The 60,948-nt window shown below is 51.8% G+C and overlaps 1 long non-coding RNA gene across 1 annotated transcript; it reads right to left on the bottom strand.

The window, feature by feature from the left end:
• Positions 1-15,665: 15,665 nt before the first annotated feature.
• LOC119111984 (uncharacterized) lies at positions 15,666-59,038 on the bottom strand. The gene is made up of 3 exons (XR_005095652.1): positions 58,737-59,038; positions 55,312-55,510; positions 15,666-16,347 (listed from the first exon to the last, which is right to left on the bottom strand). It is a non-coding gene; the product is annotated as an uncharacterized LOC119111984 (long non-coding RNA).
• Positions 59,039-60,948: the final 1,910 nt, after the last annotated feature.

The following is a 60,948-nucleotide window of genomic DNA, read 5'->3' as shown; positions in this document are numbered from 1 at the left end:
TATAAAGCGAAATCCGATTTTTGCAAGGAATAAAATGGATTGGTTCGGAATGGTCCGGCCGTATAGCATTCAAATCATGGCGGGGCATTGACGACGTCGTCTGCAAAAGCGCATAGTGACTGTTTTCGAAGTTCAGAAACGTAGTCCGTTTACAACACTCCATTTTTCCAGACTAATCACAGCCAACTGCAAGCGATGCTCCAAAGAAGCAAAAATTGACGAGGCGTACCAGATGGCGACATCATCCACGAAGAGAGAGAGCGACTGACCGACTTTGGAAGGGAGTCACCAATATCGTTTATCATCATAGCGAACAAAGTGACGCTCAGAACACTGCCCTGGGGCACGCCATATTCTTGTTGGTACCTATCCGAAAAGTGTGAGCCAACACGAACTCCGAAAAAGCGATCAGTCATAAAGTTCGCTAAGAATGTGCCCATGGCTCCTCGAATGCCATAATGAAAGAGCTCTTCAGGATGCCGTAACGCCACGTCGTTTCAAAAGCTTTTTCAGCATCGAAAAACATCGCCAACATGTCGTTTTTCCCTAAGACTGGTGCAGATCTTCGTGTCGAGAGCTAAAAGATCGTCAGTGGTACTGCGATTTTTCCTGAATCCGCGCTGAGCTGCCGTGAAAACGCTGTCCCGCTCTAAAAACCACGACAAACATACATTTACCATGCGTTCCATCAACTTACAAATGCATGATGTCATTGAGATAGGGCGATAGTCGGCAGGGTCAGCCCCATTCTTACAAGGCGTTCCGGCACTGCTGCGTCCACCATGGGACAGGAGGACGGCGAGGGCAGCCCGACATTCGCGGTAAACACCCTTCTGCAGACCGCAACATCAACGAAGTCAAATTCTCTACTGACGGGGGTTCACTCTCTGGTTGCATAGTAAGGAAATGCTCGATCCTCGCTCTAAACTCAATCCATTCAGCTTCTCTGAAATTCCAGCGCTGTGGTTGAGAACCAAGGAAAACTTCAGCCCGGTACTTGATCCAAATGGGAAAGTGGTCACTTCCCAGTGAATCGTCTGATGCCGACCAGTCAAAATAGTTGATTAGTTGTAGGATCAAAAGACGTCAGTCGATTGTCCATACCTGTCCCGATGGGAGACGAAAATGAGTTCGAGTGCCCGTGTTTAAGAAGCACAGCGATTCTTCATGCATAAGGGCTTCGCAGCGTTTCCCGCGAGCGTTTGTCTGGACATATCCCCACGCTGAGTGGTGAGCATTAAAATAACCTAATACGAGGACAGACGGCGGAAGCCGAGCCACCAGGTGTCTCAGAGGAACAGACGGAAACTCGGTCCCAGGAGGCAAGTAGATTGGGTGTATGGGGATCGTATGGCAGTTAAATTACAGGCAGGTTACACTTTGACTGTGACAGTTTGAAGCTCCGTGTCTAAAGTCAGCCTTTGTGCAGACACGCCGCAGTGCACGGCCAGGAGAACGCCACCATGCGCAACAGGGTCAGCTGGTAAACCTCACCGCCAAACGGCATAACCCGAAAAACCAAAAACGCTACCAGACGCGCCTGTCGACTTCTTGACGCTCCATCGTCTCTTCTACATGCTTACAGGCACTGGCGAGGGGTGTCTGTGATGAGGAGACCGGTGGTGTCTCGGACGAAGGAATACCCGGCGGCCGCGCGAGGACTGCAGCCACGCCGAACCGTCGTCCAACCGTCATTTGTTGGCGATCCAACCAGTGCCGGGGGGGGGGGGGGGGGGGGGGCGGCAGCACGGCGGCCACCGACTGCTCGGTTTGTGGAGAGGGAGCCTGGGGTGCTGGCTGCGAGTCCAGCGCGGGTGCTGAGGGTACAACTGACAGGCCAAATTACCTCAGAAGTTACAGAAATTGAACAGCCGTCATTTCCTCGATCATATAAGTGTGCGACAACGAAGCTTTCACTTTCGATGCGTACGATATTTGTGGGTGGGTTTCGTCATAAAGTTCTCGACCCTCGCGGAAGGATACGCTTTTAGAAGTTTTAATTGATATGATTTCCTTCTCCTTGGCGTAGGGTGGGCATGCACGGCATTACGACATATGCGGAACCTGGTGGGGTTTGTCAGCAGTACAGCCTTCGCTTATGTGCTCGAGGGACGCACATTTACCACACGCTGCGCGGTTCCGACAGTTGGGTTTCGTGTGACCAAATCGCTGGCACTGATAGCACCGCATGCGGTCAGGCACAAACTGACAAACTTTCACGCGGACGTATCCCACACGTATCTCGGGCAGTAAGTCAGGACGACTGAACGTGAGTGTGAGGTTTGATGAGCACCAACTCTCCTCCACTTCTGACAATGATCCGTCGAGCGGTGGTCACTTCAAACTCCGAGATCTCCTCCACGATCTCTTCCTTGTCAACGTCACGCGGATCAAAACAGTTCACCACACCCCTGGAGGAATTTTTGGTGTGTGGTGTCGCTGACATTGACACTGTTTTTTCCGTTTACCAGCCCATCTCGAACACTGCACGAAAATTCAGTGGCTTCCATAGCCCGACTCACCTCCAAGTCACTAGCAAATTCAACTTCTATTTTCCCAAACCGGAGCTTGTCACATCTGCTAACTTTTCCAAATTTGTCGCAGCCATTTCGTCTCTGAAACGATGACAGGGGACGCCAACCTAATCTCATCACTTTCGAAGACGAGGATCCTTGGTCCGAGGATAGCAGGGTCTTTTCTGTACCCTTGGATTATCGTGGTCCGACCCCCTTTCGGAGGACGGGTGTTTTTAGAGTTAGAGAATGCCATGCAAAAAGGGGTTTTCTTTCGGAACCGGGGCTCCCCACTTTAAAATGTTCAAAAAGTTTGTTATAGAGTGGTGCAACTGCTGTTGAGATGAGCCTTATCACGGGTATCATGGGTGAGATCAACCATCCTGCATGTGTTTGCCACATTAAAATTCCGGGTGAAAACTCTGTGCGTCAGGTCAGAGATCTACCGGGGAGTCATTCACCGAGTTAAGAGGGTTTTACGCCATTTCCATAATTGATGTGCACATCACAACTGTTTTGAAAATCCATCACAATATGGATTCAACCCTTGTTAAATCAGTACACCAATGCGACTGAGCGTATGTTTAAAGTCATGCAATCAAAATGAGTGACAAAAGGAACCTTTACCTGATTACATCATGGTCGCTGGAACGAAAGATCAGAGGGACGCTATAGCTTGAGAGATCACCTTTTACTCAGTTACATTAATATTTTGGCAGCTGCCGCTAATGGGGAACAAATTGGCTTTCCTGTCCTCTGCATTGTTGCTGGGTATTGTCATGATATAACAAGTAATCAGTCGTCGTTGCCACCCAAAATCGCTTCCGTGTATGTACTGCTTGTGTTGAGCTTCGTAGCAGCATTTGCAAATGCTCATTGAAGAAACGCGCCGACAGTGAGGCCGATCTTCCTATTCCGATCCCGTGTTTCCGTCAGTCAGATATCGCGTCACCTGCGCCGTTACATCGCACAGCAAGGGGTGCTGCCAGGGGTGTAATCTCGCCAAACAAACTGGGGGGGGGGGGGGGAGTGGGCAGGCGAAATAGACTCAATCGTCCCCCTTAAAAGAAAACAAGGCGTTCCTCCCGGATCTGACCAACTTTCCTTTCAAAGTTGAGCGGCTGTCCCCCTTCCCCCGCCCCATCCCATACCGTCGACCGAATGAGAACCAATGCCTGCGTGCACCGCTAAGCGGGCTACAGGGACACCAGGATGCAGCTTTTAAGTGGGATGCGCCGGCTGCCGTACCCACCTGCCAGCACGGAGCTCCGAGCTCGGCCGAGGTCGTCACCGAGTCGCGGCTGTGTGCGCGGCTTAACCGCACCGGAGGCCAGCCGGAGCTTTCCGCTGCTGCTCCGCACACAAGGCCAATTGGAGACGAGCATACTCCAGCGCCGACCAATCAGCAGCCGAGCTCCGCAGCCGGGCCATCCTTGAAGGCAGAGGGCAAATTTCAGGTCGATCATTAGCTACCATAACTCTGTCGGAAGGTATCTAGAGTAGGAGCGTCAAAGTCCTGCCGCAAGATCATTTGCTTACATTGCTCTTTAAGGGCTATGATGTACAACCCGAAACAGCCATTTTCCCACATGTTCTGGACGGAGCCCGTGCTCACCATTAAAATAATCACATTATCAACATAGTTGGCTTTAGTTTTGTAAGCCCTCAGTGATTTTTTCCATTGACTTTGTGCTGCGTTGCATGCACAAGCAAGTCCTGCCGCAAGATCATTTGCTTACATTGCTCTTTAAGGGCTATGATGTACAACCCGAAACAGCCATTTTCCCACATGTTCTGGACGGAGCCCGTGCTCACCATTAAAATAATCACATTATCAACATAGTTGGCTTTAGTTTTGTAAGCCCTCAGTGATTTTTTCCATTGACTTTGTGCTGCGTTGCATGCTTATAATGCCGTATTCTGATCAGAACATATTAGTCACAACGCCCCAATCCGGCGGCACCCAACCGCTTTGGCCCTCCGATTTCGGCACTTATAATAAGCCCCGTCTGCCATCAGGAGGCCGAAGACATCAGCGCACGTTTCACGGCGAATTTGTCACCGTCGGGCCGTGTGAGCCAACCAGCCCACCACCAACAAACTTGCGGTCACCAGCGGCGGATCCAAAGGGGCGCATTAGGCAATTGCTCTCCAGACATAGGCGTAGGAACTCCTCAAATAGTGGGGAGAGGGAAGGCTCAGGGCACACTTATGAGCATAATTGGTCTGTTGCTGTGTTACTATGTACAAATGCAGCTGTTTTTGGCTGTTGCATAATGTTCCCCACTTGACTCATGCATACCATCCGGCAAACAAGGGTGCCCACGTTGCTAAAAATATCCATCCGCCTCAGCATCGCTGCCCCTGGAAGGTCAGGCTCGAAGAGCGGGGGGGGGGGGGGGGGGCATTTAGTTCATTTAGGAGACATTTACCTTCACAGGTAACATATCAAAATAAACCCCGGGTTCAGATCGGTCACAATTTTTAATTCGAAGCCATCCCCAAACCCGCACCTTTTCATAAGCCTGGATTTCGCCGATGATGATGATGATGATGACTTGGGGTTTTAGGGCGCATCGACTGCTATAGGTCATGCAGCCCCCATAACTATCAATTTATGCAGAGGCGTCAATCAGAAAAGTGCATCAACCAGGTCACCCTATAAAGCCTTGGTAATCAGCCTAGCATCATGATGAAAAGATCACTGGGAAATCTATAGCGCGCAGAAGCTGGAGCACTTTACCAAACTCAACGGCGTTCGAAGAATCCCCTAAAAAGTCACATGGCGTGCGACTCTGGACGTGGTGTCTGAAAAACTGTGCTCTCGTTGCAGTAAGGTAGCGGCAAGCGACCAGTACGTGATGCACGGTCAGCGGATCAGAGCATCGACCGCAGCATGGTCTGTCGCCAGCCAATAGCAGGTGGCGGTGCGTAGCATATGTGTGACCTATGCGTAACCGGCAAAGGGCAACTTCTTCCACCGCGTTGTCCCGAAAGCACGACTGCCATAGTCCAATACGGGGTTTCACGGACCGCAACTTGCTGGCGCTCAGCGAGCTCCAGTGGAACTGCCATCGCTTCTGCATAAACAACGACACGGCGGGGTACATGTCTTGAGCAGGTAGTGGTGTTATGGGAATTCTAGTCCCTGTCGTAGCGCGCTTTGCTGCCGCGTCAGCAAGATCATTTCCGCATATCCCCACGTGACTTGGGATCCAGCATAGAACGACCGTTTTTCCCGCTCGATCCAGTGAGCTAAGACGCGATTGGATGTCCTGGACCAGTGGATTCGACGGGGAGAAGCCGCCAACAGCCAGGAGGCTGCTCAAGGAATCGGAAAGAATTAAATGCAAATTGCTATCGTCCACTTCAATAAAACAAAGAGCTTTGCTGATGGCTATAAGCTCGGAGGTGAAGACCGACGCGTGTGAAGGCAGTCTACTTTTCAAGAGAGGAGCTTACGTCAGAGCATTTTAGGCAGAACAAATCCGAAAGTTTCAAATACAGTCTGCCAAAACCAAGGTGACAAAGCCCCAAAACTGGGGGTTTTCCTGTACAAACTAAGCCTCAGATGATGATGATGAATTCGAGCCATTCTTTTGAATACACCTGTCTGAGCCTTGCTACAGCTCTGCTACCCAGGCACTAACGTCGGCAACCATCACGCTGGGCTGACTGCCCGTCGCCAACGGTCACCACCCACATGACTGCAAACCGATCGCGTGGCAGTTTTTTTTGCATGTTCATGAATCAGCACCAATGATTGTTAATGTGTAAAGAAGGTGGGACCTTTGCTTAAGTATTTACTTCCGAATTATATCCCATTACACCACACCATAGCAGAACACAACCTTTCGGGAAACTGCCTGCTTCAGGTATGAAATGGTCTACCGGGCATTCACTTATCCTCCATTCAACGCAGACGATTTAATCCATTTTTGTAAGTTGTTCAGCGAGGAACTTTATTCGCATGGATAAGACAGAAGTATTAGCCGTATTCCTCGGAGAAAAACCAAGAGAATGGATATATAGTTGAGCCGATATTTCGGCCACATGCCTTTATTGAAACAATAGCAGAAGTGAATTTAAAACTGCCTGCCGATGATCCTGCTCGATTTTTCAGGTTTTTTTTTTTAAACAGCAAGCCACAGTTTTAACAGGACACCAACATTCAGGGGATTAAACAAAGAGCGATTGCCAGCAAATTACCATGATACAGTACCTTTCTAAGAATTAGAATATGCAAACACACGTACACATGCAAATGAATTAAAGCAAATAGACATCTCGTATCCCACTTCATTCAAGCATACAGTCGAGTTGAATTCAACAGGCACCACACATCGCGCATCAGTTACACATACAAACGATTTCCATTGAACAGGCATCGCACATCACGCGTCAGGCATCACTTACACCTGCAAACGACTTGAAGCTAGCACACATGACACATAAAGGCATCACGTTCGCATAATCGGCCATGATGAGCTCTGCATGTTAAGATTAGGTCGCCGACTTTTTACGAGAAAAGATTCGCTTATTTCTGTCTGGGTGGTCCTGTGCTAAAAAAAACTTGAAAAATCGAGAAGGATCATCGGCAGGCAATTTTCAATTCACTTCTGCTATTGTTTCGATAAAGGCATGCTGCCGAAATATCGACCCAACTATATTTCCCCTCTCCCGGTTTTTCTCCGAGGAATAAAGCTAGTACTACTGTCTAATCCATTTTTGGGCATAGAACAAATGTTCACGCTTCTACATATAAGTTATGTACATATCTTTGTCGTAGACGTTTGGTGTAACTCGAAATTTCAAGAAAAGAATCGGCGTTTCATCTGTCGTGTATTACCGACCCTTCATGCACGTCAACAAAATTGCGATTTTTGCGTTCCATAACTGGAATTTTGTAACTTGAAATAACTGCGAGATAGAGGCTACCTTCTCTGTGGTAACCATTATTATATTATTTGCCTGACGAATACGTATAGCTTTAAATACCTCATGATACGGTCGAAAACAAAGGTTGACTTGCCTTTGTATAGGATGCTTTGGGTAGCCAGTTCATGTTTGATGCCCAATGAGATGATCAATGCTGTTCATAGATGATTGGTCCGGTTCTGCTGTAGAGTGGAAAACAATACGGAAAGCAAAAATTTTGCCGGACGGATTTACAATTTGATGCCGTACTGAACATAATGTATTGCTAAGACTACGAATCCACCATCCCATTATTGTAAGGAATGTGCAACGGATCCATTTTAGCCCAGGTTCTTATCTAAATAGCGTGAAAAGGGCCTTTACCGCGCCATACGGCCACGCGACTGTCGGCCGCCCTGTAACCAGGCTGACACTATCAGGCCAACGGCCTAATGGTCGTCTTTGATGAGTCATATGCGAACGCACTCTAGAAGGAGAACCTACCACTATGTGCTTCGCCACATCACGGATGTGGTCAGTACCAGGGCCCCTCTAAATTTGTCCAGCAACTCCCACCGTGATGTCACAGGGGGGGGGGGGGGGGGGGGGGCGTCTGGACAAACCACAACGTTGTAAGCCCGAAGGAAAGGGTCCTTTCAGAGGCAGCCTTTGGGCAGATTGAGAAGGTACTGATGACTGAAATGCTTTCAGCATCAGGCAAAACGTGCGTTCTCTCCTACGCCAGGTATGCTTTTGAAGCGCAGTGCCTAAACTTTGAGTTGCAAGCCATTTTGCACAGGCGTTGCAATGCTAATCTAGGTGGCGCTACTGGTGCCAATACCTGGTCGTTAAATGGCGCTAGTGTTGTTCTTGGGCTTATAATACTCATCCAGTTTTCCCTAGATGCTAACATTATGCTTCTCGAGGCGTTCTGCGTGTTGGAATGCAAGCTGTGCTTGCTGAATTAGAAATATATGAACGTCTTCCTTGCCAATACCCCCTTTATTTTGTTCGATCAGCAAGGCATATTCCCCACTCCACTGCCTGCCATTCTAGGCTTCACGTCACAGGATGTTCGGCCAATGTTTTGGTCACCTACATGTGTTGTGGTTGTTGATTGGAGTTTTAGGGCGCGTCGACTACTGCGGTCATTTTGCGCCCATAACAGCCAAATGACTAGCTTCGGAGTGTGACTATGAAATGACTAAAAAATATGTATTATTCAGAAATATAAACGGCTGAGTTGTATCCATTGATACGAAATTTTTGGCAGCCTAAAAACTTCCTACACGCGGTATAAACTATTCAGGCAGGTGTATATAAAGTGCAGAACTTAACATGCGATACAAACCTGAGGGTATGTTCGATATATGGTGACCTGTCACATAGTAAATCGGAGAGCGTCAGGGATGTTGCCGCAGGGCCAAAGTACCTCAGACGCTCGACGCGTAGTGTGGGGCAGCATACGAGCACATGTTCCACTGTGAGCGTGGTGTTGCAGTGGCGACATCGTGGTAGTTCGTCGTGACATAGTAAGTGTCGATGTGTAGCATAAGTATGGCCAATCCGCAAGCGACACAGGGTTACTTCCTCCCGTCTGGACTTTCGATAGGATGACTGCCATTCCTGAACAATCGGTTTAATGCTCTTCTGTAAACCTACTAAGTTGGACGTTGAATTTAATATTTGGCATGGTCTTGGCATGACTGACGCTTTTAACCCCCTTAAGTTGACTAAATATTTAACCCGTGACACCATTATGCGACAGTTCGAACTCACCATGAACATGAGGTGAACAGGTTGGTGGAAGAATAACCTGTTGCCGAAAAACGACAATTCTGTCCATCTGTGAGATGCAGGTCCTATGCAGAAAGATAACAACCACGAGCAACTAGTGATTTAAGTGCATATGTCGCGATATACCATATGTAAAGCACAATATGGTTTACATCCGAGTACCGCCGCCGCATTCTGCCGGTTACCGCCGCCGCCAGCCAGCCGGATACCGCCGCCACTCTGTCAGGTGCCGCCGCCGCCACCCTGCCGGGTACCGCTGCCGCCACCCAGCCGTATACCGCCACCACTCTGTCAGGTGCCGCCGCCGCCACCCTGCCGGGTACTGCCGTCGCCACTCTAGCGGTTGCCGAGGCTACCCTGCCAGCAGCTGTTACAGTGCTGCGCGGGCTCTGAAATGTGCACCACGTCGAACCATCCCTAATGGTTCGAGTGAGCTGTCCTGGTTTACTGATAGCATGTCAGTATTGTTTGATCGTAATCATTCGGTCGACTTTTCTGCCATAAACAACACCAGTGACAGCCAGAGCGCTCCCATCTCTGCGTCAAACGCACATCATAACGAAGCTCCCCAATTCTGTCCTCCCGTCACTTGCAGTCCACGTGTCATTGCGCTCGGAACCGATCCATACCAAACAGGACACTAACCTCCTAGACATGCGAGCCACGGAAACTAACTTTCTAGACCTGTAACCACAAGACGCTGGCCTCTCAAACCTAGCCCCGCACACTGGCCTCCCGGACCTGCAAGCCCTCGACGCTGGCCTAGACCTGCAGGCCTCCGACGCTGGCCTAGACCTGCAAGACCCAGATGCTGGCCTCGCAGACCTGCAGGCCCCGGACGCTGACCTCCCGGACCTGCAAGCCCCCGACTTTGGCCTAGACCTGCAAGACCGGGACGCTGGCCATTCGGAAGTTAAAAAAGACAATGGGCACGAACTCCTCAAAACCAAATTGAGGGCTTCAAAACCAAGCACCTGCTCCTGTCAGCGCCAGTGGGCTGCGAAGAGGGTACCTGTCAGCTGAAATGTGATCGGAGGGTTCCGGAAAATGTGCGAGAAGAAATCAATGCTGCAGTAAACTCACTGTTGTGGTCAGCTGGACGTGAGTGGTACCGCCACTTCGTAATGGATCGGATCAGCGGGCCGATATCAGGAGATGAACCCCCCCAAAAACAACAAAACAAAACAAAGCAAAAGAAGACGGGCTCTTCGGTGGCATCTCCCGGTTGGAACCGAAGCTGTTGCCGTGTGCAAAATATTCTCCCTGGCAACTTTGGGCTTTAAGAACGACAATGACAAGCCAGTCCTCGCCAGCATCACTCCTCAGCCAGCAGCCCCCGTGGATCGGAAAGGAAGGAAGACACCAAGTAACAAATTGGACAGCACAGTCATCGAGCATCACATCACGTCAGTTAAGCCAGTTGCTCCTCATTATAGGTATTTGCACGCTCCGGAGTGGCGGTGCTTGCCTCCGGATCTAAATACAGCCACCCTCTTCAAGCATTTTCAAGAAATGCATGTCATCAACAAATGCTCAGAAACAAGATATCGTCGAACCATGGCTGAAATGAACATAGGGTTCACGCAACTTGGTAATGAGGAATGTGCCGAATGCGCGGCACACTCACTGCACACGTGCAGCGACGGCGAAGGGACTGTCAAGCTCACATCCAGCACATCAAGCACAGAAACGAGGCGCGGATCGCTTATAAGACGCTTATAAGGGTGTAGGAAGACAATGAGCTTGTCGTGTCCGCAAATATGACGCAGATCTTCCTTCTGCCACAGCTCCCGCGCAAAGTCGCTATATTCACGTCTCTTCTTGTGGTTTACAACGAGGCGTTTTCACCGCTCGGCAAACGAGAACCGAAGGCCGTTTCGATCGTGTGGCATGAGGGTACAACGGGGCGGGACGCAGCTGACGTATGTTCCGCCTTCGTTCGGTACATTGAGCTGCAGCGAGATGTGGAGGCCATCACGATCTGGGTAGATAATTGTTCTGGGCAGGGAAAAAATTGGATACTTATTACAGGCCTCATGCAGGCAGCCAACAAGCCTGGTAAGATGCTGAATCAGGTGACCCAAAACCGTCCAAACGGGCCACAATTCGATGTCGCGACACCCCTGGGTTATCGTGGTCCTACCCCCCTTCGGAGGACGAGTGTTTTTAGGGTTAGAAAATGCCATGCAAAGAGGGGTTTTCTTTCGGCACCGGGGCTCCCCACCCACCACGGAGCCCAACTGGGGGACGGCCCGACACTCCCTCGGGAGGTGGTCACCACCAGGGCTCCCCGGTGCTATACGGGGCAAACGACGCCTCCCGCACGACCAGGTATAACCGGAGAGGCCCCTCCCCGTCCTGACCGTGGTTCAGCGCCGCCTCCCCTTGACCCCTTAAGCCGCTGCGCGCGGCCAGGCGCCCCAAGCGGAGACCCGCACGAAGCACCCATCCGTAGCGCAAGCGACAAGCCGCTAGACTCGTGTGGGGCCCCCTACACCGGCCGAAGCCGGTGCCCCTGCGGGGACCAGATGCCGAACCTTATCCGGCTCCCGTGAGCCAAGAGGACCGGCGCTCCCGGCAGGACCATTAGCTGAGGGGCCAGAGGGCGTCAGCTCTTGTAGCGCTTCTGTGCCAGTGAGGACAGATCCCGTCGTAGCTGGTAAGGAAGGAGGGGGAGATGGAGCCCGAGAGGGCGTATCTTCAGCACGGGCTGGACAGGGGTGCAATGATGGGGGGGGGGGCGAAGTCCACGGCCTCGCTGGACCGCGATCCATTCCCGTTCCCGGGTCGCACCCCAGTCCCAGGTTCTTTGGCAGCTCCACCGGGGGGGGGGGGGGGGGGGGGGGGGGGTCCAACCCCATAGGTTGAGCTTCTCTAGCGGCGGCCAATGCCGCAGGTGGATCCTTTTTCGGAGGATCCGACTTGCGGGACGACGTGGCAGCAGGGCCAGTTGATACAAGCGTGCTTAGAATAGAAAGAAAGAAAAGAAAGGAAAGAAACCAAGAAAGAGAAGAAAGAAAGACTTAGAAAAGAAAGAAACTCGCCTACAGTCATGCCTTTGAAATCAAGTCCACTCAGTTTCAGTACCTCGTTGGCTGCGGATGTCACTTAGGCTAGATTTCTTGCCGGTTTAGTAAGGGCGTCTTTGTACGTCTTTGTGGTGGTCGCATCGTTGTGTCGGCGTTGGGCCACCCTAAACGAGACTCCTTCCTTCACTTTAATGTTCAGGACAGCTTTCTCTGACAAGAAGGACTGACGGCTACAATATGAAGCCACATGACCCTGACCGCAGTTGACACATTTCACGGTTTCTGATTTACACTCAGAGTGTTGGTGACCTATTTCCGCACACCTTCCGCATCTAACTTCTTTCCAGTACTTGTCCGTGAAGTGACCATACGTCTGGCACCAGTAGCATCGGACTGGATCGGGTACCTAGACCCTAACAGGAACCGACTGATATCCCACGCGGACCCCATCTGGCACTTTTGCAGGGCAAAACGTCAGAATAATCGAATCAGTATCGGTCAGCTCCCCTCCCTCTCTCTCCTCTTGATGCGTCTCACCGCCGTTACCCCTCCCACACACAAGCCCTCAGCAACATCCTCATCACTCACACCGCGAAGGTCCCGGCAAGTAATCACAGCCTTGGAGTAGTTCTTAGGGGGGTGAGGGTGCACCATGTCCTTGTGGTGCTCGCATCGTTGTCGGCGTTGGGCCTCCCGAAACGAGACTCCTTCCTTCACTTTGATATTCAGGACAGCTTTCGCTGACAAGGACTGACAGCTGCGATATGACGCCACGTGACCCTGACCACAGTTGACGCATTTCACGGTTTCTGATTTACACTCAGTGTTGGTGACCTATTTCCGCACACCTTCCGCATCTAACTTTTTTCCAGCACTTGTCCGTGAAGTGACGATACGTCTGGCACCGGTAGCATCGGACTGGATCGGGCACACAGACCCTAACAGGGACCGACTGATATCCCACGCGGACCCTATCTGGCACTCTCGCAAAGCAAAACGTCAGAATAATCGAATCAGTACCGGTCAGCTCTCCTCTCTCTCTCTTTCTCTCTCCTCTTGATACGTCTCACCGCCGCTACCCCTTCCTCACACAAGCCCTCAGCAACATCCTCATCACTCACACCGCGAAGGTCCCGGCAAGCAATCACAGCCTTGGAGTAGTTCTTAGAGGGGTGAGAGTGCACTGATACGGGCACCCTAATGTTCTCTGTCCTCGTACTTCGTAGATTAGTGTGGTCGTCTTGAGTATGCACTGGATCTCGCGTTCGTCTGTTAGATGCACTTCTATGCCCCCATACGCACACAAAAAGACATCCTTGGGTGTCCCGATCTTGGAAAATGTAGGCGCTGAAAGGGTTCAGTCGGAGCGGTACTATTTTTCCTTGGTCACTACCTTGGCGGATCTTACGTTCGGCCAGAATCTGGGGCAATGGCACAGAACGACGGTCGGGGTTTGGGGATTGCCTGATGATATGGTCTCCATAAGTATGTGTTTATATTCGGCGCGCTGATTCCCCGCCCACCGTGGAGCCCAACACGAGGACGGTTCACTTCTAAGAGAGGAGTCGCCAGGACTACCAGCACGCTACACGCAGACCAGTGTGCCAAAATAGTTGCTGCAAGAGCCGCCGGACACGAGTCTGCGGGCGCCAGTGCCTCGGTTCGCAGTGGCTAACCAGGCACCCTGGTAACAAACCGAGGTACGGTCCTTTAATGGTGTCGATGATGATGATTTGGGGTTTTAGGGCGCGACGAGGCAGACACTGCACCCGGCAGCTCCCCCCTCAACACCCCTCACATGGCCTGCTTGCCTCCAAGCCAGCGTCACGGAAACACGACGCCTGACCAACCGATTTCCTCGTGTGGAGACTTCACGAGGCATCCGCAGGATCACAAATTTGGGTCAAAGCCACGTGTTGGTAAGCTGCCCCGACTGACCCGCAGGGCAACTCCATCAGGGACCAGGATCCCTTTATCGCTACCTGCGGATCCAACGGGCTACGGCGAGACCCAGGCAGGACTGAAAAGCTGGGGCCGAGGGGTTGCTAATCCCTACTCTGAACGAGTCAGAGCCCTTGCGGGAGGCACGTTTCGTCTGGCCCCTCCCCTTTGGCCGGACGAGGCGCTTTACAAGCCTCCCCGACCGCCCGCAGGATCATTGGGGCACGCAATCCCCCCGACCACGGAAAGGCGGTGCCTCCCAAGGGGGGGGGGGGGCACATTTTCGTTTTAACACACGAGCCATATTCGTCAAGGCCAACGCACGTGAATATCCATATGTAATGTTTTTTTGTAGAAGGAATATTTAAATATGAATAAATCAAAATCATATGTGACGTTTGCATTAAATTCATTAATGGGCAATGCATGCGCATAAATCCTCGTACTGCAATATCTACATGGAGTGAAACGTGAAAATAAGGTAATGTGAGGAGGGCAGGTGCCAATAATTTCGCTGTTGCTGTGCTTTTGTCTCCCCAGGTGTTGGTTAACTTAATGTTGGACGAATTGATACAAACTTGATCTGTAATATTGGATGAGTTAGATAAAAGCGGTGCGCATAGAATAATACCCCACCGCCCCCAAAAATCCTTATTAAACTACTTCTCAGCTGCTAAAGTTTTCTTTTAGAGTTTTCTCAGGCTAGAGTTATTCCTGATAAATCCCTGGTGAATGGATAACCCCATCTGTCTGTCGGGGGCGGGCTGGAAGCGCATTTCACCAATAATTTTAATCCTCTGGTGCAAACCGACGCCATTTCCCAACTGAAAATATTTCATTGAATGTGCTAGGTGAAAATAAATTTCTGTTTAAACCAACCCGCAAAGAACAGCGTTTTCACGCCGTCAGAACGTGCCACATGACTTAGTCCCATGATGACGTCACAACATTGCTATCCAGAATGCAGTAATGCGGGGGCTTGAACAGAAAAAAACTGGAAAACTTTACCTGTCTCTACAGCATGCAAATCATGCGTTAAAAAATGGCTTGGTGTGCGGGTCACGTGCCAGGTAATATCAGGTATCCACCAGAGGAAGCTATGCGTTCTAAGGCTCCGCTTTTTTAGTTCCGTCGCAAGCACGCGTTGCTTTCGCATGCCTAACACTGAAACATCCGCCCTTGGCGACGTAAGCTCCCGAAGAGCAATCTCCATGGGGGAAGTCGGACGACGTATCGTAAGTTTAAGCCGCTCACATAGAACTGATCGCATCCGGACACGAAAAGGAGAAGCCTGTCGTGATCGTTGAAGCTGAAGCAGGCTTCGTATGCTCAGCGAAAACACCGCTCTGTAAGTCGGATGGTCTGGGAACTGTGCCAGCTTGCAGAAACTGCACAGGGCAGTCCTGTGAATGGCGCAATTCATTCTTCTTTTGCCTATAACGTTAAAGCGTACTGATTCGTTGCTCGGCATAATTTATATATGTATATTCTCCCGGGACGAAACCAAAACCGATGCGATCATTCAAACGTCCAAGTCACACATCAGCGGGCGGATTCAATATGAGGTGCATCCAAACACAAAGTTAGTTGATTTTATCGTTCAGCGACATAAACTACGTTATCACAGAACTGTCCAACACATCTCCGAGGAGGCGTCAATCACACAGTACCGAAATTACAAAACAACGTTGCACGCCTCCATTCTTCACACGATATTTCCAAACTGGCCAAGCACTACCAATAATGGAAAGATACGCTTGAGATATGTTTGTGAAGCCGAGCGATTGCCAGCTTACCAAATGACATCGCGTATTTTACTTTAAGAGGCGCGCTCATCTAGAGCATAGAAGCGAATGCTACTATCCAAGGGCTCATAACTTGCATTCGCCTCCCCAGGTACGATTGAACGACACTTGGTTGCGTTTCACAGGTCTACGTGACACACACAAAGCACGCCATCGGATACAGACGGTCCACTGAGCGGATGCTTCGTTCACCGCCGCTTGCTGCTCAGACGTTTCTTCTTTCGGACGCAGGAGTTGGTACGGGCAGCTTGCGCTTTTGAGCCCCGCGAGCGGCCGCCGCCGCCGGCGCGATCTGAGGGCCTCCAGACAATGAAGAGCAGGCCGAATGGTTTAAGACGCCTTCGTCTGAAAACATACCCAGCTTTACAACGCTGAAACGGGTCATCACGGCGCCACTGTGCAGCGTGGGTACGTCACAGGTAAGTTCCAAGCCAATAAAAAGAAAAGTCAATCAGTACCATCATCATCATCATCATTACCTGTACACGATTACCTCAGACAATGTTACAAATGGCACACCAGTAAGGCACGAGTGACGTGCCTCATGAAGCTCTTAACCTTGCTCGGCAGTGGGCCGTTAACTTACGGAGCCTGTCGCGCCACACGCCTCACCACCTGCAGCCGCTGGGTGTCACCGCGCTTGGCTCTGTCACGCTACAGTACAGATCGGAGGCAGCGCCCTCGTCGGCCGGCCACCCTGCATGGCATAGCTGGACTGTGCGAAGCCGCTTATATCAATGGTGAAGGTGTTGATGGTATTTGCGTTTAAGGGCACTTGGACAACGATGTTATTTTGCGCCCCTCAATACAGGCTCCAGCGTTGCACCTTCAATGTAAGGAGGCCCAGCATATACAACGGCCAAGTACATGTGTGTTTAGAACGCGAGGACATTTGCGATGCTGCGGCATGTGCATTGGCCTATCAGCCGAAGGAGAAGTAAAAAAGTGACGCCTTTCCGTTTTGAGGCGTCGGCAAGAGGCCAAGCCTCATTCAACAGACCACCGTTTCCACACGTCATCACACTGTTCTGTTTCGTAAAATAGAACGCATGTGTTCACCTGTATAGCCCCAGCAAAGCCTTTAGAGCGGAACTTCTCGGCAGCGGCTTCGGTGGTGGGAGGACGCTTGAAGAATACCGATCTGATATCTCGAGCAGGTACATAAATGGCCTTTGGCCTGTGCACACATGCAGCCACCCTCGCTGAAGCGTGCGCATCCTCATTTCCAACTTTCCCCATGGGCTGGCAATTCAGGGTGACAGGCTACGTGTTGAAGGGTTGTAAGAATGACAAAATCTCTACACAAAAAGACAGACATCTGGTGGGAGAGGCGAAGACGAAGGGTGTCTGTAGTCTTCACAAACGTATATGCAATCAGTTCCTGCCGGGCCGAGCTTAAGGCGCCGCTGCCTGTTGGTGCGACGGACATTCTTAAGATATCTTGTAAGCTCTAAAAGAGCTGCCAGTTGGGTTGCAGAAATCACAACCCAGCTGGGTAACAGTCGCATGCTGGAAGGAGTACACACGCGCGCGTGGCACGCCCCGCCCGCAGCGGAGTCCGCGAGCTCGTTACCGAGGATGCCGGCTTGACTGGGAGTCCACCATTGTGCCTGATCGATACCGCGACCCAACCACCATCCACCAACGTGCGGTAACAGCAGCTGAGTTTGCGTGAGGTAGTTGAGTTTGATTACACATGAATGTGATTGGATGGTGACCCGGAAGGGTCATGGCGTTCGCCCGCAAGCGCACACAGAGGAATGCTCGTGTGGAGACGGCAGGCGTTGTCTTATCAAACTACGCGAAAATGCATCAGATTACACACGCCGCGGTGCAGACGGACGATGACAAATAAGCGGCACCACGTCTACGGAGAATGATTTGAGGAAGGAATCCTGAAGATAACCTGGCGGGATTTCAACAGTCGATTTCTTGACGGAGCAGGCAGGCAACGTCAGCCGTTGCATGAGGGGGTCGTGCACGGGCATCCGTTTGTTTTCCTTGCAGTGAAAGTGCATAAGAGTCACACAGCAGCACAGCAAGCCATACAGGGGCACAGTAAGCCAGTACACATCGAGATCACAGACGTGGACGCCCTGATCTCAGAGCCGATCCAGGGTGCTGGGCAGCAGCGCAGCAAACGCCTCGAGCGCCTCAGCACAAATAAATCGGTCATGCACCTCAGCACGAGAAACCCGCAATGATGATGATGATGATTTGGGGATTTAGGGCGCATCGACTGCTAAAGGTCATGCAGCGCCCATAACTATCGATTCATGCAGAGCCGTCAATCAGAGAAGTGCATCAATCAGGTCACCCTATAGAGCCATGATGATCGGCCCTAGCATCATGATGAGAAGATTACAGGAAAATCTATAGCGCGAAGGAACTGGAGCACTTTACCAAACCCGACGATGTTCGAAGAATCCCCTAAAAAGTCGCGTAGCGTGCGACTCTGGACGTGGCGTCCGAAAAACTGCGCTCTCGTTGCAGTAAGGTGGCGGCAAGCGACCAGTACGTGATGCACGGTCAGTGGATCAGAGCATTGACCGCAGCATGGTCTGTCGCCAGCCAATAGCAGGTGACGGTGCGTAGCATATGTGTGACCTATGCGTAACCGACAAAGGGCAACTTCTTCCACCCTATTGTCCCGAAAGCACGACTGCCATAATCCAATACGGGGTTTCACCGACTGCAGCTTGTTGGCGCTCAGCGAGTTCCCCGCAAGCAAATTGGTCAGGCAAGCATATGGTTGTTGATTATATGCTGTGGTGAGCTCCGACCGCGGTGCCAACTGGAGCATCTGACATGGCCGAGAACGGACCGCCAGCGTACTGCGTAAGCCATGAGCTGGCGAAACACAAATGCAACGCCAATGCCAGGTTTTACTGGGACGACTACGGCTTCGCCCACAAGTGTTCTAGCGCTGGCCACTGGAACCTAACGGACCGGTCATCAAGTTTCACACCGGGGTCAATTGGCAAGCAAAAGATCAGATGGCGCTTTTAATGACGCCGTGGGCGTTCTAGCAGAACCCTCATACTATCATGGTGAAAAGGGTCTCGCAACGACGAAAACCAGGATCGACAATGTCTGGAAGAAACGGCAAGCATATGCAAATGGACGCAGTCGTGGATGGACGTAGCGCAGAAAATCGAAAAAGAAGTCGCCACGAGCAAAGGCGAAACAGCATTGAAAAGAAGTACCGCGTGAACTGGTCCCGCATGTGCATTATCCTGAAGGACGACGGTCCCAGCACACTTCTATGGCGCTGCGACGGAAAACACATTCATTTGAAGCACGCTGGTGTGAAGGCATGGTCACAGACAAACCGCGTCGCATAGTGGACCTTCGGATCACACTTAGTTGCTCACACTTAGTGCTCAAGCGGTGCGGACGGAGGCGGCAGGAAGCTTAACGCAGCGTGCACCTTATGGTGTCCGCGTAGCATTTCTCGTTTCTGCGGGTAAGATGTGGCATTGTGAATATTTGGAGGTTGACGAGGAGCCATCAGAATCCTTTAAACGCAATGATCACGGCACGATGTCAGAAGTCAGAGGTGTTGCCTCGCGCCTGCGCAACAGTTCCAGTGTGCCGGCAAGATCACACTTGCTAGCGCGACAACCCGCCTGGACATGACAAAGCGTCTCACACGAGGGTTACGTTGTATTTTCGTCGTAGTCTCCGACTTCGGGTTAGTTTAATTGCTTGTGGACGGTGTTCTTGTGAAAGGTAGAGAGTTCTTGTTCTTGTGAAATGTTGAGTGATCTGTGGTTCATATCGTCCATTGTTTTTCCTACGTTTCGTGTCGCCGTCTCATCAAATCCGTAAGATACTATAAGGGCGGACCTTCACTCGAGCATATCCCACACGTATTTCGACCGGCAAGTCAGTGGAATTAAACGTCAGAATGAGGCTGTTGGTGGGTATCAGCACCCCTCCCCGTCTGACGAGAACCCTACGAGCGCTCGTCACGCAAAACTCTGAGAGCTCCTCGACTATCTCGTCCTTGGCGACGTCACGAAGATCGAAACAATTGACTACACCCCTGGATTAATTTTTGGATTCATGTGGTGTTGCTGATATTGACACGGTCTTTTCATGCCTGTCAGTCTCATCCCGAACAGTATACGTAAATTCCTTGGCTGCCATCGCCCTGCTTGCCTCCAGACCACTAGCAAACTCTACCTCTATTTTCCCATCCCTGAGCTTGTCACATCTGGTGATTTTTCCAAACTTGTCGCAGCCGTTCCGCCTCTGAAACGGTGAGAGGGAAGACAGCTTAGTCTCATCACTACCGAAGATCAAGATCCGTGGACCGGGGGGCGCAGATTCTTCTCTGCACCCTGGGGTTATCGAGGTCCGTCCCCCTTTCGGAGGACGGCTGTTTTTAAGGTGAGAAGAACCCATAAGGGATGGCTGGTCACCGCCAGGACTACCCCGGTGCTATACGGGGCGAACGACGCCTCCCACACGGCCAGGTGTAACCGGGGAGACCCCTCCCCGTCCTGACCGTGGTTCAGCGCCGCCGCCCCTTGACTCCTTTTAAGGTGAGAAGAACCCATAAAGGATGGCTAGTCACCGCCAGGACTACCCCGGTGCTATACGGGGCAAACGACGCCTCCCACACGGCCAGGTGTAACCGGGGAGACCCCTCCCCGTCCTGACCGTGGTTCAGCGCCGCCGCCCCTTGACTCCTTAAGCCGCCGCGCGCGGCCAGGCGCCCCAAGTGGAAATCCGCAAGGAGCACCCAACCGCAACGCGAGCGACAAGCCGCTAGACCCGTGTGGGGACCCACGGGGCCCCCCACGCCCCCGGATATCCTGGCCAAAGTGAAGTGTTGGGGCGCGCCGTGACTGACCCGCATGACGCGCCCCTCAGCCACCAGGATCCGATCAACCCGGGGGCGTGGGCGAGGGGGCACGGCGACCCCGATAAAACGAGGATGAGGAGTGGTGACAGGGCCCGATGCGGGAGTGCAGGTAATGTGGAGGGAGCGGGCGGGACAGGGAGCAGGAGCTCACGTGCCGGCAGGGTCGCTACGCCCTGAGAGGAACAGCTTGCGCTGTCCACCCGTTACCAGAGCTGGGACCCGAGGGGGCGCTAGTCCCCTACACCGACCGAAGCCGGTGCCCCTGCGGGGACGTGCGCTGTGCGCTGCCGCGTGCCGCTGTTACGTCTCCCCGCAAGAGCGAATTTGTAATGAGGGGCCCATTAATCAGCATACGAGCCAGCTGATGCTAGCACGCGACTAGGCACGTTGCGGCTAAGGTGAGCCACAGAGCTAGGATAAAGCGGGTGACCGGGGCTTTTGTTGTTGTTCATTGGAGTTTTCGGGCGCGTCGACTGCAGTGGTCATTTTGCGCCCATAACTATGCTGTTACTTAATTAGTACGGTGTGAAAATGACTTGAAAATCAATATCTTTTAAAAACGAAAAGAGCTGTTTGGGACCAAGAAAGGAGGAACTGTCACCAAGCACATCGTTTATCGTCAGGGTCGAAGCCTGTGAACCAAAGTGACGTCGTCGTTCTTCGAAGAGGCATGGACATGATATAATGACATGATGGACAGTCAGGACGGCACCACACCGCTGGCATAGGGGTCTGTCGGCTCCATGTAACAGATGGCCATGGGTGGCATAAGTATGCCCAATGCGCAGCCTGCATAAAACCACCTCTTCCCACCGCATACTGCGAGAGCATGACGACCACAAGCCCAACTCTGTCTTTATTGCCCTGAGCTTATTGCCCCCCACCTGGTCCCAACAGCGCTGCAATCTGCTTCTCAGGAAGGTCTTGACTGCCGGGTAAAAATCTCTGGCAGGGATAGGCAAAAACCGGGTATATGGTGCTACCGCTGCTCGCTTAGCAGCGGCATCAGCCAGTTCGTTGCCCACGATACCGACGTGACTAGGGATCCAGCATAGTGCAACTCTCTTTCCAACCCGATTCAATTGTGTCAGGCGTGATAAAATGTCCTGTAAAAGGGGACATGATGGATAAAAAGACTTCAGTGCAGAGAGACTGCTCAGTGAATCTGTAAAAATGGCGTGTGAAGATTCTTCACCCACTTCTATGAAACATATCGCCTTGGTGATTGCAACTAATTCCGCCGTAAAAACTGACGAGTGGGCCGGTAACGAGAACGATCGAGTGACGGACCCGCTAACGAAAGCACAACCCACGCCATCCGAGGTTTTGGATCCGTCTGTGTATGTCAGGGTATATCCTTCATAACACGCCAAAAGCTCAACTGCCCTGGATCTCAACAGGTGTGGTGTGACGTCTTTTTTCCTAATTTCCGTAAGCGAGGTGTCAATGAAGGGTGTGGTCATTTGCCACGGAGGAGAAGCCAGGCGGCTTACTTGCCTTACACCCCGAACAGGAATTCCGCTCTCAAGCAATAACGCTCTCATTCGGGAACCAAAAGTTAAAGCGTGCTGCTGCGGCCCATGACGAAGAGAACTTACTGCAAACCGCGAAAATATTGCAGAATATGTCGGGTGAAGTGGGAACTGCCGCAGCTTCAAGGCATAACGCATGCCAAGCATTTTCCTCCTCGTCGAAAGTGGTGGTTCGTGTGCCTCCGTTAAAAGGCTGACGGAAGGTGATGTGCGAAACGCCCGAGTAGCAATGCGAATGGCAGTATGGTGGACGGTATCAAGAACACGCTTGCTGGATTCAGACGCGCCATCATAAACAAAGCATGCATAATCCAGTTTGGAGCGGACGAGGGAACGATATAAAAGCATAAGCGTGCTTCTGTCTGCCCCATACGATGTGCGAGACACACACTTTAGTATGTTGAGAGATTTAAAGTATCGATCGCGTAACATTTTAAGATGTGCGTTATATGTAAGGCGGCGGTCAAAGTGTATCCCAAGATACCTGGCCACGGCCTTATTTGGAATAGAGCGACCATATAGACGGATGCTCAGATCATCACATCGCTGGCGACGACAAAAATGCATCGCAACGGTCTTGTCGCCTGAAAAACGAAACCCGTTCATGTCACCCCATCTTTCAACGCGGTCCACAGCCAGCTGGAGACGCCGCTCCATCGCTGGTGCTCTCGCTGCACTGGTCCAAATAGTAAAATCGTCAACAAAAAGGGCACGTCCGACCGACTGTGGGAGCACATCACAAATATCATTTATCATAACTGCGAACAGTGCAACACTTAACACGCCGCCCTGGGGCACGCCGTTCATTTGTTCGTACCTGTCGGAGAGGACGTTGCCGACCTGAACACGGAAGTATCGTTTGGCTAAAAACCTTCGGAGAAAAGCACCCATATGGCCACGTATACCATATTTAAAGAGCTTTTGAACAATACCATGGCGCCATGTGGTGTCATAGGCGGCTTCAATGTCGAAGAATACTGTCCCCATATGCGCTTTTTCTTGAAAAGACTTGCGAACCGTGGTGTCCAGTGTTAAGAGATGGTCCACCGTACTACGGTTTTTCCTAAATCCGCACTGCGAGTTACTAAAAATATCGTTGTTCTCTAAAAACCAAGTGAGTCGCACGTTTACCATCTTTTCCATGAGCTTGGACAGTGATGACGTCAGTGAAATGGGTCGGTAATGAAGAGGGTCCAGCCCACTCTTCCCCTGTTTTAGGATAGGCACCACAACAGCTTCCCGCCAGGCCGGAGGGAACTCACCTCTTGACCACACCCTATTGAAGGCCGCCAATAGTGCACGACGTGCACACGGAGGCAGATGTCGAAGCATCTCATTGTGGATGTCATCAGGACCTTCCGATACACTACGAAGTCTTCCGATTGCCGACTCCAACTCCACCAAAGTGAAGGGCTCATTGTACGCCTGTGGTTGCCTTGTAGAAAAGTTCACTACGGTTTTTTCGGATTGTGCTCTTTGCCGTAAAAACTGTGGGCTCATGTTTGCACCTTCGCTTCGGTGGGAGAGTGCTCGGGCGATCCCGTTAGCCACATCCAACGGATGAGTCACCACCTGGCCGTTAACACGTAACACAGGAAGTGGCACGGATGAAAACTGCCCGGAGATACGTTTGATCCGAGCCCACACCTGCGAAGTTGGTGTGAATCGGTTGAGCGTGCTTACGTACATACGCCAGGATTCACGTTTCGCTTCTTTTATCGTGCGGCGGGCGAAAGCCCTGGCTTTCTTAAAGGCTACTAAATTCTCCAAGCTACTTCTGGCGTCAAAAGCTCGGAAAGCACGTTTGCGTGCGCGAATTGCGTCACGACACTTCTCCGTCCACCACGGCACAGGAGTGCGACGGGGAAATCCAGAAGTGCGCGGGATGTAATCGCTAGCGCAATCTAGAAGTCTGTGAGTAAAATCCTCAATAGAGGGTGTCACCCTCACACCTCCGGTCTGACATAATGTCTCCAGTCGAGCCTCAAACTCTCTCCAGTCAGCCTTTTTTACATTCCAACGTCGTGGTCTTACACCCAACGTTCCTCTTATTTGGAATCGAAGCCACACTGGGAAGTGATCGCTGCCCATTGGATCATCTGCCACAGACCACTCGAGGCTCTCCACCAGCTCGGGACTAGAAAGACTCAGGTCAAGCGCGGAAGTCTGACCAGACGGCAGTGTAAAATGAGTACGAGTCCCTGTGTTTAAAATACACAGTGACGAGTCACGGATAAAATGTTCGCACATCCTTCCGCGGGTGTTCGTGCTATCACAGCCCCACGCGGTGTGATGAGCGTTGAAGTCGCCTAAAAGAAGACATGGTGAAGGCAACTCATGCACTAAACGTCTCATGTCTTCCAATGGAAAACCGACGCCAGGTGGAAGATATAAAAAACACACCGTGATGTGACGGTGATTAAAATGTAGGCGTGCGGCTACAGCCTGTAGCGTAGACCGCAGGTTAAACCTCCTGGCTGGCACGCTGTGGTGGACTGCAAGAAGGACACCGCCATGTGCGATACCGTCGGTTAACACATCATTGCGAAACAGGGCGTATCCCTTCAGCGTGCAGTGGTGACTAGAAGCAAGCTTGGTCTCCTGCAGCGCTACGGCTGCAGGACAGTGCTCGCTGACGACAGCCTGGAGGTCGAGGGCATTTGCCCTTATTCCTCTACAGTTCCACTGTAAAAAGGCCTGTAAAGGGGGCGTGTTAAAAAGCCGGTTGGAGGTCACATACTAAAACCGGGCACGTCCTAAAAGAACTGGGCTGCGCCAGTCGCAGAAGCAGACTTTTCTGACTGAGAGCCACGGTTGGAATCTGCAGGGAGGTGCCCCACTCTGGGACGAGTTCTGGGGCTCCCGCCGTCAGATGGAGACGGGAGACCGGCCGGGGCACGCTTGACGCCAGCGTACCCGGTCCGGGGTGGCGGCGAGGCGAGGCGAGGCGAGGAAGGCCGAGCCCGCGGACCATGGCCGCGCTTGACCACCGTCCATCCCTCCTCCTCCCCCGCCTGCGACCCCGACGACACATGAAGGTCCGGCGGCACAGCGTTGGTAGAGCAGGACGCAACTGAAGGACCAGGAGGATCCGACTGGGCGGGGGTCGCCCGCCCCGCCGGCACCACAGACAAACCGAAGGATCGCAGGAGCGTGATGAGTTGGACCGCTGACATGTGACTGATGCTGGTGGACTGTGGTACAGAGGTTTTGGATTTTTCGGCATAAGATACCTTGGGGTGATTAGCCTCATACTGTTCACGCGCCTCGCAGAAAGAAATGTTCTTTGAAGTTTTGAGTGATATAATTTCCTTTTCCTTCATGAAGGCTGGACAACTTCGATCGAAAGTTGTGTGCGGTACCTGCCCCGTGCCACAGTTCACGCACCAGGGCTGCACAGAGGTACACTGGTCTCCCGAATGCTCGGAAGATGCACACTTCCCACAGACAGCTCGCTTGCGGCAGTGTGGTTTTGTATGACCAAAGCGCTGGCATTGAAAACATCGCATCGGATTCGGAACGAAGATCCTGACTTTGACAACTGCGTAGCCAATGCGGATATCAGACGGTAAATCAGGCCGGTTGAATATCAGTATAATGTTGTTTGTAGGGATTTGGTCATCACCCCTCCTGGTCGTGATCCTACGTGCTGCCGTGACCCCGAAAATTCCCAACTCTTCGATGATTTCCTCCTCGCTGACGTCACGAAGGTCATAGCAGTTTATGATACCTTTTGAGAAATTTTTGGTGTGGTGCGGTGTGACCGTGACCGGCACGCTCACGTCTCGCTTTGCACCCTCGGTTCTCGCGGCATATACAAATTCAGTTACAGTCAAAGCTCGAGTCGCATCGGTGCCGTTTGCGAACTCCACTTCGATCGCGCCGTCCCTCAGCTTGTCACAGCGGGTGACTTTTCCCAACCTGTCGCATCCGTTTCGGCGCTGAAACGGTGAAAGCGATGCCAGGTTCTTCACATCACTCCGGAAGACAAGAACGCGTGGGGCAGGTGGAACCGACTCCTCGCTGCACCCTAAATTCATCGCAGTCCGTCCCCCTCTCGGGGGGCGGGAGTTTTTTGGGTTTGTAGATGCCATGCAAGGTTGTTCTTTATTTCGGCACCGGGGCTCCCCACCCACCTCGGAGCCCAACTGGGGGACGGCCCACTCACCAGTTGGTGGTGGTGCCGCCAGGGCTACCTCGGTGCTATACGGGGCGGACGACGCCTCCCACACGGCCAGGTGTAACCGGGGAGACCCCTCCCCGTCCTGACCGTGGTTCAGCGCCGCCGCCCCTTGACCCCTTAAGCCGCTGCGCGCGGCCAGGCGCCCCAAGCGGAACCCGCAAGGAGCACCCAACCGCGACGCGAGCGACAAGCCGCTAGACCCGTGTGGGGCCCCACGGGCCCCCCGCGCCCCCGGATATCCTGGCCAAAGTGGAGTGTTGGGACGCGCCGTGACTGACCCGCACGACGCGCCCCTCAGCCACCAGGATCCGATCAACCCGGGGACGAGGGCGAGGGGGCACGGCGACCCCGATAAAACGAGGATCAGGAGTGATGAGTGGGCCGGATGCGGGAAAATGGGTAATGGGAAGGGAGCAAGCGGGACAAGGAGAAGGGGCTCACGTACCGGCAGGGTCGCTACGCCCTGAGAGGAACAGCTTGCGCTGTCCACCCGTTACCGGAGCTGGGACCCGAGGGGGCGCTAGTCCCCTACACCGACCGAAGCCGGTGCCCCTGCGGGGCGGGTGACCGGGGCATTGACGGGATGGTGGGTCCGGTCAGGCAACGTGAACGGCTGTCTGCCCGCCCATGGCTGTGCGCCCTTAGTCACGGCACCCCACCTCCACCCTTTAGTTTACGATAATATTTAAACGGAGCTAAAACGGAACCCAACGCATCATAATGCGCCCAACTGGAAGGGGTCCCACACACTGGCGAATTATATCTGCAAGAGCCCGCTGGATACCAACCCCGGGACCCACGGCCCGAACCAATCCACACAGACTCCATGCACTCGGCGCCCCACCACACTCACTCCAAGCAGTCACAGAGCTGGCGCCCGAACGTGGGGCTTTCATTGACAGCATTACGAGGCCACAATCCCACAAACAGACTACCGTCGCCGAGCCCAGGAGCAACACGACGGGAGAGAGACACCTAAAGCAAGATAGAAGCGGGGCTGCCCGCTGACAACACTCATGTGCTCCAGATGGAAAAATTCGTCTTCCACGCCGTGGACGAATATGACGGGACGCACAACATCACGGAATGGATCAGAGAGCTGGAGCGGGCCAGCGACTTCGCGAGCTGGGGAGGGGATACGATGTTGAAGGTGGCTTTAATCAGGCTCAAGGGAGATGCGTGCGAATTCGTCGATCATCTGCAAGAGGGGGGGGGGGGGGGGGGGGGGAGCGAAGACCTGGCCATCGCTGAAACGTGCCCTGAAAGATACCACACGGCCGGAGGGGAACAGTGGAGCCAGTTCTTACTCCACACTGGTCAGCAAGAGGGGAAAACCGTGCACGAATGGGCCCAAGTAGTGAGGAAGCTATCGCTGTCTTCCCTGAGCCCAGAAGACAAGCGCGTGGGATCGGGATGCTCACCGTTCAGCGGCACTGAAAGCAACGACCAGGAAGGACACGGCGACAGCCTGGCACAGACCGCAGGACAACGGAACCCACTGCTGGACTACATCAGGCGTATCAACTTCGTGCGAGGACTGCGCCCCACCCTCCGACGGACGGTTTGGCGCAAGCGATGTGCAACGTTTGATGAAGCGGCGGCAGTCGCGGCAGAAGAGGAGGCGTTGTAAGCGACGCACAGAGAAGAAGAGGTTCTCAGTACGTATACGGACCGGCAGCCGTAAACCTAATCGAGACCCTCGTCTCCGCTATGGAAACCCGGGACGAGACACCGCGACGAGGAAGAGGACGAGCAACATCGGGGTTTTAGAAGGGATACCGAGCTGCAGCGGCCATCACAGCGTGAAGGCGACTCTCATCCGTGCCAGGAGCAGCTGCCGTTGCTCCGCGGGCGACGAGAGGCGTGCCGGTCTGAGGGAGCGTACCACGGCGGCCACCCCGGAAGGGGCGGACGGACAAAGTTTGTGCATTGACGCTCGCACCTGGAGCGCGGCAGGGACGAAGAGTGGCGACCAAGCCAGGGTAGGTGGAAGGAAGAGGAGATGCAAGATTTCAGGGAGGGGAAACTGCTTCTGCCACCGGCCCAGGCAGCTACGCTCACCGCAGAAACCCACACACATGGAAAAAACCGGTTTGCCAGAGTTTGGAGCGTCTCCCCCCCCCCCCCCGTAGCTGAAACATGCATTTTGCTTGGAAATACTGGCATTTCATGGAAGGAACTGAGTTCGAAGAATTCGGGTCTCACCCACCCCTTTGTAGCTGAAGATTTTCTCTGAGCAAATTCTCTCTGGTAACGTGTCTGCCCTGCTACAACTTCCCTCTCCAATTGGTCAGCTAAATCCGCCAGTGTTTCTCGGTCCATCTTCACTGCCCCCCCCCCCCCCCCCACCACTCATGGAAACGCTCCTACACATATACGTTGGTCAGTCGGAGCAAGACGGGCGAAACATTATTCGAAAGCTCTCGACGAGACAAATTGGACAGGTGCCTGTGTGTGGTTTTTCAAATTTGGGCGGGGGTCGGGTCCAAGTGAGGTCGAAGGATTCTTAGAAAAAATAACAGTATCTGTGACCAAAAATGCCCGAAATATTAACGTTTGAAATACAGAGAAAAGGTGTTTTGGACTATAACTGTCTAGGGAATTTGATGGTAACATTTATTTGTCGATATCCGTTCGTTAAATGCCAAAATGCAATAAAAAACAATTTGCATGACTCCAAATCTTTGGATTCAATAAAATTTTAAAGATCCGACATTTTGCACAAAGCCTAGCAAAACAACCGATAATTTGTTCTAAAAAAAAAATTAATTCAAAGAACGCAATATTTTGAAACTACAAAGTAGCAATTTTGTAGCCCATCTAATTTGCCATCTTTTTGTATTTCTTCATTGCACTCTGCTTAAAAAACGACGACTTTAATATACATCCTTTCCAATATTTCCCTTTTTCAGGAAAATGGGGAGTAGTAGCGTCACAAAAGTGGTCCTCTATTTGTTTTACCACAGATGTTAACTTGGCGTAGGAGAAGTCACTGCGAGGTTCATGTCGCTGGCGTAAGCGACAGTAAGTTTTTGAGGTATCGTGAAAGTTCGCCAACGGACGTGAAACCCGCCAGCCAGGGGCAGGTTAATTACATGCCCGCATCTTAACTGTCTTCCAATTCCTTTCTTTCCCAGTGAGAGAGCCTGGGAGCCAGAATCAAAGCTTAATCCAATCCTGGTAGCACCCTTAGGTAGCTGGCCGCCCTTGTAGACACTTCCCTTAGCACAGGTGACGGTGGTGGTGGTGCCCCCCCCCCCCTGGCGACAGTGATGGGGTCAGACGGGCAGGACGGCAAGGCGCTGAACATCCTTACTCAGCGCCGCATGCAGAAAGAGCAGCTGCCCCAGTCAAGCACTTAGGCAGCTTACGCCAGAATGGGGCCTTGAGAGAGGCGGGGCGGGGGGGGGGGGTCGGAGGGAGGTGCAGTGAGTGGCTACACTCTGTCTTAGACTCCAGAAGGTCCCCTGCGGGGCAGAGCTCCGCCTAGCGGGCGGCGAGAGGGCGGCCAGCACCAGCGCCATCTATGATCGGTCCGAGGCACTAAGCATCGAGCTTTGAAACATTTCTTCGTGCACAGTGAAAATAAAAAGTCACATACTGGTTTCAGCGATGCCATTTTGTGGACAATACATGATTTGATCAGTACATATCTTTATAACATTTTCGGTTCCAATTTCTAAAGGATTAAACCAATTTGGCAAAAAAATCGGTGTTCCACTCCGCAAACTTTTTGACTTGGCCATCACGAAAACTTCTCATAATGTGTTTTCAGGGCTTCATTCGTGATGACCATGTGTCGACACATCAGAATTTGACCTATAGCCATTAGTTGCAAAAAGGCCCCACCCTAATGTATAAGTATCAGTCGGCTAAAGGATAGGAACGTCCTGAAATGTGGGGCCAGCAAAACGTTGATGTTGCCCTGATAGTAATCCTACCCACCTAGATCAGATTTATTTGCATATTTAAGCTCCTCTCGTGATTCCGAAAATTCCTAGCTATGTACTTCATGAAGCAACAGAAACTATTGTAGCTACTGTCTGCTAAAAAGTGGAGGCATGCCGCTCTCTAACCCCATTTCCTATGTCTGTGTAAGCAGCTAGCACTTGGTGGGCAGCGTGCGCGGCTGCCCGGCCGCCGCTGGATGTTGTGCGCTGCCGGCTGCCGCTGTTACGTCTCCCCACAAGAGCGAATTTATAATGAGGGGCCCATTAGTCAGCATACGAGCCAGCTGATGCTAACACGCGGCTCGGCGCGTTGCGGCTAAGGTGAGCCACAGAGCTAGGATAAAGCGGGCGACCGGGGCATTGACGGGATGGTGGGTCCGGTCAGGCACCATGAACGGCTGTCTGCCCGCCCATGGCTGTGCGCCCTTAGTCACGGTACCCCACCTCCACCCTTTAGTTTACAATAATATTTAAACGGAGCTAAAACGGAACCGCACGCATCATAATGCGCCCAACTGGCAGGGGTCCCACACACTGGCGAATTATATCTGCAAGAGCCCGCTGGATACCAACCCCGGGACCCACGGCCCGAACCAATCCACACAGACTCCATGCACTCGGCGCCCCACCACACTCACTCCAAGCATTCACAGAGCTGGCGCCCGAACGTGGGGTTTTCATTGACAGCATTACGAAGCCACAATCCCACAGACTACCGTCGCCGGGCCCAGGAGCAACACGACGGGAGAGAGGCACCTAAAGCAAGATAGAAGCGGGGCTGCCCGCTGACAACACTCATGTGCTCCAGATGGAAAAATTAGTCTTCCACGCCGTGGACGAATATGACGGGACGCACAACATCACGGAATGGATCAGAGAGCTGGAGCGGGCCAGCGACTTCGCGAGCTGGGGAGAAGATACGATGTTGAAGGTGGCTTTAATCAGGCTCAAGGGAGATGCGTGCGAATTCGTCGATCATCTGCAAGAGGGGGGGGGGGGTGGGGGTGGGGGGGGGGAAGCGAAGACCTGGTCATCGCTGAAACGTGCCCTGAAAGATACCACACGACCGGAGGAGAACAGTGGAACCAGTTCTTACTCCACACTGGTCAGCAAGAGGGGAAAACCGTGCACGAATGGGCCCAAGTAGTGAGGAAGCTATCGCTGTCTTCCCTGAGCCCAGAAGACAAGCGCGTGGGATCGGGATGCTCACCGTTCAGCGGCACTGAAAGCAACGACCAGGAAGGACACGGCGACAGCCTGGCACAGACCGCAGGACAACGGAACCCACTGCTGGACTACATCAGGCGTATCAACTTCGTGCGAGGACTGCGCCCCCCCCCCCCCCCCTCCGTCGGATGGTTTGGCGCAAGCGATGTGCAACGTTTGATGAAGCGGCGGCAGTCGCGGCAGAAGAGGAGGCGTTGTAAGCGACGCACAGAGAAGAAGAGGTTCTCAGTACGTATACGGACCGGCAGCCGTAAACCTAATCGAGACCCTCGTCTCCGCTATGGAAACCAGGGACGAGACACCGGGACGAGGAAGAAGACGAGCAACATCGGGGTTTTAGAAGGGATACCGAGCTGCAGCGGCCATCACAGCGTGAAAGCGACTCTCATCAGTGCCAGGAGCAGCTGCCGTTGCTCCGCGGGCGACGAGAGGCGTGCCGGTCTGAGGGAGCGTACCACGGCGGCCACCCCGGAAGGGGCGGACGGACAAAGTTTGTGCATTGACGCTCGCACCTGGAGCGCGGCAGGGACGAAGAGTGGCGACCAAGCCAGGGTAGGTGGAAGGAAGAGGAGATGCAAGATTTCAGGGAGGGGAAACTGCTTCTGCCACCGGCCCAGGCACTACGCCCACCGCAGAAACCTACACACATGGAAAGAACCGGTTTGCTAAAGTTTGGAACGTCCCCCCCCCCAGTAGCTGAAACATGCATTCTGCTTGGAAATACTGGCATTTCATAGAAGGAACTGAGTTCAAAGAATTCGGGTCTCGCCCACCCCCTTTGTAGCTGAAGATTTTCTCTGAGCAAATTCTCTCTGGTAACGTGTCTGCCCTGCTACAACTTCCCTCTCCAATTGGTCAGCTAAATCCGCCAGTGTTTCTCGGTCCATCTTCACTGCTCCCCCCCCCCCCCCCACCATTCATGGAAACGCTCCTACACATATACGTTGGTCAGTCGGAGCAAGACGGGCGAAACAGCATTCGAAAGCTCTCGACGAGACAAATTGGACAGGTGCCTGTGTGTGGTTTTTCAAATTTGGGCGGGGGTCGGGTCCAAGTGGGGTCGAAGGATTCTTAGAAAAAATAACAGTATCTGTGACCAAAAATACCCGAAATATTAACGTTTGAAATACAGAGAAAAGGTGTTTTGGACTATAACTGTCTAGGGAATTTGATGGTAACATTTATTTGTCGATATCCGTTCGTTAAATGCCAAAATGCAATTAAAAAAAACATAATTTTCATGACTCCAAATCTTTGGATTCAATAAAATTTTAAATATCCGACATTTTGCACAAAGCATAGCAAAACCGATAATTTGTTCGAAAAAAAATAAATTCAAAGAACGCAATATTTTGAAACTACAAAGTAGCAATTTTGTAGCCCATCTAATTTGCCATCTTTTTGTATTTCTTCACTGCACTCTGCTTAAAAAACGACGACTTTAATATACATCCTTTCCAATATTTCCCTTTTTCAGCAAAATGGGGAGTAGTAGCGTCACAAAAGTGGTCCTCTATTTGTTTTACCACAGATGTTAACTTGGCGTAGGAGAAGTCCCTGCGAGGTTCATGTCGCTGGCGTAAGCGACAGTACGTTTTTGAGGTATCGTGAAAGTTCGCCAACGGACGTTAAACCCGCCAGCCAAGGGCAGATTAATTACAAACCCGCATCTTAACTGTCTTCCAATTCCTTTCTTTCCCAGTGAGAGAACCTGGCAGCCAGAACCAAACCTTAATCCAATCCTGGTAGCACCCTTAGGTAGCTGGCCGCCCTTGTAGACACTCCCGTTAGCACAGGTGACGGTGGTGGTGGTGCCCCCCCCCCCCGCCCCCCTGGCGACAGTGATAGGGTCAGACGGGCAGGACGGCAAGGCGCTGAACATCCTTACTCAGCGCCGCATGCAGAAACAGCAGCTGCCTAAGTCAAGCACTTGGGCAGCTTACGCCAGAATGGGGCCTTGAGAGAGGCGGGGGGGGGGGGGGGGGGGGGGGGTCGGAGGGAGGTGCAGTGAGTGGCTACACTCTGTCTTAGACTCCAGAAGGCCCCCTGCGGGGCAGAGCTTCGCCTAGCGGGCGGCAAGAGGGCGGCCAGCACCAGCGCCATCTATGATCGGTCCGAGGCACTAAGCATCGAGCTTTGAAACGTTTCTTCGTGCACAGTGAAAATAAAAAGTCACAGACTGGTTTCAGCGATGCCATTTTGTGGACAATAAATGATTTGATCAGTACATATTTTTATAATATTTTCGGTTCCAATTTCTAAAGGATTAAACCAATTTGGCAAAAAAATCGGTGTTCCATTCCGCAAACTTTTTGACTTGGCCATCACGAAAACCTCTCATGTGTTTTCAGGGCTTCATTCGTGATGACCATGTGTCGACACATCAAAATTTGACCTATAGCCTTTGATAAAAAATAAGTTGCAAAAAGGGCCCACCATAATGTATAAGCATCAGTCGGCTAAAGGATAGGAACGTCCTGAAATGTGGGGGCCAGCAAAACGTTGATGTTGCCCTGATAGTAATCTTACCCACCTAGATCAGATTTATTTGCATATTTAAGCTCCTCTCGTGATTCCGAAAATTCCTAGCTATGTACTTCATGAAGCAACAGAAACTATTGTAGCTACTGTCTGCTAAAAAGTGGAGGCATGCCGCTCTCTAACCCCATTTCCTATGTCTGTGTAAGCAGCTAGCACTTGGTGGGCGGCGTGCGCGGCTGCCCGGCCGCCGCTGGATGTTGTGCGCTGCCGGCTGCCGCCGTTACGTCTCCCCACAAGAGCGAATTTATAATGAGGGGCCCATTAGTCGGCATACGAGCCAGCTGATGCTAGCACGCGGCTACGCACGTTGCAGCTAAGGTGAGCCACAGAGCTAGGATAAAGCGGGCGACCGGGGCATTGACGGGATGGTGGGTCCGGTCAGGCAACATGAACGGCTGTCTGCCCGCCCATGGCTGTGCGCCCTTAGTCACGGTACCCCACCTCCACCCTTTAGTTTACGAAAATATTTAATCGGAGCTAAAACGGAACCGCACGCATCATAATGCGCCCAACTGGAAGGGGTCCCACACACTGACGAATTATATCTGCAAGAGCCTGCTGGATACCAACCCCGGGACCCACGGCCCGAACCAATCCACACAGACTCCATGCACTCGGCGCCCCACCACACTCACTCCAAGCAGTCACAGAGCTGGCGCCCGAATGTGGGGCTTTCATTGACAGCATTACGAGGCCACAATCCCACAGACTACCGTCGCCGAGCCCAGGAGCAACACGACGGGAGAGAGGCACCTAAAGCAAGATAGAAGCGGGGCTGCCCACTGACAACACTCATGTGCTCCAGATGGAAAAATTCGTCTTCCACGCCGTGGACGAATATGACGGGACGCACAACATCACGGAATGGATCAGAGAGCTGGAGCGGGCCAGCGACTTCGCGAGCTGGGGAGAAGATACGATGTTGAAGGTGGCTTTTATCAGGCTCAAGGGAGATGCGTGCGAATTCGTCGATCATCTGCAAGAGGGGGGGGGGGGGGGGAAGCGAAGACCTGGCCAGCGCTGAAACGTGACCTGAAAGATACCACACGGCCGGAGAGGAACAGTGGAACCAGTTCTTACTCCACACTGGTCAGCAAGACGGGAAAACCGTGCACGAATGGGCCCAAGTAGTGAGGAAGCTATCGCTGTCTTCCCTGAGCCCAGAAGACAAGCGCGTGGGATCGGGATGCTCACCGTTCAGCGGCACTGAAAGCAACGACCAGGAAGGACACGGCGACAGCCTGGCACAGACCGCAGGACAACGGAACCCACTGCTGGACTACATCAGGCGTATCAACTTCGTGCGAGGACTGCGCCCCACCCTCCGTCGGATGGTTTGGCGCAAGCGATGTGCAACGTTTGATGAAGCGGCGGCAGTCGCGGCAGAAGAGGAGGCGTTGTAAGCGACGCACAGAGAAGAAGAGGTTCTCAGTACGTATACGGACCGGCAGCCGTAAACCTAATCGAGACCCTGGTCTCCGCTATGGAAACCCGGGACGAGACACAGCGACGAGGAAGAAGACGAGCAACATCAGGGTTTTAGAAGGGATACCGAGCTGCAGCGGCCATCACAGCGTGAAGGCGACTCTCATCCGTGCCAGGAGCAGCTGCCGTTGCTCCGCGGGCGACGAGAGGCGTGCCGGTCTGAGGGAGCGTACCACGGCGGCCACCCCGGAAGGGGCGGACGGACAAAGTTTGTGCATTGACGCTCGCACCTGGAGCGCGGCAGGGACGAAGAGTGGCGACCAAGCCAGGGTAGGTAGAAGGAAGAGGAGATGCAAGATTTCAGGGAGGGGAAACTGCTTCTGCCACCGGCCCAGGCACTACGCTCACCGCAGAAACCCACACACATGGAAAAAACCGGTTTGCCAGAGTTTGGAGCGTCTCCCCCCCCCCGTAGCTGAAACATGCATTCTGCTTGGAAATACTGGCATTTCATGGAAGGAACTGAGTTCGAAGAATTCGGGTCTCGCCCACCCCCTTTGTAGCTGAAGATATTCTCTGAGCAAATTCTCTCTGGCAACGTGTCTGCCCTGCTACAACTTCCCTCTCCAATTGGTCAGCTAAATCCGCCAGTGTTTCTCGGTCCATCTTCACTGCCCCCCCCCCCCCCCACCACTCATGGAAACGCTCCTACACATATACGTTGGTCAGTCGGAGCAAGACGGGCGAAACATCATTCGAAAGCTCTCGACGAGACAAATTGGACAGGTGCCTGTGTGTGGTTTTTCAAATTTGGGCGGGGGTCGGGTCCAAGTGAGGTCGAAGGATTCTTAGAAAAAATAACAGTATCTGTGACCAAAAATACCCGAAATATTAACGTTTGAAATACAGAGAAAAGGTGTTTTGGACTATAACTGTCTAGGGAATTTGATGGTAACATATATTTGTCGATATCCGTTCGTTAAATGCCAAAATGCAATAAAAAAACATAATTTTCATGACTCCAAATCGTTGGATTCAATAAAATTTTAAATATCCGACATTTTGCACAAAGCCTAGCAAAACAACCGATAATTTGTTCTAAAAAAAAATTAATTCAAAGAACGCAATATTTTGAAACTGCAAAGTAGCAATTTTGTAGCCCATCTAATTTGCCATCTTTTTCTATTTCTTCATTGCACTCTGCTTAACAAACGACGACTTTAATATACATCCCTTCCAATATTTCCCTTTTTCAGCAAAATGGGGAGTAGTAGCGTCACAAAAGTGGTCCTCTATTTGTTTTACCACAGATGTTAACTTGGCGTAGGAGAAGTCACTGCGAGGTTCATGTCGCTGGCGTAAGCGACAGTACGTTTTTGAGGTATCGTGAAAGTTCGCCAACGGACGTTAAACCCGCCAGCCAAGGGCAGGTTAATTACAAACCCGCATCTTAACTGTCTTCCAAATCCTTTCTTTCCCAGTGAGAGAACCCGGCAGCCAGAATCAAACCTTAATCCAATCCTGGTAGCACCCTTAGGTAGCTGGCCGCCCTTGTAGACACTCCCCTTAGCACAGGTGACGGTGGTGGTGGTGCCCCCCCCCCCCCCTGGCGACAGTGATAGGGTCAGACGGGCAGGACGGCAAGGCGCTGAACATCCTTACTCAGCGCCGCATGCAGAAACAGCAGCTGCCTAAGTCAAGCACTTAGGCAGCTTACGCCAGAATGGGGCCTTGAGAGAGGCGGGGCGAGGGGGGGGGGGGGGTCGGAGGGAGGTGCAGTGAGTGGCTACACTCTGTCTTAGACTCCAGAAGGTCCCCTGCGGGACAGAGCTCCGCCTAGCGGGCGGCGAGAGGGCGGCCAACACCAGCGCCATCTATGATCGGCCCGAGGCACTAAGCATCGAGCTTTGAAACATTTCTTCGTGCACAGTGAAAATAAAAAGTCACATACTGGTTTCAGCGATGCCATTTTGTGGACAATAAATGATTTGATCAGTATATATTTTTACAATATTTTCGGTTCCAATTTCTAAAGGATTAAACCAATTTGGCAAAAAAATCGGTGTTCCACTCCGCAAACTTTTTGACTTGGCCATCACGAAAACTTCTCATAATGTGTTTTCAGGGCTTCATTCGTGATGACCATGTGTCGACACATCAGAATTTGACCTATAGCCATTAGTTGCAAAAAGGCCCCACCCTAATGTATAAGTATCAGTCGGCTAAAGGATAGGAACGTCCTGAAATGTGGGGCCAGCAAAACGTTGATGTTGCCCTGATAGTAATCCTACCCACCTAGATCAGATTTATTTGCATATTTAAGCTCCTCTCGTGATTCCGAAAATTCCTAGCTATGTACTTCATGAAGCAACAGAAACTATTGTAGCTACTGTCTGCTAAAAAGTGGAGGCATGCCGCTCTCTAACCCCATTTCCTATGTCTGCGTAAGCAGCTAGCACTTGGTGGGCAGCGTGCGCGGCTGCCCGGCCGCCGCTGGATGTTGTGCGCTGCCGGCTGCCGCTGTTACGTCTCCCCACAAGAGCGAATTTATAATGAGGGGCCCATTAGTCAGCATACGAGCCAGCTGATGCTAACACGCGGCTCGGCGCGTTGCGGCTAAGGTGAGCCACAGAGCTAGGATAAAGCGGGCGACCGGGGCATTGACGGGATGGTGGGTCCGGTCAGGCACCATGAACGGCTGTCTGCCCGCCCATGGCTGTGCGCCCTTAGTCACGGTACCCCACCTCCACCCTTTAGTTTACAATAATATTTAAACGGAGCTAAAACGGAACCGCACGCATCATAATGCGCCCAACTGGCAGGGGTCCCACACACTGGCGAATTATATCTGCAAGAGCCCGCTGGATACCAACCCCGGGACCCACGGCCCGAACCAATCCACACAGACTCCATGCACTCGGCGCCCCACCACACTCACTCCAAGCATTCACAGAGCTGGCGCCCGAACGTGGGGCTTTCATTGACAGCATTACGAAGCCACAATCCCACAAACAGACTACCGTCGCCGAGCCCAGGAGCAACACGACGGGAGAGAGGCACCTAAAGCAAGATAGAGGCGGGGCTGCCCACTGACAACACTCATGTGCTCCAGATGGAAAAATTAGTCTTCCACGCCGTGGACGAATATGACGGGACGCACAACATCACGGAATGGATCAGAGAGCTGGAGCGGGCCAGCGACTTCGCGAGCTGGGGAGAAGATACGATGCTGAAGGTGGCTTTAATCAGGCTCAAGGGAGATGCGTGCGAATTCGTCGATCATCTGCAAGAGGGGGGGGGGGGGGGGGGGGGAAGCGAAGACCTGGCCATCGCTGAAACGTGCCCTGAAAGATACCACACGGCCGGAGGGGAACAGTGGAACCAGTTCTTACTCCACACTGGTCAGCAAGACGGGAAAACCGTGCACGAATGGGCCCAAGTAGTGAGGAAGCTATCGCTGTCTTCCCTGAGCCCAGAAGACAAGCGCGTGGGATCGGGATGCTCACCGTTCAGCGGCACTGAAAGCAACGACCAGGAAGGACACGGCGACAGCCTGGCACAGACCGCAGGACAACGGAACCCACTGCTGGACTACATCAGGCGTATCAACTTCGTGCGAGGACTGCGCCCCACCCTCCGTCGGATGGTTTGGCGCAAGCGATGTGCAACGTTTGATGAAGCGGCGGCAGTCGCGGCAGAAGAGGAGGCGTTGTAAGCGACGCACAGAGAAGAAGAGGTTCTCAGTACGTACACGGACCGGCAGCCGTAAACCTAATCGAGACCCTCGTCTCCGCTATGGAAATCCAGGACGAGACACCGCGACGAGGAAGAGGACGAGCAACATCGGGGTTTTAGAAGGGATACCGAGCTGCAGCGGCCATCACAGCGTGAAGGCGACTCTCATCCGTGCCAGGAGCAGCTGCCGTTGCTCCGCGGGCGACGAGAGGCGTGCCGGTCTGAGGGAGCGTACCACGGCGGCCACCCCGGAAGGGGCGGACGGACAAAGTTTGTGCATTGACGCTCGCACCTGGAGCGCGGCAGGGACGAAGAGTGGCGACCAAGCCAGGGTAGGTGGAAGGAAAAGGAGATGCAAGATTTCAGGGAGGGGAAACTGCTTCTGCCACCGGCCCAGGCACTACGCTCACCGCAGAAACCCACACACATGGAAAAAAACCGGTTTGCCAAAGTTTGGAGCGTCCCCCCCGTAGCTGAAACATGTATTCTGCTTGGAAATACTGGCATTTCATGGAAGGAACTGAGCTCGAAGAATTCGGGTCTCGCCCACCCCCTTTGTAGCTGAAGATTTTCTCTGAGCAAATTCTCCCTGGTAACGTGTCTGCCCTGCTACAACTTCCCTCTCCAATTGGTCAGCTAAATCCGCCAGTGTTTCTCGGTCCATCTTCACTGCCCCCCCCCCCCCCCCCCCACCACTCATGGAAACGCTCCTACACATATACGTTGGTCAGTCGGAGCAAGACGGGCGAAACATCATTCGAAAGCTCTCGACGAGACAAATTGGACAGGTGCCTGTGTGTGGTTTTTCAAATTTGGGCGGGGGTCGGGTCTAAGTGAGGTCGAAGGATTCTTGGAAAAAATAACAGTATCTATGACCAAAAATAGCCAAAATATTAACGTTTGAAATACAGAGAAAAGGTGTTTTGGACTATAACTGTCTAGGGAATTTGATGGTAACATTTATTTGTCGATATCCGTTCGTTAAATGCCAAAATGCAATTTAAAAAAACATAATTTTCATGACTCCAAATCTTTGGATTCAATAAAATTTTAAATATCCGACATTTTGCACAAAGCCTAGCAAAACAATCAATACTTTGTTCTAAAAAAAATTAATTCAAAGAACGCAATATTTTGAAACTACAAAGTAGCAATTTTGTAGCCCATCTAATTTGCCATCTTTTTCTATTTCTTCATTGCACTCTGCTTAACAAACGACGACTTTAATATACATCCTTTCCAATATTTCCCTTTTCAGCAAAATGGGGAGCAGTAGCGTCACAAAAGTGGTACTCTATTTGTTTTACCACAGATGTTAACTTGGCGTAGGAGAAGTCACTGCGAGGTTCATGTCGCTGGCGTAAGCGACAGTAAGTTTTTGAGGTATCGTGAAAGTTCGCCAACGGACGTGAAACCCGCCAGCCAAGGGCAGGTTAATTACAAACCCGCATCTTAACTGTCTTCCAATTCCTTTCTTTCCCAGTGAGAGAACCTGGGAGCCAGAATCAAACCTTAATCCAATCCTGGTAGCATCCTTCTTTGAAGGTAAGACTTTTTGCCTTGCTCTTTGCCTGAGGTGAGTGTCAAAAATCAACACAATTTTTAATCATTGCACGAGATATACATCGTAGTACCTCACCATTGTGTGAACCACCATAAATAACCTTGAAGTTGACGGGTCCTGTACGGTTATTAACACTGCCTGCACCGACTATAAGGCTCGTAGGCCGTAAGAGTGTCTATGCCGAGCCGGGGCGTCGTTTTGAGCGTGGCCTTAAGCTTGGTATCAACGATCCAGCGTCGGTGATGCCAAGCGTCAAACGGGCGTGTACTATGCCGCATTGTCGAAATCTAATGGAATGTTACCGAATGGCGTGCATTAACGACTAATTTGATCTTGTCCGTGTGCCGTGTCCCGGCCGTGATCACCCGCCGTCCTCTGACGGACCTGGTGGCATGTCCCGACCATGACCACCCGCTGTCCTCCGCCCGTGACCGCCCGCTGTCCCCTGACCGTGACCGCCCGCTGTCCTCCGACCGTGACCGCCCGCTGTCCTCTGACGGGCCTGGCGCCGTGTCCCATCTGTGACCACCCGCTGTCCTCTGACGGGCCTGGTGCCGTGTCCCAACTGTGACCACCCGCCGTCCTCTGACGGGCCTGGCGCCATGTCCCAACTGTGACCACCTGCCGTCATTCGACGGGCCTGGCGCCGTGTCCCAACTGTGACCACCCGCCGTCCTCTGACGGGCCTGGCGCCGTGTCCCAACTGTGACCACCTGCCGTCATTCGACGGGCCTGGCGCCGTGTCCCAACTGTGACCACCCGTTGTCCTCTGACGGGCCTGGTGCCGTGTCCTGACCGTGACTACCCGCCGTCATTCGACGGGCCTGGTGCCGTGTCCCGACCGTGACCACCCGCCGTCCTTCGACGGACCTGGTGCAGTCGGAGGGCAGAACGTCTCGCCAATATCTAAATGCATACCTAAGTTGCAGTAGCGGGTTAGAACGCAAACCTTCAGAGCAACTTGTGAATCTTTTCCTTTTTAGAGGGCCTGGAGAACACGTCTTAGCATGCTACGAGCCAGATACGGCTACCGAGTTCATCAAATCCGAGCCAGCAAGTAACCAGCATACGTTACTGTCCAAAAGTCCGATTCAAATCTGAAGAGAAATACATGTATGTCCCCTCTGCATGAGACAACAAACGAAGTTCGCTCGACATGTATTTCGTAGACAAAAAAAAGAGTGGGAAGTTCAGCCCGAGATGGCGCTGTCTTCCGCAAAGGAGAAGAGAGCGGCAGTCGCGAAACTCATCCATAGAGGAAGCTTTCGCTATAATTCTGATATCATCAGGTCAGGCCGCGGGCTGATCAACCCAGCCAGGCCATCCGCATCAGACAATGCGTGCGAATGAGATATGCTGTCGTGTGGCAAATGTATTGGCTTCTTCGCGGCGAAACTTGTATCGTCACCAATGCAATCTAAGGGAAAATGATCGTGTGCAGGTTCTAGGACGCGCCATAATCCCAAACGAGCGTCGCGCGGCGGCAGGGCTAGAACGTGTTCTTTCTCGTTTAGCCGATGACGACATAGGGAAGGTAGTGCGCGGGCACAACCTCATACTGGAGTTTGGAAGTCTATTGTTCCCGAGGCAAGGGCACAAACCTCACCAGCACTCGAATATTCGTGAAAAGGTGCGGGAGCTTGGGCGTCTTCCCTTAGAGCTTAAGAAAAACGACAAGACTGCAACAATCAGAGACTTCGTAAAGCCCTTTCAAGTTCAGGGAGGTGACTGATGCTGTGAGGGCTCTCGGGGGGGGGGGGGGGGGGCTGAAGGATAAGAAGACCTATAATAGATAAGAATTCCCTCTATCGCTTTGAAAATTGGACACTGGTGTACAATGCGCCGGCACCCTTGAGTCCGAAGGGCTAATAGAGGACGACCATGCGGTACAGAAGGCGGCACATTCTCCGCTTCTTCCATGGGTCGCTATCTACCATATTAAAATACGGTGAATACTATGGGGAAACATGGCATACAAAGCACTTCAACGCAGAAGGGGACTACAATTGCGTGCGCGAGGACGAGGCCGCATGTCGGCTAAGGCGGGTCAGGCGGACGAAAGAGCTCAAACAGACTGAAGACGGGCTGATTGAGACGACGTCACCTCTCGCATGGGAGGTGGTGGTAACTCTGAGGCGCCATCGCGGCATCACTGAGTAGTGACTGCATCGGTCACTGGACTGTAAAGTTCTGTGGAAGTAGTCGGACATTAAATGCAGGAGACGGAGTTTTGTGACGTGACAGGTGACCGGACACGGTAGCAGGTTGTGCTTTACGTGCAGCTCAGAATCACGTTTTGTGCGTAAATAGGTTTGCTTTGTTTATGTTAACATCAGAATCAGGGGACGTGGACTCTGTTATACAGGCCCCGAGAGACCAAAACGTTCGCGTTGAATCCAGCGACCACTTGCGTACCACCATTTTTGGGGAACATTTGTTATATTTTTTGTTCTACCTCCAAATAATTTTATGCTCCCGGCCAGGAGCCAGAATGAATATTCCAACAATGATCCCGTACATCACCAAGGTTGGGTTAGTTGCAACTAGGTCTTACTCGTCTTAAATCTTTTATTCCCGGTCGAAAGAGCGGCGAGAAGACAAAAAAAAAACCGTCGATTTCGCGTAAAACCGGCCGGAGGCCGTACCTCCTATGACGGCTTAGTTCCGTGACCTGACATGACCTGACCATATTTTTAGGCCAAAAGTTGCGTAAAGGATGCCCCATAAGCTATCAAAAACTTGGGACCATTGCGCTACGCGGTTAGGGGCCATTGCCAAAAAACGGGGGAAGGTGCTACGACTCCTCCCCATTTCCTGGCGAGGGTTTGGTGGGCTTTCAGCCGAGCACTTGCGCGTTTGCGGCCGTCAGTTGGTCGGTGGGCGTTCTTGCGGTTTGGTGTCTAGCGTATGGCGGATCCTCGGTCTTTCGGACCAACCTAGCAAAGAATACAACGGGATCCACAGCCGTGGTTAGAGAGTTCATTTAGGTGGCCCGTAGGGAGCGGCGACGACCTTGTCCAGTGTCAATTTTCGGTGTCTCGTCGCTGCTCTGAAGAAGACTCCGGAGTTGCTCCAATTATGCAGGTTGACGACTGCGCGGCGCTACGGTCCTGCAGCGCCATCGCAGGCACAGATGGGCGAGTTCAGTTGCCATGACTAGCTGGAGTTGATTACTCCCCAGTAATCGTGCTAGATCTTCACTTAGTGCGTTGGGAAACCGCCTGGCTGCAGACAGTTATATCAAGGGCCGACGACACCCTGTGCATTAGTTAGCAAAGACGACCTGGCTGTCGGTTAGATGAGATGACCCAGCTTTCGGCGAGCATGGTGCCTGCCGACCGTATCCGATTCCTCGCAGCCAGCGTCCCATTGTGGGCAGTGGCCTTTCAGGTCTCTGACAATTTTAACAGGGAAGCTGGAAGCTGATAAGGGCCGTAGCAGCCAACTTATTAATCCGTTTGTGACGGCTCCATTGACAATGGGACTATTTTCAATGGCCGTCTGCCCACCCCTTCTGCTCGCAATTGCCTTGTCTTCCAGGAGGCTAAAGCTTACCCATTAGGAGTTCGATCTACCTCGGTTCAAAACGAGGCTTCCGTTCCTGAAGCATTTGGAGAAGTTTGTGACAGTTAACTGGCATTTGGCGGTAACTTTTTGATTGAAGATTGTGGGATAGTGTTTTACCTGTGGTGCACTCTCCCCCCCCCAATCTGTATGTTATTATCTTTTTCCATGATACGCTGACAGCCATATTCTCATAGACTGTGCTGAAGATTTGTCATGAGTTAGTACATAAACAGTAAATTTGGCTTTGGTCGAAAGTTACTAACTTCTTAGGCTTTCTTTGTACATTGCCCATGGGACATATGACTCACTGATGTAGCATATGTTAAGTATTAAACTTCGTCCTCTCTCGCAGGTTCTGATAAGCCGGATGATCCTCCCTCGCCGCCCAGTCCGTGTTCTGACGACCAGTCCAGTGATTAAGATTTCGTCCCTCCTCCGGAGGAGGATAACGCCCGCGACTCCGACCACAGCACGTCTCACGCCGTCTCTGAAGACGGTTGCGTATCGCCCTCCGTTCAGTCCAAGGACCTCGATTTGCGCCCTGCTTTGACGATAGGTTTCCTTACCCATGGCGGCGCGTCAACCCCTTCTGTGTTGGTCACATCTGCTCTCGTACCAGACGGTTAAGCCAGTGTCTCCTCAGCGTTTGCTAGATCTGTAGCGCATATCGTGAACACAAGTAAAAGACGTATGGGATCGCAAGAACTTCTGTCTGTATTCACCTACGAAATTCACCTACGATTCACCTTTTTCACCTACGAAAATGTGAAAATGGATTCACCTACGAAAATGTGAACCAAGTGGAGAGAGAAGGGTCAAGAGTCGTGCGGAAGGCTTTGTACCGATAGCGGGACACTCGCCGTCAGCTAGGTTTAAGCGGGTACTGGAGGCGATGACCGTTGACGACATATCTCTTCTTTGTACGACCGACGACATTATCGTGAAATTTGGCGAAAAACTTGCAATGAAAGCCATCGATGAGCACCACCATCGATGTTACATAAGCAATAAAATGAGAGAGCTAGGTCGGCTGCTGAAACAGCTGAAGACAGAAGACCCTCAAGCTCAGCTCCGGAGTTCATAGTACCCAGTCATTTCTCACGACTTGTGGAAGCGACAGGTGCTATGTGTGACTACAATGCCGAGACGAACCAGTGTGGCGTACCGTCCCTTGCGCTCAAAATCGGCCACAACCTGTTGAGGTGTGCTGGTATTTTGCGTGTGGAAGCTATGGAAAGAGGTGCAGATGTGGGCCCAATGGTAAGTGGTCACTCGTGACTGAAAAACGTCATCGGAAATCAGAAATCAGTAAACGAAAGCCAAACAGAACGTACTTCAAGAAGCTTTGCCAATGGTACTATAGCAAAGTCCCCGACCACTTCCAAAACAAAGCCAGACCAGCTCAAAATCATTTGCACACATCAAAGACGATACGCAGCATCATCGAACAATAAAATCCTGGCGAAATCGCATCGGAGCGGAAACTCCGCACCGCAGGGAAAGGGTGTGGGTGCAGCAGGTCAAGAAAGTCGGCAACGCACGTACAGCCAGAACCCAGGACCATGACCGCGCGGAGCGGCTGCAAATGCCCGCACGCGACCTGCCATTGCGATCCGAGAACATCGCGACGCAATCAAGACACGATGAAGTTTCCCAGGTTCACCACTCTTAGTCTGGTGGTTGCAAGCGACGAAGCAAGCGCGAGGCAAATGGAATGCATACATTGCAATGAGTAAGAAACGCTGTAGTCTATCACGAAAAACGACAAAGCAAAGGCGAATCTGGTAACACCCTGTACCATTCTCACCAAGCAAGCTAAACTATCGTAAGAGCACGAACAGGAAAACGCAAAGATCGAGGAAAATCGCCAATTGCTAAATCTCCTACCGCAACGTATGCTAGCAACCAGGCACCAAGGTAGAGCTGTCGACATCAGAACTAGGAACATTTTCATAATGCAACGATATTTTTGGTTAAAAAAAACGGTACTTATTTCTGGTGATGCAAATTGTGTGTGTTAGTAGTGAACTGTTGGTCTACTTTGGATAAAAAAGAACGCGATCTGCCGCTGTGGATCCCACTGGTCTCTAGAAAATACCCATCTACCCACCGCTCCTGCTGCCCCTACTTCCTGTCGCTGCTACTACCCCTGCTGTGGCTGCTACCACTATCCCTGGGACAAAAGAAAACAAGCGCCTTAGGAGGCACCGTTTTCCCGGGACCTTGGAACAAAAATGAATGAAAATAAACACAAATGAACTAAATGTGTTAAAATCACATACAACTTTTGGTACCAGTGTGATATCACAGTAATCATATTCAGCAGTATATTATGAACCGGCAGCTGTGTCAAGAAAGCTCTACGTCGTACCTTCGCCGTGGACAAGTTCGCAGCGTTCGAGCTGTTAATGGCACGACGGCTGCGCGCTGGTGAATCCGTGGCCGTCTATTTGGCGGAACTGCAGCAGCTGGTCACGTTGTTTGGCGGGCTGTTAGAGGAGGGCGTGGGCTGCGCTTATGTGCCCGGCCTGCCCGAATTGACCAAACAGCCTTCACCAGCCCCCTGGGAGAGAGGGGGGCTGGGCGTGTTGGGAACGTGGGAGCGACTCGCAATGGACGTGACGCATGTCGGTGGCGCTCACTACCTGACAATCATTGACTGCGGTCCCTCCCGGCTCGCGGTGTGGAGGCGCTTACGGGGACAGGACAGTGCCTGTGTGATTGAGCAGATCGAACAGTTGTTCTGTGAACGGGGAGCTCCGTTGGAGCTACTGACAGACAACGCTACGGCCCTCCGCGGTGCAGCATTTGGAGACTTCGCGCGGCGATGGGGGCTCGCGGTCCGGTTCCGTGCAGCTCATGCACCGTCTGGAAACGGGGTGGTGGAACGATGCCACCGAACGGTGAAATCTGTCGTGGCTCCGTCAGTGTTCGGTGGCTGAAGCCGTCTAATGTACAATGTGACACCGAACCGCCCGCGAACGCGGTACACCGGTACGAGCTGCGCGTGAGCGGAATTGACGGAGCGGTGGATGAGCCGGGCGTAGTGGTCTGTAAGTTTGGCGTTAGCGAGTGTGGGTGCGGGACCCGAGCCGCCGATGAGATAAACAGAGCTCGCTCGGCATCGTCACCAAAGTGCTGTACGCACAGACCGTGGAGGTCAACAGGAGGCCTCGGCACGTGCGCGACCTGCGTGTCGCCTAGGTGGAGCGAGATGACGCGAGTGAGGAAAGGGGGCGGCGGAAGGCTCTGATGTAGACGAGCCGAGTGCGTTCCAAACAGCGCCTCCGCGTGTGGATCAGGGCGCAGAACGCGAGGTCAGGGAAGCCGGGGCGCCGGAGGCAGAGCCAGGAACGGGAGGGAACATTGAGGGCCTGGCAGTTGACGGTCATGATGTGAACCGAGAGCCGGAGCCGCCGAGGAGGAATTGTGGTGCTGTACGGCAGCGCGCCCGTAGTACCATGTGCCAATGAGACGCGTTATATTATGTGTATGACCCTGCGTATGATGTGCGATGTGTTGTGATCTAAGATCATGGGGGGGGGAGGGGGAAGTGTGCTGTGTGTACGCCGAGCTGGCCAGCCGATACGTGTGGGTCGTCCCCTCAGCCGCGTCTGGCTGCTGAGTCAGCTGACTGCCGCCCGGACCGGCCGGCGCGACGACAGCGGGAGAGAGGAGAGGCGCGGGAGAGGTGTGCAGGGAGGTGCCGGTGACGTTTTAAATACAGTCAGCCGTGCTCTTCTTTGTTGCGTTATCTTACACTCTCTCATACTTCCCTTTCAGTGCTTTTAAAATGTCATCACAGTCCGAACTCACTTTAGACCACCAAGCATTAACAAGGCTCCACAGAACTTGGACACCGCTCAAGGCTATATCGTACCTCACCCAAATCTGAATCATGCCATTTACGCACAGAGCAAGTGCATTAGGTACTTTCAAGCCCCACAGCTCCAGCGACTCTAGCCGCTTGCGTTTATCAACCTTGGTTCGTTAACACCCACATCCCCATTTTTTTTGCTTGTGCGTGTGTCATACCACGTAAAAGGTGCGCCAGCAAAGCAGCCTGGTACAAAGACTAGCAAAGCCTGGAAGATCATTTTACTCGACGTTTTCCTTTTCACGACGAAACTCGACAACCACATTGCACCACTCGCAATTCATTTTCTTTCCATTTTGATTATCTTTCAAGATGCCATCTTCGGCCTAAATGTGAGCGGATTAAAAAAAAAAATCTTGAAAACTTGCACATCTTGTAAACATAAATTGGATTTGTTTGCCGGCCGCTCAAACATGTTTTATATGCACCCAAGAGTGAACAATTCATGGGAATGAGGGAGACACTTTGAAGCAGAAGAAAAGAATGTCAAGAATGTCACATCACGAACTTCCGGAGACCACACTGGGAAGCCGGCCCTCTGCACCTCTGCCGTCGGGATCGGCTAGCGAGGAGCCAATGGCACGTCACGAACTTCCGGAGGCCACCCTGGGAAGCCGGCCCTCTGCACCTCTGCCGGAGGAGGGCTTCGACCTTAAGTTTGCCCGACACTTTGGTTGGTTTTTCAGACAGTTTACTGAGCTCAGTTTACAGTTTACTGAGAATCGGCTTATCGTATGTCCTACTCTGGACACCACATAATTGTGTTGACAAACTAGTTGGGAGGGGAAGGATGTTACAATGCAGCCATGTTGTTTTATGTTATGGCAGAAAGCCTGGAGGAAATGCAGGCACATTGCAACGAATATCCAAAATGGCGAATTAGCTCGTTTGCCATGACCTAACAATGTCACAAAACAATCTTTTGTGAGTCCAGGGGTGCATGGTTTTAATTTCCTCGTAATGACATTTTTGGCTGCAGCTCTGTGTCCAGGTCACCACCGCCAGCTCTACCTTCCATGTCCACGGTATCGTCATGCCCAACGTGCAGCCAATGGGAGCGGGGGCTGGGGGGCTGCACCAAAAATGGTGTTTATGGGATAGGGTGTTCCCGTATTTCTTCACCACTGACGGTATTGTGATGTTCCAATGGAGAGCATGTGGCAGTTACGCGACGACTGAGCGGCGGGAAGCACTCCAAACTCCCTAGACCGCGCCGGGCCCGGCAGCGCTGTCCCCGCTGTCGCCGGTCTCGCAGCTGCCGGCCTTAAAGTCACCCTGCAAGCCGCCGACCCCGCAACGACCGCCGGCCCTGCAACCACCGGTCCTGCAGCGCAGCCGCCGGCCCTGTAACCGCCAGCCCTGCAACCGCCAGCCCCGCAACCGCCGGCCCTGCACCCGCCAGCCCTGCGCCCGCCAGCCCCGTAGCCGCCGGCGCTCCACCCGCCAGCCCCGCAGCCGCCGGCCCTGTACCACCAACGTTGCAGCAGGCCTCAGCCAGGCGTCACGCGCAACCAAGCGTCGGGCAGAACGAGTTAAAAGAAGGGCTCCTGGAGCGGCTGCAGGACCGCTATGATCAGACAGAGGCGTGCGAGAGAGAAGAGCATGCAGCATGTTGCGTCCCAGACGCTGGCTCGTGCTGGCTGTTCAACAAGAGCTAACGCGGCATGCCAGGCGCAGCGGCCGACGCCCTCGTCGACTTGGTCGCCCAGAGGCGACCCGATCGTGAGCAGGCGCGTTAGCCCTTGAGCCTCTCTGCCGCCAGGACGTGCACAGCTGGCACTCAGCTTCGCCACCGCTGCCGGTGGCGAAGTGGGCTGTGGAGGAGGTGATGTAGGCTTTGAGAGTGCTGGAGTGTATGTGTATCCGGGTTAGGTGTGATAGTGGTGTGTGAGTAGCTGAGTGGGTGTTCCGACTGATGTTTTAGATGTTTTGTGATTGGTTGATTGATATGTGTGTTGAGTGATTAAGTGAGTGGGATGTTTGACCCAAAGGAATAAATGCAGAATGACGTTTTTTTAGATGCATTTGGTTTTCGTATTGGGAAGTGCCATTTTCCCGTAGTGGAGGAGGTGGAGGAAGATTGGTCAAGTTCGAGAGCAGTGTATCGGCGTTACGCAGCCTACAGCGGTTCTACAGCCCCGTTCTCTGAAATATCGCGTCGACAGCGAGCCGCATACCTCTAAAGAGTGTAACCCGACACTGTTAAAAAAGCGCCAGTTCGTACGCATGTTAACAACTAGCTTAGTGGTGTGGGTGTGTCTCTGTGTCCGGATTTATTGGCGAGACGCACAGCGCAAACGGTTGCACTGATCGTGGTGCCATTTGTGCACGCCACGAGCGCAGCCTTCGTGACATTCCACGACACCATTTCACGCCGCTCCGACGTCGGTGACGGCCGTAGCGTATGCGATAAGGAAGCATTTCCGCGGGTTTCGTAACGACGAAACCTAACGTGCATTGGGAGAAAGACAGAGCAAGATCTGAGGATTGCAAAACGTCCGTCAGTTTGAGCTGGAACGAGCTGAATGGCCCCGTCATCAGCCGCTCGCTAGGTGTTAGACACAAAGCTGTAGAGGCATTCAAATCGTACATTCCACCAATCTTTCGGATGACAATACTTAACACGATGTAATGGACCCCATGGCGACGACGACTGGTGCATCAACCTGAAGCGCTCCATAAACATCACGGTCCGGGACCACTGGCCGCTTCACTTGCGGTACCGACCGGTGCACCCGAGCCTTATCCACGGCTCTTCCGGCATTTGTCGGTAACTTTTCACCGCAGACTGTGTCGTGGCCGTAGCGGACTGTGCCGGCAACGGACGTGCTGTTAAAACAGCTGCCTACCACTGCAACAGCCCAAATTCATGACGGTCTTGTGCGGTGATGTCAGTCACTGCTCCCGTTATGCATGTTTCGTATATGTTACCGTGGTGGCCGGTATGCCGTATTCAGGAGGAGCAGCTGGCGCCTGTACCCGCCGCTTTACCACCGTGTATGAATCCTCGGGACGTCCTGTTCCCGAAGACCCCCGTACTCTCGACGTGCGTCACGTGACGGCGCTCGCTGCTGGAGTTGCTGGAACCGACGTACCTGTGCCATACTGGCCACCTCTGCGCGAGAAACACGTGATTCCTGCCGTCAGCGCTACCGGTTGCTGTACTCGATGGCTTTGTTCCGCCGAGCAGCGCGCCGGACCGGTGCGCTGATATGTCGGTGCCCACACGTTGGGCGAGCTGACTGCGTGGTGTGAACATGATAGAGCTTGCCCGCTACGCCGTTTTTCTGCGGTGTCATGATAGGAGCCATCACGATGCTAAAATACAACAAAATGTAAGCGATTTTTTGCTGGAGGCCCCAGCGAATTCGCATCATCTGGAGATGGCATCATCTTTTGCTGACTTCCATGCAAGTAAATCAGTGCCTACGTACATTTACCCCTTGTTCGCTTGTAAGTGAAGTTGATCATACGTTAATGCTACATCGGCAGCATTGTGATGAAATAAAATAAACTTGTGAAGACATCAATGTGAAGTTATCAAGTAAATGCCAAAATGAGTGGATGTGGTGCTGGCCTCTTCACTTCTCACTTCATATCCAATTGCATACGTAGTTACGCTTCATACGATCCGTGTGCTCCAGATGGTACATCTCAACTAGAGCAAAGGCCAATGCAGATTCACTGGCACGTGCCACATTTTGGTAAGAAAGGTTTCATATTTCGCAACCCCAGAACGTCGGCTATATGTAAACAAAGTGGGGTGCCATGTTCACTTGGCCCTCTCTCGTCCCAAGTTAGTACATCGCACGCAATACACCTGTTGTCAGGGGCGCAATTTCGCGATACCATTTGAGGATGGGACAGATAAATACCGCAGCTGTCCCGAGATGCACGAAATCTTATTGTTCCCTTAGGGTTTTGCCCAGTTTTCCCCGCGAAGATGGGCGGGTGAATGGACTACCTCCCATACAAGCCTCAAACCCTTTGGGGTTGGGGATGAAGGGTAGAAAATAAGGCCCACTCCTGCCTGATGCGCTACCAAGCATAACTATAACACTATGGTAAGGATGATGTTTTGCTGATAACTATAATGATGCAAAACTTTTTCGTCGGCGTAGGTGGACTTTTGGCTGGCTTGCAAGCTTAGTATGTCAGTATTTCGTGTCAAACTGGCTATCACGTACATGAGCATTGGCCCGAATTTAAGACACACTTCCGTATACTCAAGCCGTCCCCTATTCAATGAATCTGAACAGTCTCATGGCTTGAAAAGAACAAGATAGATTACTTGTGAGTGGAGCAGAGTGGTGGTCAAAAACCATAGCCTGTGAAAATATTATCATTTTTATTTAGACGGAAGATTTGGGACGTAACCCATTGAGGAATACTTCTATATTGCCAATTCGAAAAGCCCCAGGAAAATAAGCCAGCTGGCGCTGGATAACCAACCGTGTCTAGAAGAACCTGTAAATCTTGCCGAAGCGCGGCGTGCGGAAAGAGTGGTGCCTGCTCCACTCAATGCGATTCATTGGCATTGATAGGTGTACTGTTGTGTCATACATGCACTGAAGGATGCACCATTCTTTATTTATCCCAGCTTGCATCAGGGTGGACGATATTGGTAGGTGAGTCACACGCAGTGTATAGGCGAGCTATGTGTATCACTCCGCGTGTATAGGCGAACTAGTAACACTACGGGGATATGGATGGGATCAACGTGGCGCCCCACACTCACAAGAAGTGCTCTGTTCCACTGAAATGCAAAATTGCGTGCTGACACTAATTTTTTTGGCCAGAAAAAACACTTGGAAAATGTTGACCCATTACAGGCGGTGTGTAATGTACTCCGACCAAGGCCCATTGTGTAGACACTCATACCAAATTAGACAGACCTCTGCCTGCAGGCAAGTTTGTACTCCGAACGCGAAAATTTTCATAATCCGCCGCCAGCCAAAAAACTAAATTTCTCACCCTGTGACGTTTCTATGACGTCATTAATGCCGAGGCAACCTTGGAACAGGCTCCAAATAAACCTTTTCGCACTTTTGCGGGCGTGTAACTCAGGAACCAGATCGTTTTGGGTCTTAAAGGACATGACCGTGAACTGCATCAAAAGGTTCTCAAGATGGCTAATTCAGTTCAAAATGCAATACAAATGTGGAACGTTTCCTTTAAGCTCAGTTAGGCTACATTCATTTTTGGTCATTTTTTCTTTACCGTTACCCAAGAACAGGTAACCAGGAATGTCCTTCCTCTATCCCAGCGACGCAATAAGCCGTACGCCCACAGCAGAAAACATAACATCAAGTCGCGGCACTCCCAGCTAGGAAGAGGAAACAAACACAGAGGCCGCGTTTCATTTCAACTACTGTGTTATTGGTAGACGAACACAAGCCCCGCCCACTCGGATGCTAGGCTGCTTCATACCAGCTACTGACTACTGGAGAGCATTACATTAGCTGCGCAGTTGTGACCATCAAATTTGGGAAGAAAAATAAGTTTGAGTGGGCGGCAGCGCGACCGCGGTCAAAAAGCTGTTAGATGAAGGTATAAGTAACGGGAAAGATCTTGTGTGCTTGTCATCCATACCTCAAAAACATACACGGGAATGGAAGCATTTACGTTTGACGAATAAAGTATTTTTTGCTGGCAGGAAATACAACATTTTTGTGACCTATGTGCATTCCAAAAGTCCTTACAGCAGTGACTGAAACTGCTTCCAAGTGAAATGTTACAATGAGAACAGGAGTCATCCAGAGACAGGTTATCATCAAGACACAAGCTTAAAGAAATAATGTCCCGCTAAATCCCTAGTAGCCCCCACATTAACTAAAAGATCCAAAGCACTAACGCCATGTCGCCTGCCCCGCGCGCCGCCATATTTGTGGATGCCCCGCCGACTACCGAGATGTTAAAAGGTTTTGCCAGTCCAGTAGCCGACAAGTGTGACGTCACACCCTTCACGTCACGAATCCATCATGGCCGGCCGACCAATCATAGAACAGGATTTCGACTATTGGTAGTACGATAGTTAAAATGAAACGCGCCCAGAGAAACGGGGGAAGAGATGGTGCAGATTCAGCAAGCTTTTGTTGTCGATTGGGGCTTTGGGGCACGCCGACTACTGTGGCCATTTTGCGCCGATAACAGCTTCAGCAAGCTTTGTGTTATGCAATAGGCAAGGACAAATCCCATATGAGAGGGCTTAAAGTAGTCATAGCCAAAGTCAGCTAATGGCAGCCCGCTACAACCACGCAATAAGCTACAACCACTCATTCACAGTGTTAGTAAAGGTTGTACAGTCACACAACTCGGAGGGACTTTACATAAATTGCCGCGTACGAAACACGGCATTTCCATTGAGTACCACCCAATGACCCATTGTTGGGTAATCTCCCAATCATAAGCGAAGTAGCGGTGTAATGACTCACAGCCTTGACAAATTTTGTACTCGAAGTTTGAAAATTTGTCCTCCATGACCATGATTTTTTAAAAAGACTTTCTCACACTGCCTGCCAGCATCACAGGTTTCCTTACAACACACTGCCCTTTGTACACCCTTAGCCAAACGTGGCGATACTGGGATGGAGCCAGAAAGTTTACAACACTCTACAAACTCACGCCATAATCTGAGGTGATTTGCTGTGCACAGACCAGTGGAAACATAGCAAATGAGGTCATGCACACCAGAAGCGTCCAACTTTCCGTCACCATCCTGACAGAGACAAATAAAGGTTGACTGGAGTAGCGACTCTATTCACACACAGCGACCGTGACTGTCGCCGTCGTTGGTGCTCTCCACCATCTCCGGCACTAGGCCGCGAGGACCCACCTGGTGATGCGGCGCCAGAACGTGTCGTCTGCTCAGTCGTCCGCGCCGACCGTCGCCGTGCAAACAGCACAAGCTGCTTCGCACTACTCAGGCTGTCAGCCAGGGTAGTTCTGGCAGGGCAGCATGCCGGCACCGCCACATGGCGCGATTTCGTAAACACAACAGGTGGCAGCCACCCACTGCTGCCTGCCATCAGCTGCTGCAGCTGGGTCAGCAACTCAGCTTTGCTACACAGTTGGCACAATGCTGATATACAAAGCATACCCTGCTTGAATTTCCTTGACCACTTTGAATCTTACCAACCATCAAAATGAAAGCTGACATCTTAAGGTGAATAGTACACATGACAAAACAGTTTCCACTATAGCCCAAGATGCCTCCTGGGTGTGCTGTAATTTTGCTCCTACTTGCAACAAGGAGGTGGACAGGTGAGCCAAACAAACACACTGGTGAATATATCAATTGCAATAAAAAGTAAAATCACTGATGCATGTAATTGTCCACCATGCTCATTAACAAGTGAGTTGCTAAGCACAAAGGGATTTACATCATGTACACGCCCTTCTGCTGTTAAAGCAGCAACAAATACATACAAATATCTGCAAAAACAATCTTAAGTTGGACAGTTTGCTTGGCATTGCCACTGCTCCACCCTCCAACCCTTGCCCATGCCCCACCTAGCTATAAATGACTCATAACAGTCCACTTGCAGCCTGAATCACTGGCAGGCCCATGCATAGAACCTGAACTGGATGCAGAAAATTCCTGGAACTGACATGCCCTGAAGAGCTATAGAGGTGTAGGTGTACTTTCCTACCTAACGTTGGAAAAAATCATTGTACACCATTCGCCGTGTTTACCGCAATACATATCGTAAATAATCTCAAAACAGGTAGAATCATGCTCCTACCTTCGAATTTTGATAACCTCGATGGCGAGCCCCCGAGCGCCGCAAACACGCGGCAACCTCGACCCCAGCGTGACTGCCACGCTATTGGTGCGTGATGACGACATTTCTGCTTATCAAGAACCATAGAAATGTGCGGGGACCAAGGTAACAATAATAATGCAATGAAATATATTTACTGCGTATCCAAGCAGTCGAGCGGTATTGCACGAGAGCTGAAGATGGAGTTGCACGAAGTGAAATCGTTTAGGGACTTGTTAAAACTGGATTTCGAGACCGAGGACCCAGATGACCTTTTGAGACTTCTCCGCGAAAACGGTCTCATAAGAAAAGTAGGAAAAATGTGCTGTGCAAGAAGGCGCATGGTGGAAGGAGCGTTTGGTCAAGACATAGTGTTTGGCAAGGCTTGGCGCTGTACCAAGTGCCGAAAAATCAAGCGTGTTGTAGACGGCAGCTTTTTCGCCGGTTCACACCTCAGACCGTTTGTCATACTAGAGATGGCCTACGCGTACGTTGTGGTCGGCGTAAATGGAAGTGCCATGAAGGACTTAATCGGCACCACTCCCAGTAAAAAGATGGTAGTGGACTGGCTTCAGTTCTATCGAGACGTGATGTCTAAGGATCTAATGCGCGGCCCAAACGTGTCAAAGTTGGGGGGACCGGGAAAAACCATAATTGTCGACGAAACAGCCCTATCAAGGCGAAAATATAATCGTAGGCGACGGGTCCCTGGGGAAACATGTTGGATAATGGGCATTTACGACCCGGAAAACAAAGTTGGAGTTCTCGAGTTCATTCAAAATAGGTCAATGGGAGAGATGACACCGAAAATTCAAAAACATGTGGAGCAAGGTAGCGGGGTAAACACCGATGAGCACCGAAGCTACGGCTCGCTCGAAAGCCTCGGCTACATTCACCGCACAGTAAACCATACCCAAACATTTGTAGCGGACGACGGCAAACACACCAACCACGTCGAAGCCTACTTCGGCCGAGTAAAGCGCTTCCTTCGCAAGCGACATGCCACGAGCCTGGAATTAATCTCAGGTTATCTCGATGAGTTCATGTGGAGGGAACGCTACAAGACGCGGCTGTGGGCAGACTTTCTTCACGCTGTCCAACGCCAGTATCGCGTGTAGGCAAGTTTATGAAACAGGCAGACCAGAAAGATCAGAATAGGCCAGAACCAAGCTAACCTAACCTAACCTAACCTAACTAAACTAAACTAAACTAACCTCACCTCACCTCACCTAACCTAACCTAACCTAACCTAGAGTAGACCAGAGCCTAAGCTAAGCTAACCTAAGCTAACCTAACCTAACCTAACCTAACCTAACAACCTAACCTAACCTAACCTAACCTAACCTAACCCAACCTAACCTCCCCACCCTATATCCCCTTCAACCCAGCATCCCATTGGCATCCATGTTCCATGCCATATATAGCTGCCATAAAGTGAGCTTTTATTTAGCTGCCATGTTCTCATTTTGCTTTACATTCCCCACCCAATCCCCCTGCAACCCATGGTCCCGTTGGCGTCGAGGATCAAATTTCATGGATTCTTATCTTGGCCCGGTACATTTTTATGGTTCTTGATGCTGCTTGATGCGCAGTAATGTTGTGACCCGAGCAGTAATGGCGCCGGTGTCGCGGGTGCTGTGTGTGTGCGGCGCTCGGGAGCTCACCATCGTAGTTATAAAAGAATTGAAATTATTATAAATAAATTAACTATTATAAAAAAATATTATACAAATTATTATTATATATCATATAAAAAAATTATTATCAAAAATTATTACAAAATTATTATTATATATAATATAAATAAATTATTATAAAAAAAATTGAAATAATTATTAAAAACTCTTGGTAAGCAGAAATATTGTATTTACGCAATGGCAACGCAGAAACGGCGCTGGGGAGTCCAGGCGGTGCGGTGCGCGCGGCGCTCGGGGGCCCGCCATCGAAGTTATTGAAATTCGAAGGTAGGAACATGATTCTACCTGTTTTGAGATTATTTATGATATTTCCTGCCTTAAACACAACGAATGGTGTACAATGATTTTTTCTAACGTTAGGTAGGAAAGTACAACCTGACCGCTATAGGGCATGAACAGGGTCCAATTGGCTGGCAGAAGCTCCACATTTAAAACAAAGCAGCATAAACAAGGTGGGCCTGGACCACCCTATCAACACTGATCCTGAAATGTCATTGTTTTTGGACATGCCAGAGCCCGATGCCCCATGAGGGTACTGATGCCTTTTTGTTCAACATAATCTTTATATCGTGATTAAATATGCATGGACAAAGCATATGTCTGCGAGAGCCAAACACCAATGATCAAGTCCATCCACCAGTATTCAAATGTCCCAAATATACATGAATAGGGGTATTCAAATATTGATGGCACAACACACTGCTAGACGCACACTACACATCTAGGACCAGTTGGTTTCAATACCTACAAGACCTGGTGCAATGCCAATGAATATAGGCCTTCATGATGCTGTACCTCACCTGCATTACACTCAACTGTTCATGCCAGATAGAAAATTACTTCCATGGAGGCTGAAAGCCCTTTCCCATTACGTGCCCATGATGGTGACCTGGGTCCATGACCTGTGTTTAACAGTCCATACTTTAAATATGCCTGGTTCCATTAAATGGTCCCACAGATCTTGCCCCTTAGAGACACGCACGGTACATAAATGGGTTCCTTGAACTTAGTGCACAACCAAATTTTGCTCTTATACCTCCATGCACACGTACAATTTTGCTTATGCACCCTGTCCCGCAGATGGGTCCGTAAAAAACTGGGATATGATCAGAAACACCAATGCCCTTAATATTCCGGGCCACCCACACCAAACTCGCGCTCCACCCCCCACCCCCACTAAGCCCCGATTCGGACCGTCCGCCCACGTGACGCAGTTGACGCGCGGTGTCTTGCCGCGCGGACGGCGCGGGCAATGCAGAATTAATATGAAAACCAGAATGGTCACTACCGACACCAAAGTACGCCAACTGATCACCAGCTAAATTTGAAAGCCGAAACATTCAACTTAGTACCAGAAACGATGATTCATCACCAACGGTACCAGTTTACATCGGGATAGGGAACATGCCAGACATCAGGGCTAAAACTCCAATAATAAATACAAGGGCATTAGGCATGGGCGTCGGTCTTTGTAAATTATTGCGGGGGGGGGGGGGGGCAGGGGGCGAGCCGAAGGCCCGACAACCTAACCCCATCCATTATTTTTTCACCGGATTTAACCAACTTTATTTTGATTAACGCGATATGTGTTTCTAATATTTGTATACTTTATAAGTCTTTAATCCAAGCAATAAAGAAAAACGTAGGATTGGATCCAGGGAGTAGGTACTGAACGCACACGTCAAGCTGCGGTCTGTGGCGGGGATCTGGTCTGGTCGGCACGTCAAGGCGACCCTTTAGAGGCCTCCTTAGGGCGCCGGTGGCGCTGTTCTAAGGCGGTCATAGGAGGCGACACGCATTTTGGTTGTGGGGGACGGGGACGAGGTTAGCCATAAAGGACTTAGGTCATCGCCATATCCCAGAGCTTTTCACTTTTACATCACAAACCATTGCGTGTCTTATGGCGCTGGGTACGTGACGTTTATGGCATCGTTTATCCGCTCAGCTGTAACGATTTGTACCTTGTGTTGAGAGCAATGTATTCGATGATGAAAAGAATTCTCGGTTGGACTGCCCCACCTGCAGCGGTGAACTGCCGCACACGACGCCGACAGGGAGAGACCCACCCCACGCGTCCGAGCAGCACCTCTTATACTGCTTCCAAGGCTCATACCCGCAACACGATCTGCGTGCAACTGGCCGGCGCCACCGTCACGCACCGCCCCGAGCCGTGATTGTTCTCTTCACTCAGACATGAGTCATCGTCCCACTCGCCTTACATGCTGACACACTGTCCCGGGGCATGGTCCACCGCTACAAGCAACCACGACTTTTTCTTATGAGACTGGTGCGAGACACCACTACGCAGAGAGAACCAAGAAAATATTCTTCGTGTATGATCATCTTTTACCTATGTTTTTGTAGTATTCCGGCCCAAAACATTAGGGGGCCAAGCCAACATAGGGGAGGGGGCAACTCAACATTGAGAGGGGACGCCAGGACACTCACAAAATAATGCAAATTGACACCTGTGGTATGAGCAGACACCAAAAGGAATCAAATCGCGACCAAAAGCACAGCTTGTCCTCTGTAAATTCATTGGTATCGACCTCTGGCGGTCCCATTTTCCAACCCAACCGTGACGGTATGGAGGCTAAGTCCTATGTACGGGCTCACAGGGCGCATCCATAACAATGCAACACGGAAAGGGAGCATCCTAATGAAAGCTCGTCACGTAGGGATGATGGTGGGGCGGGGAGGGGGGGGGGGGGGGCTCTGCCTTTTTATCCTGGCTGCGTCTATGTACGCTCGCTATTTGACTTCTGATTGGATGGTCTGGGTGCATCCAGGATTTCGCCATGGGGGGGGGGGGGGGGAGGGGCACGCCACATTGTGGGTCCCCATAAAGTGTAGGGCCCCTCCCCCGCCCCCAAAAAATCCTCGAAGTACGGTCATCAAATTTCAGGATTTTAAAATGCTATTTTTATACGAAAGAACATCTTACTGTGGGTATCCCAAGAAAGCTAGGCGTGGTGCGTGTGTACACACATGGAGCATATCCATTTTCTCCAG

Source organism: Pollicipes pollicipes, unplaced genomic scaffold (genome assembly GCF_011947565.3).
Source record: "Pollicipes pollicipes isolate AB1234 unplaced genomic scaffold, Ppol_2.1 Scaffold_7261;HRSCAF=8764_pilon_pilon_pilon, whole genome shotgun sequence".
Taxonomy (NCBI): Eukaryota; Metazoa; Arthropoda; class Thecostraca; order Pollicipedomorpha; family Pollicipedidae; genus Pollicipes; species Pollicipes pollicipes.
Note: the sequence above shows the minus strand (reverse complement) of the source record. Positions and strands in the feature narration are given on the sequence as shown.